The sequence below is a fragment of the Haemorhous mexicanus genome, chromosome 3 (assembly GCF_027477595.1).
Source record: "Haemorhous mexicanus isolate bHaeMex1 chromosome 3, bHaeMex1.pri, whole genome shotgun sequence".
NCBI classification, from domain to species: domain Eukaryota; kingdom Metazoa; phylum Chordata; class Aves; order Passeriformes; family Fringillidae; genus Haemorhous; species Haemorhous mexicanus.
Window position 1 is genome coordinate 41,590,658 of NC_082343.1, and position 53,053 is coordinate 41,643,710.

Here is a 53,053-nt window from a genome sequence, read left to right on the forward strand (position 1 = left end):
GGTAGACTAATAAGTAAATTAATAACATATTTACCTCCAGCTTGAATTTTTTCAGCACAGCAACATTTTCCTTTACAAAAAAACCAGGTTATTGCTGTTGCTTGTGAGGAGGAAGTGGTGGTTATTTCAATTTATCTCTGTACCTTTAACTAATGCTGTTATTTCTTGTTTTCTAAATTAGAGTGTGCTCTCGTTAAGGCTGATGGTAAACGTGTTTGAGGCAGTCAAAAGAATCACACATCCTCTTTCACCTGGCCTTCAGACGATTCTCAAATTGGGTAAGTACTAAAATAAAACAGGTAATCTGTAATCTGTGTATAAATCTGGCAAAAGTATTAAACTGAAGATGTAGGTGGGATTCTACTTACAAGGATGGAATACTGTTAAAAGTACTTAATGACTGAATTTTCTTCTTCGTAGAATTCTGTCTTTTTCCCCAGGTCTGTCTTTATTCATTGTGTTTTGTTTGTATAATTTAAATAGTATATTTGCTCTTAAGGTTGCCATTTAGTCTTATGTTTGAATACTTGCCTACAGCTTTCATAGTGAAAAGAAATGTGATTATGTGGATAAAGTGGAAAAATACTAAGCTCAAAAATTCAAGACTTACATATTTAATATTGAGAATGTAGGTGTTTTTGAGTGCACGTGCACAGGCATGTACTACCCATATGTAGTACTTAACCAATGGTAGGACACACCATCTTACATATATATATATATATATATATATATATATATGAAAATTTATTTCTGTACTTACCTAATACATTAATGCTAAATAAAGATGTAAATATGCAGATTATAAATTATAAAGTTGCCTACTGAAACACTGTTAGAAAGATTTAAATTGAAAAGGATATTGTGTTTATAAGAGCTATGATTCAACTTCCTCAGCAGCCATCGCAGCTTTTTAACAACTTCTGCGAATGCTATTTCAAATTCATAAAAGGAAGTCAGCTCAAGAGATTTAAATCGGATCTAAATCTGATCTCTGCAATTCTGATTTCAGTTTGAGTCCTTTGCTACAACTCTAATACTAAACATCCTCAGGAAGCTTCTGCTGGACAGTAGAAGTAATTTTGTGAATAAATGTGTGGCTGGTAGTGCCTTTTTGAATTCCTGTAGGATCAGGTAGAGTATGCATCTCTCCTGTGATGAGTAGTGGTTGCTCCCCATACCATCTCTGCTGAATTCTTCTGCGAACTAAAGAGCCTTTTCTTAGTAATCATCTGAAGAGAGCTCCCTTCTTGGCCCTCATTGCAGGCTGTGGGAAATACCCATGGCTCCCTTTCTTCTAAATGCCCTCACCCAATCACCTTTCTTCTGTATGTTATGCTCATGTTTCAGAGTAGCTTTGTCTAATTGGAATGCAGAGTGACTTTTAGATAGAAGATATGCTGTCAGACACTCTTTGTATATTTTAACCATGTAGGTCTTAAAAAGACATGAATGGCAGACACCTAGAATGGTATTTTTCTTGCAATGATAAAATAACAGTTTCTAAAATAATAACCTACACACGTACCCCTTTAATTCTGTCCATCTGAAGAATTACTGTAGCTGCCAAGGACAAAGGGTAACAGAAATTCCAAGCAAGGTCATGTGTATGTCTCTGGATGAGATCAGAAAGTGTAAAGCAGAGGACAGTGACTAAAATTGTGCAAAGATGGGCTAGGGGACCACAGCCCTTTGTTAATTGCATAACTTGCCTGCTTCCCCTACACATCTCTGCGCTTCTGAGAGACACCTTTAACTTGTTTGAGATTTGCTTCAGAAGGTGTTCAAGGACTTTCAGGCTGTCATATTCCTGCAGCTTCTAAAAATCAGTTTTGAAAAGCCAGCAGACAAAGTTAAAGAGATAGTTAAATATTTGTTTAAAGGCAGGAAATTCAGATAAGCTGTGATGCCTTGGCTACGCCATATAGTTTAGGTCTTTACCCAGCTGCAGCCCTCTGTCATAAGCCAGCATCCCACATGAGTCATCCTCATCATGCTTTTGGAAAGTGTTCTGTCCTTTCCCTCCCGCAATTTCCCCATTGTATCTGGACTTCATCTGCCCCACTTTTACAAATCCTCTTTTTCTCGTTTTCAACATTAGGTAATTCCCAAACAAGAAGGTTTTGGTTTTGTAGACTTAAAGCTGACCCATGTGCTCTTCCCAACTGGCAACACAACTAGCAAAAAGCACAAAAACTCTAGATAAAGCTGCCCTTCACAACCTTGACAAATGGGACCTCATGTCATCCTGTCCCTGAAATTACTGCTTAAACACTACTTTGCTGATAGGTGCAGTTCTCAGAGAGCAGCTAATGGAAAGAAGGGAAGGGCTGAACTCATGCAAAGGGAGTCTGAGGAATGAAATCTCCTACCCATGAGCTCCCGTGTGTGGTGGAGCAAGTTATTTAAACCCAGCTTCCTGCATGTGGTCGCCAATGGCATGTTCCCCATTTTATTTTTCTGTGACTTTAGACTCTGTGATCTGATTTGCAGAAGTCTGATTCTGGGTGCAAACAGTCAATGGATTTAATCCTTTACCTAGCTGAAATCCTTCATAATTTTAAGTACTCTAAGAAGTGATGTTGAGGGGGATCCATGTCTCAAACTGAACATCTTAAGTGATACTTAATTCTGATGACTCAGATTCTCCCTTTTAAATAAAGGTGGTAATACTTCTTTACCGCAGGGTGTTGTGCAAATTAAGTAAGCCCCATCTGTAAAACAGTTAGGTATCACAGTGATAAAGAAAACAAATTTTTTTTCATAGAGTGCTGTCTGAACTGCACACTGAGCACTGCATGGTAAATCTGTGCACTGAGCAAAGACAAAACACCAGCGCTCAGTCTGTTCATACATTGTGTACTATCCTTTGCACTATAAGAAGATATTATTCTTTTGCTCTTCTATTTCTTCACTAGTGTAATAAAAAAGGACAAATAATGTTATCTTGAAAGTGCTGAGACACTGATAAAGGGTCAGAGTGGGGAAAAAGGGTAAGTTGTTTCATTATTGTTATGAAGTATACTAAGGGAGTCCTGTTTATATTTTCCATATTTCTCTCAATACATGGATTCCCATTGTCATACAGAAGTTCTCAAAGTAAATTTTAATTTATTCTAATTTCTTGTGTGCAAATTCTATGTGAAGTAATGTTCACATATTCTCATATTCCATTTATTAGCCTATGAATAAACATTCAATATATAAGTCTATGCTCTTAATAATACTGATAAAAACCATTAACTTTCTACAACTGCACATTTTGTAGAGATGTGTGATTTGTTAACATGCTCCAGTGATGAGATTCTGTTTTGAGTAGGTTTTATTTCCAATTTTGTTTTTCTACTTGTTCACACTTCTTGTGCTGGTTTTCTGATCCAATCTACTATATTTTCTTTTCAGAAATACTTAGGAAAATATTTTGAGGTTCTTCTGAACATATTTTTCTGAGAAGTGTACTGCCAAAATGACTTTTGTAAGTACCTAATTGATAAACTATGTTAGTATATCAATAAAGCAATGACTTTGTAAGACTCAGTTCCTTGAAGCTGCAGATCCAAACACTAATTTCAGGAGTGAAAATCTGAAGAGATGTTTCTGTCAGCAGAGTTCACTGTCAAAGCACATTGTTTATTGGATTTTCACTACAGGTGTGGTGTTTGTGGTGCAGGTGAATGTAAGGCTAGCTATCATAGATTGCCTCTCTAGCTGAGTAGAGAGAAGTAATCATTTTTGGGCTTGACTTAGTCAAGCTACATTGATATGAAATGCATATCATGCTAGAAAGGCCTGTTTGCTTTTTGTGATGGTAAAGGAAGACTAGACCCCTAATTCAAATTCAGACTTTTACACTTTGAGTTTTACACTTACACAGACTTTTACTTTTAGAGTCTTCTGTGACAGCAGATTTGTCCTTTCTGCACAATGTATTTAAATATGAAGACCTTTGGGATATCCAAAAGGATTATTTCCACATTTGTATTTTAAGTATGATTTTATGAAATTTCCTAGATACTGCTTACAAGCCTTGTCTGTAGTGTTAAATGCATTTGTAATTGGAATGTGTGGTCATTTATTTATCATGTTTCTACCATACAGGGATTAAAGATTAACATCTGTGTGTTAACTGGTGTTCTCCTTTTCTACAGACAGATCCTAATTCCACAGATTACCCCTATTATTCAGACTATGCTTCTCTGATCACGCCACCTTGTTCTAAGCTGGAAGTCAGGAACTTCACAAAAGCATTTCTGCCAGTTGCATACTCATTGATTTGTATCATCGGCCTCTTTGGTAACATCTTTGTGGTGATGACCTTCGCTTTATATGAAAGAGCCAAGTCCATGACGGACGTGTACCTCCTCAACATGGCCATAGCAGACATCCTGTTTGTTCTTACTCTTCCACTGTGGGCAGTGAATTACGCTGCTGATGAATGGCTTTTTGGTGATCTCATTTGCAAAATGTCTAGAGGTATCTATGCAATCAACTTCAGCTGTGGCATGCTGCTTTTGGCCTTTATCAGCGTGGACAGGTACATTGCTATCGTACAGGCAACAAAGTCCTTTAAACTCAGGGCAAGGACTCTCGCACATAGCAAACTCATTTGTTTGGCTGTGTGGATATCATCGATTTTAATTTCTAGTCCCTCTTTTCTGTACAATGAAAGTTACAGCTTCTCCATGAATGAAACCAAAGAGATTTGTGATCACAGATCTGCCAGAATGTCTGAAAGCACAATGCTGAAATCGCTGCTGCTATGGCTACAAGTTGCATTTGGATTTTTTATACCTTTCATATTCATGGTTTTTTGCTACACCTTCATTGTCAAATCCTTACAGCAAGCTCAGAATTCCAAAAGAAACAAAGCAATTCGTGTGATTGTATTAATTGTAGCTGTTTTCCTAGTTTGCCAGGTACCTTATAACATTGTTCTTCTCGTAACTGCTGTCAACATGGGCAAGATTGACAAATCTTGTGACAATGACAAGATAATGGCTTATGCAAAATACACCACTGAAGCCATAGCATTTTTACACTGTTGTGTGAACCCTGTGCTCTATGCTTTTATTGGAGTGAAGTTCAGAAGTTATTTTGTGAAGCTAATGAAGGACCTGTGGTGCAAGAGACACAAGAAAGATTATAAACGTAGTTCAAGGACAAACTCTGATACTTATCATTCAAGACAGACCAGCGAAATTCTGTCTGACAATGGATCATCTTTTACTATATAATACAATTTGAACATTAGGACTGAAGGACTCTTCTCACCAAGAAACCCAAACTAATGTCACTGTGCATGTGACAGCAAGTCGTCTGAGCTTCTCTGTGCCTCTAAATGAGATCCAATGATCTACACCTCCTTTCAGGAAATTAATTTAGATAAAGGAATAATACTGTGCTGTGTAAAACTAAAGTCTTATTCGCTTCTCTTAATGCTCTTCTAAACTACATCCTCTTGAAATTGTAAAGAAAGTGAAGTTTAAAGAGGAACCCTCATCATTGTATAAGGAAAAATTGCATCTCATCTGTCCCACAACATTGAAATATCCCCAAAATAATAAGTAAATGAATAAGGTTATGTCTAGGCTCTTTCTTACATGTATGTTGTTTCTGTTAATTACTTCTACCTGGAAATCCTAGTTAAGTGTAGTTCTCCACTGTGTTTATATTGCAGACAGGTCACATTGCGACAATACTAAGCCAAAGAGATGGCATTTGAGCAAAGCACGACAAGGAATGCACACTGTAAAATGAAAAAACAGGCTCAGGACTGCTGACATAGCTGGGTGCTTGGTCTTGTAAGTCTTTGCCCAATGCTATTCTGAACAGAGAGAGAAGCTTTGCTAGAGTTTCCTCTCATTGTTTGGCACAGGATTCAGATGCTGAAATCCAGCAAAGCTGATAACCTGATGAATATCTCTTTGTGAAAAGTTGCCTCTTTCTAGCTGAAATTCACACTCTACTTTTTAAAGGGCAAATAACTGGATAAAACTGCAATTACTCAAACACAATTTGTTGGGATGTGATTGGTGACAAAATATGAAGCATTTCTTTGTATTTAGTTATTGCCAGCAAAGATTCCTTAGGAATGCATTTACCAGCTCAAATATGCATATATATAGTTTCAGAAATTAGTTAGAAGTTATCTAAAAAAAGAGCAGAATCTGACTTAATTCAGCCAAAATTTTTACTGAGTCAGTCTTTGACTCACTGTGAAAATAGGAATATTTATAATAAATGCAATTTGTTTTACCCAACCTTGACTTTTCAGCAAATCCTCAGTGGATCTTCTGCTTATTCAGTGAGCTTTACCACTGTTGCAGTCACTCTAGGACAGTGAGGTAGACAGAAGCAGGAGCTGAAGATCCCTTGAGGAAATCATTAATAGGGTACTACATGAAACTAGTACTGTACTTGGCTAGTACAATCCATCCCTGTTTCCACTGCAGTGTCAGGTTTTTAAATATCAGTACCAGATATGATAAAGATTGCATATATTCATCATAACTGAATAGCAATTTTGCAAGAATGTGATAGAAAATTATGTAAATACAGATGCATGCATTTGCTGTATGTAGCAATGATGATTTTCTGGAAGAGAATAAAAGTTGTAACTGAAAAGGAAAAAATCCCCTCATATCTAAGAGTTCTGTGCTACATGTGTTGCCATGAAACATTCTTTTACCCCATGCAAAATCTGTCACATCTGAACAGTCTGTTCCTCATGGGCTTCCTGAGGGAGTGTGCCCCAGGGTGGGAAGTTCAGAGCTGAAGCAGCTGCAGCGGCTCTTGGGCAGAACCTCCCAAGGCTCCAGAGTGTATCCCCCCGCTCCTGCCACCCCACTGCCATGCCTGCATTGGCCTGCAGCCACTGAACTGCCCAAACACTGCCCCAGTGGGGTTCAGGGAGCAGACAGCAGCCAAGGGACAGTCCCTGACTGGGCACTGTCACTGTCCCACCAGCGGTGACTTGCTGATGGACCCTGGGAGAGGGCAGGGACAGTGTGCCATAACCTTCCTGAAGTGGTTAGTGGAAAGAGCATCCTCTCTCGGGGGGGAGGGCAGAGAAAGAGAACAAAGCAGGCTCTTGCTTTGAAGAAGCAGGAAGACCTGGGCCTTCCCCAGGGAGAGGGGTCAGCCTGGGGGCTCACAGGTGGCCAGCCCCTCGAAATTGTGAGGGACCCAGGCAAGCTGGAGATGGTGGTGTGGGACAGCTGCCTCAGGCAGGAGCAGCACAGCTTTTGGATTGTGAGGGTAAAATGCTCATTGGAAATGACATTGAAGAGTAGAAAATGTACCCAGCTACTCCCCAGTGCATATGGGAGAGAAGACCTGCTGAGTGAAGAGGAGCATGGTACACGTGTGGGACTAAAACAGCACTTGGAACATGAATTGTCCTGGTGCTAAGTCCTTGCCAAAAGTGCTGTGTGAGGTGCAGCCAAAATCTTGATTGCCATGGATGAGTGCTCTGTCCCTAGGAAAGATGGGGGTAGAGGACAGGATGGATTCCTGTGATGGTTTTACATGTCTGGCTGCCAAGTATCCACCAAAGCCTCCCTCTCACTCCCCTCCTCAACTGGACAGGGGAGACAAAATGTAAAGAAATGCTCATGAGTTCATATAAGAGCAGGGAGAGATCACTCACTGATTGCTATCATGGTACTGGGAGAAGCTAATTGGACTTATTACCAGTCAAAATCAGAGTAAGATAATGAAAAATACAACAGATCTTAAAAATACCTTCCCCCCACCCATCTTCCTCTTGAGATGCAACTTTTTACCTGATTCTTTATCTCTCTCTCCACAGCTAGCAGGGAGATGGGAATGGGGGTTACAGGCAGCTCACTACATGTTTCTGCCCCTGCTTCCCCTCCTCAGGTAGAGGAGTCCTTCCCCTGCCCTAGCCTGGAGTCCCTCACACAGAAGACAGTCTTCCATGAATTCCTTCAGAATGAGTTCTTTCCATGGGCTGCAGTTCTTCACAAACTGCTTCTGTGTGGGTCCTTTTCTATGGCTAGCAGTTCTTCAAGAAAAGGCTGCTCCAGCATGGGTTCCCTGTGAGGTCACAAGTCCTGCCAAGAAACCAGGTCTCCATGACTCCTCTCTCCAGAGCCCCTGCCAGGAGCCTGTTTCAGCGTGGGCTTCCCACAGAGTCACAGAGTCACAATTTTTTTCAAGCGTCCACCTGCTCTCATGTGGGGCTCCCCCAGGGTCTGCAGGTGAATCTCTGAGCCTCTGGGGAACTCTGAAGGCTTTAGGGAGACAGCCTGCCTGACCACGGTCTTCATCAGGAGCTGTAAATGTGTCTCTTCTCTGGTGCCTGGAGCACCTTCTTCCCCTCCTTTGCTGGCCTTGCTGTCTGCAGTGCTGATTCTCTCACCTGTTCTCACTCCTGTCTTCTCCGCCTGCCATTACTTCTGTACCAATAACCTTTCTTTTCCTGGTTAGCATTACTATCACGGCTGATGGGCTCAGCCTTGGCTGGAAGTGGGTCCATCTTGGAGGAGCTGGCTGACATTGGCTCTGTTGGATGTGGGAGAAGCTTCTAGCAGTTTCTCAGAGTAGCCACCCTTAAAGCTCCCCCACTACCAAAACCTGACCACACAAACTCAATACATCTCCCAAGGGGCTGCTGTGCAGGGAGAACCACAACTCCAGCCAGTGGGATGCTGGCCTTTTTACATACACTTTGGGGGTAACTACAGAATGGAAGGGTGGGTAGATAAAAGTTTAATTTAGATTGAATACCTTCGTGACATGATTTGTGAAATCTACCATAAGGTAAAAGAGAAAAAGCAGTGGAAGAGAAGGCTTGGTCTGCTCAATGTCCAGAAGGAGATGGCCCTAGTGGCAGGCCTGCCAGATGATGTGGCTGGTGGGCTCTCAGATATTCCATCATGCCTTTGGTGGCCATGTCAGCAGAACCACCTCATGAGTTGAGGCTGATTTTGGAGTTCAGGACATGAAAAGACCACAGATTTAGAGGAGCCTGGGAACTTGATGTTCCTTTTAATGCTTATAGAGCAACATTTCAAGGCTTACTATGCATACAGCATTTTATTACGATTTTCTCCGTGCTGTTTTAGCTATGTATGACAAACATATGGTAAGTTTTCTTTTTCATTGCAGGTACTCCATCTGGGATTTTTGGAAAGATAAGACTTGGTTTTGCACAGGTTTTTGTTTCCCATCACATCTAAAGAGAGAAGGACATATGCAATGTTGCATCATGTCTTGCACAGAGAAGATGTGGCTGATAAGCTTTGAGAAGCCGATTCATATCTTCCTCCAGCTGGGGACTGAGGCTCAGTTGTGGTATTGGCTGGACCTACAAGGTCTCTCTTGTTGGCAGGTTCCATTCTGCTTTTGGTGGCCCTGCTTGATGCTTCCTGTTCTGGCAGTTCAGAAGGACGTAGGTCGTCAGTGCACACTGCTAAATAAACTCAGTGCAGACAGTCTAAAGCTAAATCTGTTTTCTGATATCTGTGATCATGAAAATGGACCTGATTTATTATTCTTTTCCCCACAATAAATGACAACTTTCTTCACAGGGTGAAATTTAAATTTCATGTGGTGTCTCTTCTATTTATATATTACATTTCTTAGAAGAGTGATTACAATGAATTGGTGAGCCTGCAAGAGAGTCAAAGTGGACAGATAAGTTCAGAGCCATCTGTGCCTCGCTTCTAGTAAGGAAAGGCAAAGGAAAGAAAATTAAAATTATACACCAAGGTAGACAGCGTTTGGTGATAATTAGTGGAAACTGAAGGGAAACTTGAAAGAACAGTCTAGAACAGTCTAGAGAAGAACATCTTGCTATGGAAGGTTATTAATGATGCTTAAGTGCATAACAGATATAACTCTGCTTTGGATCTTTGTAGGGCAACCTTGTTATTTATAATTGTGGAAATTCTGGGGAAATTTTCTTGCTACAGAGTAGCAAGAGGTGATATTTGAAGCTTTAAAAATTTGGGCAAAATATAAAAAAGTTTCAGATTAAGTGAAAATGATAACAGTTTCAAATAGTCAAAACAGTTTGTCTCATGAAGCATCTAAAATATTTTGACGTTTCTGGTTGGTTTTCAGATACTATAACAAAAGCCAAGGAAATGATTTCACAAAACCACTGAAAGTGGTTCCTAACCTACATTTTATGCTGCTGTCAAGTTATCAGGGTAATTCCCTCCAACTGCCTCCTCTGGCAGGGGGTACCAATCCTTTGTTACCCCTTGCGAGTTAAGGGCTCATAGCCTCCTTGAAAAATCTGTGCAAAGTACAGCTAAAAAAAAAGGTGAAAATTTCACCATCAGATCCTCCTACAGCAGTAGATCTTATTTCTCTTCTGCATGTCCTTCAGGCTGAAGAGGAAATTAAATTACATCTCCTCTAGTGTGGATGAAGGACACTAGACCTCGTCGTAATGATGTGACCACTGAGCAGTGTTGTTCTATTCACCACTTGGAGCACAGCTCAGTTCCTTTTATGATGAGTTCCTTAAAACAATTTCTTCATTTTTGGTTGAATGAACTCCATTGTCTAAGCTAAGTCAAAAAGCATCTAAGTTTTACTTACTCCAGAAAACAAAATCTAGTAATTAAAAAGCTACTTTGAAGGTAAAAATTCTTATCCACCAAGTCACGGCCACTTTCCCTACAAACTGAAAAACCCATTGCCTGTGCAAATTTCTAGCTGATATTCATAGTCAGTTTTCTTTGAATTGATGATATTATGTAACCCAACTGTAAATACTGATGCATCTTTCATATTTCTAGTGAAATCTTCATATTTCATTTACATTTACTCCCTTTTTGTTAGAAATATATATTGAATTATTATAAATTATACTATCAATTTGGCTTATATATATTAGGCTCAGCTAAACAAGTCAAATCAATATTCTTCTACCAAAGTCTTTGAAGCTCTTATTTCATTTTACTGTAGCTTTATCATTCTCAAATATTTATTAAAATCAATACAAATTGATGTAATAATATATGGGATATATATTTAATGTATTTAGTTAGTAACAACTGGAATTAATTTATGAATTCATGATTCACTGAGGATTAGGGGAAGTAGAGAACAACAGCTTCTTCCACAAGAAGCAGTGGCTGAACACTGAAATGAAAGATTTTTCAAAATAGAAAATATGTGATCTGGATTTATGGCAACCACATACAGCTGTGATGCTTCAGGACAAAACATGGTAGTATTATTTCTGAAGTATTTGAGCTTAGTTCTGTCTAGTGGTTAGGAATGATAAAGTAAAAAGCTATCTAATTACCAGAAAATTGGTCATTTTTAAATTTGTTTATTTCTTATCCTGGATTAGATCATCCAGATACTGTTTTTATTGTGATTTGTAGTCCCACTTCTGAAAAGATTTTACAAAAATATGGAGCTGTTAAAGTAGTTACTACTGGAACTCTAATTGCTGTTCTTGATTTTCTTTGCTCATCTTTTTTGCTATTCAGATTTAAATATATGAATTTCTTGTAGATATCAGACCAAGTTTTGCTTCTAGTCCATGTAATTTTTTTTTTTTGCTAGATCAAAAATGTTTTTCTAAAAACAATTTCTAGGTACTGTATTCAGTTACAGAAAGACAGAATGGAAAAAATAATACTAAGATACAGAAAATGTACTGTTGTGAAGAATGCATAAATTGTGAGTATTTATGGTTGATAGTTTAATTTCTAAGAGAAACTTATTTATGAAAGGTAAAATCATCTTATTAATATATTTTAGGTGAATTATAATGTGTTTTAACAATCTTTCTCATAAGATTATAACAGAAAATTGTAATAACTTTGTATATTTTTTTCTGATTCAGATTCAAACAGCATTCAGCTCATAACAACAGTGGTAAAAATAGTACTGTGTTCAGAAGCTTTTTGCAATCTATGGTATTTTCAGGCCTGTGGATATATATGTTGGGTTTGCATTTCAAAAACAGTTTCTTATATGAAAGAACAATATCAGCAGACATACTAATAGTGAAAGCAGAGATCTAAGAACCCGATGTACTTTTTACATTGGAGTTAATTTGGCATGAGCACAGTGTTTGTTATTGAAAGTATTGTGTGCTCTGGGATTTTCATAAAACCAGGGGGTTTTTAACAGACTTGTCAATGCAGGAAACACTTTCAACTTTTCTTTCATTAGCCTCTTGTTCTTGTCTTAGGCTGTATGAGGCAGCATTCAGTAAAAATAATTTCTAATTGCTGTTGTTCTCTCTAAACAGCTTTCATTTATCTCAAGTTTTCTTTAAATACCTGTTGATTTGTAATTTGGCTTTAAAACACGTTACTGAAGAAAGACATGGAAATCATGGTTTTAAGATGGGTTTATTGCTTGAGCTAGAGGGTTTAATTCCTGTTCACTTTTTCTGTTCTTTCTTGTTATTTTCAAAAAGTCACACATTATTCTTTTGTAGTAATGATACAACTCTGCAAAAACTCATTAAGCTTATGCAGATAAACATAAGCATTTTGTGAAAAGTATGCTAGGGTGAGGTTCTAAAATATCTTTACCTAATTAAGAACCAAGGATCCAGCTGTCAAAGTAGTACTGCTCATGGAAATATCTTGCAAAGGAAGTAGGGGTTAGTGTTAAGTGGCAGAAAGTCAGTTTTGTTGCTGTGAGCTGTACCCACATTGTTACTGTTGTTGTCTGCTACGGACAGTGTAGGTGCACAGGCAAAGCATTTACCTTGGGGACTTCACTCAAGGTGAGCTTCACTCAGGATGGGAAAGTGGAGGCCATGGTATGAAACAACTAAGTCAATTGTGTGGTGTCACCTAGTTCAGAAACAGAAAAGTGCTCCAATTTAAAAACTGTGTGCAAATCTTTGTTGCTGTCTTTTTGAAACAAGTGTGGATGCTTGGATTGGAATGTATTTAGAAACCATTTGGGCTTTTTAGCCCCAAACTCATTCTAGACTCAGGATTCATTTTGAGTTTAGTAGGCAGTAGGATACACAGAAGTAACAATATTCCTTGAGTACAAACTTTTGAACTTTCACATCTAATATCATAACTTGTTGTGAGACACTGCTACTTTCTTAAGCATCCCTTAAGATTTGTTCAGAGAGCACACGTTTCTTTTAGGCCTAAAATTATTTTCATTGCTTCATTTTTAAAAATCATCTCTGTGCTTCGATTTATTTGTGCACTCGGTCTGGTGTAAGGCTTCCCTCTGGTGGTTACAACATGCACAAAGTGTCTGAAAGTGTAATGTTGTATCTGTACTATCTTAGAGTTTTGTCATTTTACACCAAAAGGATGCGCACATACGTCAGACCTTAAATAGATGTTATTACTCTGTAGATGTAATCAAAGTTTCTTTACTGCTTGAATGAAGAGAATCATATCACAGAGCACAATGTAGTCACATGTTTTACTTTTTCCCCAAGTCAGATCTTTTTTCATTGTGAGCTGGAATTGTCTTTGTGTAACAGAGGATCTGAACCCAGTTATAACAGCACACGTTACCAGTTAGTTCAGCTTTCTCCATCAGATGTGAGAGTATTGTCCAGCAAGCAGAAATCATTTTTTTTCCTCATAGCAGATAGTAGTGTCTCTGGAGAATTAAATCTCTGCCCCTTTTTCATTTTAACTATAAATTTCTTTTCTTCTAAGACACAGCAACATATAGTAAAAGGGACAAAACATTGCAGGTCCATTTCAGGCTCGTTTGCTGGCAGATCTTTGGTGAATTCCTCTTCTGATTAGGATCAATCTATAGAAATTAACAATAGGGGAGGGAGTTTGAAATCCATTCTCAAGCTGCTTTTAATTACTATTCTCTTTTGGGGTTAAATTATTACAGAGTCACAGAATGGGTAAGGATGGAAGGGACCACAGTGGGTCAGCTGGTCCAGCCTCCCTGCTCATACTCACTTAACAGTGCCTACCTGTTTTGTCTTAGGAAGTTACTGGCTTTGCTCCACTGACCAATAGGTAAATTGATCCTCGTTCAACCCAGAAAATTCCACATAAACTTTATTGCCATGAATTAAGCAGAGCCATTGGACAGAATTGCACTCACCTTGTCGCAGCCCACTGCAGTGGCAAGTGTCTCTATACATAGAGCTTTCTCTCCAGATTTATTTGTATGTGGTACTGATGGCTTCTTCATAAACTCTGTGTAACCAAGCAGTATATTTATGTATATATTTATATATGTATTTATATATTATGTATATATTTGTAGACTTGTGTAGTGCTTCCTAATTTGTGAACTTCCAGGTCTCATTTTCATCCAGCTTTTATCTTCCTTAATTTCTTTGTCAGAAGTCCTAAGCATCCTGCTGTTTCATATTTATTGGCTTTGCAGGTTGTAGTGTTGTGAGGTCCCCAGAATGAGGTGAGAGATGAGAATTTGACTACAAGTTCTCAGAAGGCTGATTTATTTGATATTATATGATATGATATATGATATGATATTATATTATATTCTAAAACTATACTAAAGAAAGAGAAAGGATACATCAGAAGGTTAAACAAGAGTGATAATGAAAGCTTGTGACTGACTCCTCAGAGTCCAACACAGCTGATGGTGATTGGTCATTAATTAAAAACAATTCACATGTTTGGATAAACACTCTCCAGACCACATTCCAGAGCAGCAAAACATAGAGAAGCTGAGGCTTCTCATCTTCCCAGGAGAAGAAATCCTGGTGAAGTGATTTTTCAGAAAATATCACGGAGACAGCAGGTCATTTCAGGATCACTTCCTCTGCTAGACAGCCCCTGACTAACTGTACAGCAGGGTAGACTTCATGTGGTTCGTGACTGAGTTTTACTCCCATTATATTAGCACTCATTATATTTTCTTCTTGAATATGAATGTATTTGAATACCAGAGGATTGCTAACATCTCACCATGTTAGTCTCATGGATACTAGGGATGTGGCAGCCCAGCCTCTGCTCCTCTGGGACAAAATGTTGGCATCAGAAGCTTGGATAAGAAATGGGCAGTGAGAGAAATGAAGTGCATATATCTAGCAGGAGACCATAGGAAGAATGTAGGGTACATTTCATTTCCAGAGAAACCTTTACTAGGACACGCTGACTGATCTCCTTTAGCTTCATGTAATTTGAGACATTTTCAGAATGTTGATCATATTTAACTTTAACAGGTTAAACCAGACTACAATTAATGGAAGCATGGTGTAGAAATGAAGAAAAAAGATGTTCCAAACCCAACGGATTTGGAAGTTTGCCACTGTCACAATAACTTTGCTGCGGTGAAACTTCAATGGGCAACATGCAAGGCAACAGAAATCTCTCCATGGGAGCTTTTACAGAGGCCAAGGTAAATTAAATGTAATTCAAGCACCCTGAAGTATTCTAAATGGTAGACAGTAAATGAGCCGTGCTTACATGAGAGAGGCTCATGTCAACTGAATTATTAGACTGCATTGTGGATACTGTTACTGAGTTGATAGCAGTGTGCATTCAAAACTAGTAAACAAATCGCAGTAACAAGTACTAATTCAGGAAGAGCAAGGCCTCAAGCTGTGTTTATGCAGATAGGGGAAGTTGTGAGCTCAGCCTGAAACTGCTTATCCAAAAAGCCAGAAGGAAGTATTGGATAAAGTACTATTTTACTCAGGATAAAGCTGAGTTTGGAGGTCACACTACTGTTACATGCTTGAGCAGGCTGTTTGGGGCAGACAGCTGTCCATGCTGCTAGCAGCTGGGGGAAAAGGAGGGATTAAAAAAAATAAAGAGAAAAATGAATCTGTGGTCTATTTTGTTGCTGCTTCTAAAGACTCCTTGCTGGTTAAGCAGTTGGCAGCATCCTGCCAGGAGGGGACCTGTCACCCACTTGGAGAAAGAATAAAAAATGTTAGGAATGCCAATGTTAAGGTGCTCACACTTTGCAGAAAAATGTTGCAGCAGGCCAAGTTTGGCCAAGTTCAGCTAAGCTGTTCTCAGCTGGGAGTGAGCAACAGTGTCACTCCACAACACAGGAAGGGCTCCAGTGCTGCTCCTCTTCACTTCAGTGGAGTGATGGATATTCTAGTTGCAAATATTGAGACAAATAACACATGCAGAACTGGCCATAGATTAGAAATAATTTCCCACTCTTCGATGTCAGTGGTCACAGTACCACAGTAATGAATTTTATCAGTTATATAATAGCAGCTTTCAAATGCACCAGCCACTGTGGTTGCATGGAGCAAATAACAACTTTATAGAAATAAATATCTGTGTTCCTCACCTTAAATAAATTGGTGATTTCCTATTATGTAATAAAAAAATGCATAATATATAAGAAGACTGAATCTCAAACTGTAATGAAAACCAGGCAAATATAAACATATCACAAACCCATTAATAACTTTAAAAAGCATGATCAATCTATGCACTTTCTAAATGCATTTGTCAGTCCATCTCTTATGACCAAAGACTTGAAGATTATAATTAAATCCTAAATTTAATTAATTCTAGGAGCCATCTGAAACTCCCTTTTATTTAGTTGATACCAGTCTTGCTTTTCACTAAAATCACTATGAGGTGTGAAGTACTAGATATTGCTCTGATATTACTGATAGCTCTGTTTTCTCTATAAAAGCAGTTGGCTAGCTAAGTAGTCTTGGAAATTATTCAGTACTATTAAAAGAAAATATTTAATGGGATTTTTGTGTTTATGCATGGTATTTTTCATTGTGTCAGTTTAGACATGTCCCACAGCAGACATAAGTTAATGCATATTAATGCCAGACTTCATCATTTTTATGTTATTGTTGGATTTTATATTGTATGGAATTATAGAATGGGTTGGGCTGGAAGGAACCTTAAAGTTCTAAACCTCCTGCCATGGGCTGGGATGCTACCCACCAGACCAGGTTTCTCAAATTTGCATCCAACTTGGCCCTAAACACTTCCAGGGATAGGGCATCTACAGTTTTTCTGGGCAATCTGTCCCACTGCTTCACCAAACTTAAAAGTAAATTATTTCTTCCTAATATCTAATCTAAACCTTTTAAACCCTTTTACCTTAAAGCAAATTCCCCTTGTCCATCACTATGTGCCCTTGTCCCCCTCCAGCTCTCATGCAAGCTCCTTTAAGGTACTGGAAGGCTGCTGCAAGGTCTCCCCTGGGAGCCTTCTCCAGGCTGAACAGCCCCATCCCTGTCAGTCTGCCTTCACAGCAGAGGTGCTCCAGCCCTGTCATCATCTTTGTAGTCCTTCTCTGGACTTGCTCCAACAGTCCATGTATGTCCATGTTTACAGAAGGGCAATATAACACATGAAGCTGTTGCATACTTATTTGCATAAGTAGATAAAATAAAGTGTAATTTTGTTTTGGGGTTCTATGATTTTCAACACAGAAGGATGTTGTCAAGATCTCTGCCTGAATTGTTAGGTATTAGAGCAGTGAAGATGAAGGATGATAAATCATTCATCAGATTTTGGAGAATGCAGTGAGTGTAGGATAAGTCCAGCACTTCAATGCTTGTTGGATATTTCATATTCTGTACCACTTACAAGAAAATTGACACCACTGGTTTATGTCTCTTTTTTCTGTTTATCTATATGCATTAAGTTTATGGCTGCTACTTCACTGTGAATAACATGGTTTTAAAAAGCAAAAGAGCAATTTACAAATCATAACTTCTCATTGCTGTCTCCAGCAGGGAGAAACCTGTGCAACTGCTTCAGGGTTTAGGAAAATTCTTCTCCCCAAAGTCCTTCCGAGAGTGGAATGGGAAGGGGATTCCCCTGGGTGCCCATGCCACTGGCAGTTCTTTTGCAGGGCTACAAGTTTGGCTGTGAGTCTTCTGCTGAGGTCTTCAGGCCTTGGTACATGGGGTTAACTTCCTGATGCTGTTTTGGGGACCTGATTAAAACTGTTAGAGCTTTCAATTAGATTTATACTTTTTTTTTTTTTCAGGGGAATTTGTGGGGTTTTAGCAGTATTAAAATATCAGGCTTACATAGACCTACTGACTTGGTTAACACCTACAGTTAACACATCAAATGTTTTAAAATCACTATGGTGGAAGGCCTGTGAAAGTATAAATATTTTTCTCACTTACTTTGTCTAATATTTATAAGGCAACTGCCCGAAATAAACATGTTGCTCTTTGTGATAGTTTTTAAATGAAAAAAAGTTTGTTAAGCAGAGATTCCCCACAAATACTTCACAAGGCAATAATCAGCTTGTTGCCCTGTTCCTTGCTTGCTCCTGCTGGCTGCCAAGGTAGTGGTGCCAAGTACTACTTCAGTACCGTGCAGAAGTGGTACTTCTGCCTCACAGGGAGCAGTCTGACTCGTTTGGCCATATTTGCTGAGGAACTGCCGTGTTGCCAGGAGCAGGAGTGGCTTCATGTGGCTTAGACTGAGAGGTGCAGACCAGGAAGAACTGCAGGGATCAGGGCTTTAGAGAACTTCTGTTTATTCAATAATTCCCTGACAACCAGCAACAATGAGAAAGCAAACAGTGAGGCAGTTCTCATGCTCATTTTCTTGTACAAATTAAAGTCAGCTACCAGCCTAGGCAGTTACCAGCCTAAATAATTTCTTATGTATGAAACTTCACGTGTTAAGAGTACATCCCCTGCTTTCCTGAACTTAAAATACATTAAATGGATGAAGAAGGTAAATTATGATAGACAGTTACTGGGATTTCTTTTTTGTTTTTCAGGAATAAAAGCTGACAGTGTCACATTTGCCACTCAGACACCTCCCTATCAATGTCAAGGTTGGAGTATCTTTTCCTTGATGATGATGTCAAGAAAGCTGCCTCACAAAATCCTGATTTTCATAATGCCTTACTTGAGGTGCCTAAAGAGAAGTATTTGTTGAGAGAGACTCTTGACAAATGTTCCCTCTTTCCGGATCCCACCATTCCCAGGCTTAAGATTGCATTTCCTTCACTCTTTGGAGAAAGGATGACCAGGACATGGAGTCTCCATGCACCTGGTACAAAATGTGATGTCAGTGTGACAAGCCATGAACAGGCTTTTTATTTACTCCTTATTACAGACCATAACCTTTATGCTGGCAGCTGACAACTGCTCACCATTTGAACTTGGAGCCTATGAACAGTTTAGTGTTTTTTTTTTTGTGGGGCATGTGTCGTTTTCTATACTTAAAAAAGTAAAAATACCCAAAACAAAAAAACCACCAGAATTCCCCCCAAAATCACAACCAATTTGCACACAGTTTCTGGACTCTGAAGATACTCTGCATTTAGCCTGGGCTAAAACAAAACCTCTCTTGGATAAAGAAAGAAAATAAACCACAGGATTTGCGTATAACACATTTGTTCATTGTGACTTTTGTCACTCTTCCCTAGGCTGGATTTTGGAAATGAGGGAATGGAAGTAGTCACTTTTAAGGAGGAAGACCATCCATCACAGCAGACTGCCAGTGATCTGACTGAGAAGATTTTATCTTCTTTATACCCAGGTTGGGTTGACAGTATGAGTGAATCCTCCAGCAATAACTTTTTAGAATTGAAAATCTACATTTTCTTCAAAGTTTTTTTCCCATGTCCTAGTCATAAAGGGTGTGAATAAGTCATCTTGGACAGCCATGTCTTTTGTTGTTCCCCCATGCACATATGAAAATACTTCATAGCACATCTAGTTTGACCAGTTTGGATGGAATAATTTATGATCAAAATTGTATTTATTTCTGTTGGCATACGAGGAACATCTTCTTGCAAAAATTCAAGAAAATAGGCATAACTTGTTATTGTTAAACATAACAATAAAAACTAAGCGTTTATGGTCATCCCCTTGTCCCTTATCCTGGAAACTCTTGGAGCTGGCACTGTTTTAGGGAAATATGACCTTACATTATTGCTTTCATAAAAGAAAATGAAATTTTAGCAAGTTTCATCTACCTCACTAATGAGTGTAATACCTATTGTTAGCTAAGAAAATAAAAGGGGCTTTGCTTTATTCCCTCTCAGCCTCATGGGTTCAGAGAACCTTCTGTAGGAATGACAAAATGTTGGGATGGATAAACAATGGACAGGCAGATCATTCCACCGTTGGGGTGCAGCAGGTGCTGTCACTGAACATGTTCCCAGTAGCTGGAGAAGCTGTGTGTCTGTCAGAGCTCTGGAGCACGTGTGCAGGCAGGAGGCATATGCTGGGGTAGGAGCACCACGTGGGAAGCAAGAGCCAACCACCACCCCAACAGAGACCACCAAAAACCAGGCTTTCTGCAGCTTGGGTTGTCTGCTTGCATTGTGGGGCCCTTTCTGAGCTTTCTGATGATGCCAGCAGTGCAGAGAACTATGAGACTGAAGGGAATGAGAAACCTGAGGAAGAACGCAGCATCAGATCTGTTTGAAGGTCTTGTTTTCAATCTTGATGGTGTGTGACAATCAGGGTTGTGGGGGCAGGATAAGCAGGATTTCAGCTGTTGACCCTGCAGCCAGAAGCTAAGCCACAGCTGCAGTGGCACAAGCAGGCCTGGCTGTCATTGTCCCAGATGTCCTGGTGGAGCTTTGCCACTGTGAATTAGCTATTGAGGGCCACTGCTCTACACTAGGGAGACAGCCTGAGAAAGAGAGAGGATGGAGACTATGGCTGAGTAAATGAAACCTTGGTGATCCCATTTTTTTTGTCTCAGAGAAAAGGCTGCTTGAAATGGCAGGCAAAAGCCATCAAGCTGTCTGGGGTGACAGGTGGAACAAGTACACAGTCTGTGGCTTCCAAGTTTTCTAATCAAAGCAGAAGCTGCACAGAGTAATTATGTTGCTCATTAATCTCTGCCCAAATGCCACAATTAGCAAGGTGTTTGTTGTTACTGCCAGCAGTTCACTGGGAGCAGAACTGTTCTGTGGCTGTGCCACTCTTTTTGGGTTCTTAGGAAAGGCTGAAAGTGGAAAGTGCAGGAAAGTGTCTTAAGTCTGCTATGCCTCATCACACAAATTTCTCTTCCCCTTCCCCAGTGCTGTGAATCCTTTAATGCATTTCTGAAGAAAGCAAGTACAGTTAGTATTATGAAGTCAGGACCAAGCTGATACAGTAAGAAATATATTTATAGTAATCTCTTTGGGTGCATTTAGATATCCAGCTACATTCAGCTAACACACAAGGCTACGGACAAAATGCTGACTTGAAATAAAAGAAAGAAAAACCTCAAAGTCCTCTTTTGTTACTGGAGGCAGTGTAGGTTTAGGATAGCAAAGGGCACTGCATTAGTTTGGTCCCATTAAGCTTTAAAGACATAAAATATGAAGAGCTAGTAGGGCTATGATGTATCTTATTATGGTAAAGGTAGCTGCTTTAATATTGCCATACATATAAAGAAGCAAGACAGCATTCAAGAGCAGTGAATTGGGATCTTCCTGAGTCTGTGCCAGACAGGTTTCAAATCCACAGGTCAGCCTTCTTCCAAAAACTGCCTTAACTGAGGGCTGAGGCACTTCAGTCTTAGCCATTCTCTTTCTACTTGTTGAAGTCAGGTCATAGGACAGAGAGGATTCGTGGTATCAAGAAAGAAAATAAAAAGCAAACCTAATTTATAAAGGTGGTTTGTTTTTTTTCCTGGAAGTAGTGAATGTGGACTTTGGTCCCTATGCAGAACTGCTTATGTTTTTTCCACTGGTAAGTCTTCTAACAGAATGTGTAACCAGCCATCCAGAGCTAAAAGGAAAACCTTCCCCATTTTTCCATTAATGTATGCTTTAGAAATATTTTGAGATACATGACTTTTATCTGCTAGTGAACTTGAGAAGTCTCAGGGTGAATGGGGGGGTTTTTGCATGCTCAGGAGTATTTTGTAAGTTCTCTTTAATTCAACATTCCTGTATCATATAATAACTTTTGTTACAAGATATGATTGCAGCAAGCAGATTTTACAATTTAAATAAATTTTAAAAAGCAGATTTTGGTTATTTCATTCTGAACATGCAAACCACCACGAAACATGAAAGCAACATTGTTTTCATGTCTTAACAGTTTAGCAAGAGATTTCTAGTCCAATGCAAAAATACTTTTCTTAAGCTTTTCTAATTTTTCTTTTCTGGTGATTATTTTTAGGCTTTTCTGTTTTTCCTGGGATTCCTTCTCACCTAGCAGCCACGATGCCACCCCTTCCATGCTTTCTAGCTACTTTCATTCCTGTCCAATTCCCATCACAAAATTGCTCCCAAGCTGGGAGCCTGGAATTCTCACAGAGGTCTCCCTTGGCAAGGTGCTCTGCTTGGCAAAGCAGATCCCTGGAGTCCATGCCAAACGAGAGCAGTTCAGAAATCTCAGGACAACACGTGCAGCTTCCAGATTCAGGTGGACAAAAAGAGCTGGAAAGGAAATCTGAACCTAAGTCGATTGTGCCACTCCTGTGAATCTTTTCCTTTGATAGTGTTTCTAACTGATTTTATTGCAAGTCAGGGGAAGGTGCTTGGGTTTTATGGTGGCTTGTAATAAAAGCTTTTAAAGTATTGTAAACCTGATTTTTTTTTTCTTTCTACTTCTCAAATCACAGTCATCCTGCGTCTCATACTGAGAAAAGTTGCACCTTGTAGATCAAAATGGAGAAGTCATTAAGCTGGGGAAGTTATATGAAGCAGGGAATATGTTATATTTAGGGGGAAAAGCATAAGTAGGATGTGGCTATAGCTTCCAAAGGTGTGAGAACATGTTTCTGTAGCTAAGAAGGCCTGCTCTCTGTCAGCAATCTTGGTTTTTCTCACACTGATATATAGTTGCATCACTGAGAGGTAAAACAATGTAAGCTGCTACTTGGCATCTTCTCTTGGCAACATTTTGCCAGCCTTTTCTTCTGTGGGAAAATACCGAAGGGTAGGAAAGAATAAAAGAGCAATTTGCAAGAAATCAAAAGTTGATTTCAAAATGGGGGGGAAGAGGAGCATAAAGAAGTTGGAATACACAGCTTAAAAGAAAAGAGATTATAAATGTAATCCAGACATGCATCCTGGATTCCTTTGAAGTTCTACAGTGAGACCTGACTGTGATACTGCGAGCCACTCCCATAGTAAAATTGAAATTTTAATCTCATATTCTTCAAGCTAGCTCAGGACAGGCACTCTCACTGAAAGAGTCTGGTCTCCTTGTCCTTGGAACTATAATTTTCTTGCTGGTTTACACTGAACTTGGATCCATTGACCAGTGAAGAGTACAGTAGAGCTTCAGAAATACTTTTGACAGTACAAGTAAGTGGGATTGGGAGGTAGCCCGTGGGTGGATGAATCACTAAATCACAGAATGACAGATCCACAGAACAGTTAGGGTTGAACACCCTGTCAAGGCAGGGTCACTTTAAGCAGGTGACACAGAAGCTCATCCAGGTGGCTTTTGAACATCTCTAGAGAGGGAAGCCCCACGACCTCCCCAGGCAGCCTGTTCCAGTGTTCTGCCAGGCTTAGTCTAAAGAAGTGTTAAGGTGGAACTTCTTGTGTTTATGTCCATTACTCCCTGTCCTGACTCTGGGCAGCATGAAAAAGAGTCTGGCACCATCTTCTCGGGACCTGCCTTTGAGATATTTGTATGTATTGGTGAGGCCCCCTCTCAGTCTTCTCCAGACTAAACAGGCCCAGCTCCTTCAGTCTCTCCTCATAAGGGAGATGCTCCAGACCCCTCATCACCTCCCTGCTGCACCTACACCAGTTAATCCTTGTTTTTCTTAAACTGTGGAGACCAGAACTGAACACAACACCCCAGATGTGGCCTCACTAGAGCTGGACCTGCTGGCACTGTTCCTGGTGCACCCCAGGATCTCCTTGGCTCTCCTGGCTGAAGGAGCACTGGTGGCTCATGGTCAGCTTGCCATTCACCAATACCCCCAGGTCCTCCTCAGCAGAGCTGCTCCCCAGGAGCTCAGTCCCCAACCTGTGCTGGTACTTGGTGCTGTTCCTCCCCAGGTGCAGGACCCTGCCCTTGTCCTTGTTGAACCTCATTAGGTTTTTCTCTGTCCAACTCCAGCCTATCAAGGTCCCACTGAATGGCAGCACAGCCTTCAGGTGGATCAGCCATTCCCCCCAGTTTTGTGCCAGCAGCAAACTTGCTTAGGGTGATCCCTACCCCTTCATCCAGGTTGTTGACAAACAGGTGGAATAAGACTGGACAGCAGGAAGCTGACAGCAAGAGCACACTAGGACAGGGGGAGGTATGACTGGTTTTTATTAACAGCAGTGCTGACTTCAACCTTTCTCCTGTGTAAAACTAAGGCTTGAAAGTGCAGAGGCCTTATTATATCAGGGTAATTTCCAGCTGGATCTGGTCAGTGCACTGTCTTTGAAATATGCTTCAGTTTAATTTGCACTTGAGGACAAGGCTAGCTGACACTTCTCTGACTGTTGTGGTGAGTCTGGGTTTTTATTGCTGGAAACACAAACATGAGCATATCAACAGTTTGCTTAACATTTCACAATCTTATTTAAAGGGATAAGCACTGAACCATTGCTTCAGTCTACAGAGACCCCCACATAAAACCTTTCCAGACAAGATGCTCAGGAAGAGAAGAGAAGAGAAGAGAAGAGAAGAGAAGAGAAGAGAAGAGAAGAGAAGAGAAGAGAAGAGAAGAGAAGAGAAGAGAAGAGAAGAGAAGAGAAGAGAAGAGAAGAGAAGAGAAGAGAAGAGAAAAGAAAAGAAAAGAAAAGAAAAGAAAAGAAAAGAAAAGAAAAGAAAAGAAAAGAAAAGAAAAGAAAAGAAAAGAAAAGAAAAGAAAAGAAAAGAAAAGAAAAGAAAAGAGAATTACACAGCTACTTTGACACATTGCTCTTGCCTTGCACTGGGAAGCACTAGTTGAAAATTAAAGAGCTTGGGCACCTCTCCAATTAAAGCATTCTGGAGGTGGCATAGCCCCACATGTGAGATCTGTGAGAAAGGACACGTGGGTTCTGCATCTCTTGCTGCTGTCAGCCTACTGTGTCACCTCTGCCTCCTCAGCCATTTTCTGGTGCAAGGCAGGTGGGAAGGTTGCAGAAACAGCAGTGCTTGTCTGCTGTGGGACTGGAGATGTTCGGGGATATTTGGTGTGTAGCTGGGAAAGACTGAGAGATGAACACAAACTTTTGTATTCCTGTTGTTGGACCAGAAAGTTCTTCCAGTGTGTTGTAAAGGACTTCAATAGCACTGGCTGTATTCACATGATAAAGTGAGTTATATAGTTCCTGCTACAGCAACAGTGTGCAGTATGAATGAGAAAGTGAAGGCTTTTTGCTCAAGTTGTCAGCCCTAACTTGACCTAAAAGAGCAACTTACCACTAGCTGATACTCAGAAGAAAAATTAATTGAAGTAGAAGCTGCCATCTTGTGCTGAACATAGCCAGTAAACTTCATTAGGAAGATGCATATATTTCCAATTTTGTGAAATAGAATAGAAAATGCCTGGTTAGAAATTCTCATGTGCACAAATACTGCTTATTAAACTGTTTAATGAACTGGCTCACATAATTACAGACACACAAGTTGTTCAGTACTGTCAAGCAGTGCCTTCACTGCTGTGTTCTATAGTGAGCATGTTAAGCAAGCACTGCAAATCTCTATGGGCAGGGAACACGCATCTTACCATTTATCCTTTCCATGATTCCAGCACTAGATTTGGAGATCAAACCCCTATTTTTTCCCACAGATTGCATCCTTCCACCTACTTAATTCAATTGTATTCTGTAAAATGTTTTCAAAAATCAAAACCTTGTGTATTCTGTTGAAACCACAAACATTTCTAATTATTTTAGGATGTTTATTTTTAATTTATTCATTCTGTAAAGACTTTGTTTACATTGCCATTTTTCCTGCTGCTTAGGGAGCAATCAATTAAAAGAAAGGGGTTTCTCTGAAACTTTTTCTGCTGCTAAAGAAGAACAAGGAGAACAACTAAAGGAGGAGATTTCTTCATCTCACTTTGGCATAGAGGGTAAGATAAAGACTGGAAATATAGAAGCCAGGTGAGAAATTACGAGTCAGTCAAACTGCAAACACACATTTTCCCTTGATGCTATACACACTCTTTGCATTATAAATGCAACATAACTGCTCTTTCTTTTGCTTGAGAGTGGCAGGTGTGCATGGGCAAAAATTGGGCAGGTCGATGGCCTGGCAGCTACTTCTGTATTATGGAATGCTGATCTAGCCCATGTAAATGAACTGATTTTGTAACTGTGGTCTTCAAAACATAGAAATTAGGCAAAAGTTGGCAGGGAGAGATAAAATCTACTGATATGCCATCACTTCTGCAGTGGCCATCAGTTTATGATGGCAGCTCATTCATCCCTGTCCTTCTTCTGCCTCTTCATCTGTGCCAAGGCCAATTTTTATATGCCTATATATTGAACAGGGCAGTGAAGTAGCCCTCATTAAAATTATCTGCAGAGAAATGTAACATTTAACTTGGATCACTTTTCTGATCTTGTTCATCACTACACTGCAAAAGGGCGCTGTGGGGCTGCTCACAATGGGCAAGAATGGCTGGGCTGGCACTGGTGATGGAAAAAATGCTCAGAGTTCTTATCTTTCCTTAACTGATGCAGATAGAAGCAGCAGGTGTTTGGCATGCTGAGCCTTTCATCAAGTATAAAAAAGAAGCAGCAAACTTATAGGAAAGCACAGGCTGAGAGCAAATGTCATGAGAATTTTCATATGTTAACCATATGGGAGTTGGACAGAGAAGGAAGTCAGAGACTTCCAGAGCAGAAGGTTGGGAAGATGTGGCAGGGCCATATGCATGTCTGGGCAAGTGGCCCTGTCCATGTATGCAATTTTTGGATCAGCAGTGAGCTTCTGAAGTCTGTCTCCCAGTCACCCCTACTTGTTGTGCTTTGGTTCACATTGTGATGTTACCATGAGCTGGATGAAACTAAAGCACAGAATGTTCTCCAGCTCTTCATGGCATTTTCACTATGGCACCCAGCTATACTTGGTTTGAAGCAATCTTCACTGAAATGAGTATTGCCTAATGTTGAGTCCTCTTTAGCAAGAGTTTCCCCTACAAATCTAATACTATTAGCTCATGGTGTGGTAGCAGGGACAGACTGACAAATCAAAAGGCTGCCCATGGTACAGTGGTGCTGGGTAAAGATGGAGTTTAGGGAGGACAATGATGTGCTGTGCAACCAGCACTTCTATTAACCCAAGAATATTTTAATATTTAGTAGATATTGTTAATAAGTGACTAAATTAAGGGTCAGGTACATTTCCTTTGAAATATGTTCATGTATGCTGTACTATGCTTCATTTTGAGCCAGTTTTCTTTCTGGCCCTCTACAACATTATAGACATTATTTTTTCCTACTCTATCACTCTTCACCATCCAATTCAAGCCACTGTATCAGAAATATAGTGAGGTCTTTGTGATTGTCAACAACTTTAGTCTGAAGAAAATGACTGAAATATTCTTCCTTTTGACTATTTTTTACCTATTTCTAATGACCGACTGATACCAGCTAAAAAATGTTGCTTGCTGGAAGTACAATTAATGCTTGGTCAAGAGAGGATGTTTTAAAGTGCAAGCTGGATTCACACAATAGGGAGATTTTACTAACAAGCTTCCCATATTAAAATAATTGAAGAGACCATTTACAGTTCTAAACTCCATATCACCTCCACACAAATTATCAAAAGAAAACTAACTAAAGAATGTCACAAATAAGTACCTTCTTTTTCCTTGCCTAGGCAGATGGCACCAGCAACTGGTATTTAGACAGAAGACTTCTGAAAAATTTGTTGAAAATCAACTTAAAACTTTCCTCATATAAAAACAGCAAAAGGAGCAACAGGTACTGTTGCCACAGGTGTATTCACTTTGGTTTTTAACAAATTCTCATGGACAGAGATATTGTGTGGGGTCTGCTTTGCTTCATTATATGGTAGCACATTTTTCCACTGCTTTTTCATGTGATATTGGAAGATTTTTCCCCAAAGTGAAAAAGGGCTGTATCACAATCCATTCCTCGATGATTTCCCACTGAATTCATCTGTTTCCACCTATTTTCTAGGTCGTGCTTTGTGCCCAGGTCTCAAGACACTTAGCTAAATTAGACGTCAAGGTTGACTCCGTTTGCTCCATAATAACTGGTCTCTCATGTGCCACTGCTGTGAGAATGGGGGCATTTCCAAATACAGGCCTTGTGCAAAGGTCAAGTGCAGTGAGAGTGTTCTGCTTTTTGTCGTGGGTACTGTTTCAGATGAACTTATGCCTGATACCTCTAGGTGTCAGACTCAGCATTTGGTTCAGCTTGGTTGAAAGTTTCATCACCTGCATGTTTCATCACTCAGAAATTTTCTCTATGTCTCACTGGCAAAATAACATCTCAAAATGATGTATTCTGTAAAAATTATTGTAAAAACTACCGGGAAAACTACTGTAAAAACTATTGCAAAAACTACTGAAACTTCCCCTGAAAACAAGTAAGGACAGAACTTTTCTTATCTTCTATCATATAGACATTTAGCACCACCTTAACCCTTTGACTCTACTAATAAATAAGTGAAAGAAGGCACCACATAGCGACTGCTTCTAAAAAGGTGCTTCTTCCACCTTCCCTGGAATGTCAGGGCTGTTTCTCATGTACTCAGTTATGCATACCCAGAGTCTTTCAGACTTCTGGTGTCTCAGGTTTTTTTCAGTTATTGTAAATATCTTCCTTTCTGGAGAATGATTCTGTATGTGATTGTCAGGATTTAATTTTTATTTTCTTCCAGAGCAAGCCAAATATAACACCTCCAAAGGTTTTTCTGAAATGAAGAGAGGGCATGGCAAGGCTCAGAAAAATTAAATGGGAGCCTTTAAAAGAAGACAGCAAGCATTCCAAACCAGAAGAGCTGGTTTGAATTATTGGGGTTGTTTCTCCTAGTCTGTCCAAGTGAACAGAGGCATACTGCAGCCCGGGCAATGCTCTCAGTGAAATCTGCAGGTCAGTAGCTCCATGCAGATGGATACACATGAAAAAAAAAGCAGACTGTGCTTTGGCTGGCGGGGAGAGAAAGGTTAAGACTGACTGTGAAACAAAAGAAGTTGAGCAAAGTACAGAAGAAAAATAAGTGATTGGGGGAGATGAAGACTCAAAGGAAAATCTTGGTGACTCACCACAGAGAGGATGGCCTGAAATCCTGCAGCCATGTCCCAAAACATGTGAGAGACACAAACCTACAAGTAGGTGAGGGAATGGAGATTCATCACATGAATCCTATAGGAAGAGAAGGCAAAACTGCTGGAAGATCTGTGGAGGGTACTCTGCAAAAGGACCTAGGTAGGGTGGATCAGCCTCTGGAAGGTCATCTCATAGAGGGAGCATAAACAACCTAGGAAGTCCTCCAGAGGCATTATGCACTCCAGGATGAAGATACAGATCACATCCAGGAGGCAGAGTGGAGCGCAGGTCCTGCATTCGCACAGGGTCAGAAGTGGGTTCAGGTCTGCCCACAGGAAGTTGTTGTGGGGAGCCAGAACTTGGAAAGCCAAAGGCAAATTCGTACTGGGTTTCAGATGGTCATTGACAAGACAAAAGCAATTACTTGTAGCTCACCCAAGGCTGTGGAGAAGGGAATCTCACCCTCAGCCTTGCAGTAAGAATGGCAAAGAAAGGGAACAGTTGACTCGACATGGCAAGTTACATCATGTCCCGTGAGTCAAGCTGCTTACTCCCAAAAAGGGATGATGACCCCAAATCTCACCATGCTCAATATCCCTCCCAGCATGTGCCTCAGGGAGCAGATCACACTGACAGACATTTGGATCTTTCCGATGGTCATTATGCTAGTGATAAACCCAGTGGAACAGAAAAAAATCTCTGTTAGGAAATACAGCAGATCATCACTAAGAAAACAATATATATACAAGCAATTTCAGGTCAACAAGATATCTCCAGCAGAAGCAGCAGTGATTCTAGTGCTGGAGCTGTCGGTCTGAAGGGGAGCAAGGCTTGCTCTTCTTTTCAGCAGTCCCTGTTTCATCTCACAGGATTGAAAAGGAGAGAGCATGAGCTTGAGTCAAAGAATGGGAATAGGGCCAGCTATGTTAAAAGATTACATCAGCCATCTTCAAAAGTGGAGATTCCTACTTTCAAAATTAAAGAAACCCCTGAAGTGGAGGCACTACAGAAAAAAACCTGTTTGCAGACACATTAGGTAAGAACTACCCAAGTGTTGGTTTGTGTTTATTTTTTATTGGGGAAAAACTTTTGTCTTGGATTTATGACTCATTCTGCCTGTGCTTCCTAGCTGTATGCCCACCGCTGTCATTATTTCTCAGACCTAAACTGGAAAAAAACAGAGAAGAGGGAAGAATACATTTGCAAACTCCTTGTTGTTTTTACTTCTCCATCATCACTAGTCGTTCTTCCTAAGTCTGTTGTTGGAGGTGCACTTTCAGGTGCAAACTTTTGATCCCATGAAATAGGTGCAGTGTTGAATAAATCCTTGAAGTCAGGGCTAGACTTCCCTGTAGCTTAGGTATGACTCACCCCTTGACAGTGAAATGTTCACATTTTTCTATTTAAGTTCCTCAGAGATACCATATGTGACTTTTTAAAAAATGGGTAAATTACCTCCCAAATTTACATGTTTTTTCTCCTAAGACACAGAGAGCCTCAGATCAGTGACAATGTTACAATTTCCTAAGAACATCTTCACTCAGTTTTTCCTTAATGTGGTCCCAGCTTTTTGGTCAATCAGTGTTTCTCAGCTTTGGGTCCAGTGATCTTACTTCTGGTATGGTATCCTGCTTCAGCAGGCTTTAGTCCTTTTTATTAAACAGGTTCTTGACTTTCCACTGAAGGACTTCCCACATATTGACCCCTCATCCTAAATCCATAGGCTTTCTCTTTATGTAAGATCAGTCAGAATAAGTTTTCCTACCTGCAATAATCACCAGAGCAGAAATATTCACTTCTGACGGCTCTCAATTGCTCTGTCACAATCCACTAAGCACACTACACTCTGTGTCAGACTGCTGCTAAAAAAGGGTTCCTGAGGCCTCTTTGGAAGTTATATTCGTATTAAAGTTGAACCACCACGTGGCATTCACATTCCTAAAAAGGAGTTCAGCTACTGACACTAATATGCACCAAAATCTCTTTCACTTGCTGAATTTGTAGGGTTTGGATTGCACTGCTAAGACCTATGGGAAGGGAATACTTGCCTAATTAGGCAAAACACATAAATTGTTTTTGATAGATTAAGCAATAATGCTTACTGCACTTACGAAGAAGGGGTTTTCAAAACATAGTGAAGGTTCATAAATATTCACAAGGTGCTGTGTATTATCATAGATACCTGTCCAGAAGAAACCTGGAACATCCTTAGCAGAGGATCAGAGACTGATGTACACCACAGAAGAATCCCTTCACTGACTGTGATGAGAAAAGAACATGAGGAAGCAACACATTTTTGCAGGTAAATGTGTATACACAAGAAACTGATCTGTGTGTGCAGTGAATAAAATATTTCTTTTAGAACCCTTAAAAATAGGCTGCTAAATTCTTACTTACAAGCTAGCTTCTTTCCAGGGGCTTCTGTGTTGTTTTTGAACTGAGACACTTATTTAGCCATCTAAATTAAAAGTAAAGCACCACACCAAAGGAGGTCAGCTCTCAAAACACTTCAGCAGTTAGGGTCTAAAGCTGAGTAATGCCAAATGCTTCCCATAATTTGCTGAATATCTTTGGATTACAGTGAGAGCAGAAAGAACTCACGCTAGTTATTTTTTTTAATAAGATCAGGCTGCTGATGGAGTAAAGGATAAATTTCTCACATTCACATCAGGGTAGCACATATTTCTGAGGTTAACAAAAAGTGTAGAACACACATCAATGCCAACAGCATTCTTATTTCAGGAACACCAATCTTTTGATCAGAATGAGGATGTGTTTGATACTATATAAATTTAAGTTGAAAATTCAAGAGAGTTGCTTTTGTAATTTGTAATTAGTAAATACTGTAAAGTTTTTTGTTTGATTTGGTTTTGTTTACATCTTCATGGAAGAAAAATAATTTCTTAACACAAAATTCCTGCAATTAAAAATTTTGGAACTATGGGGTTTGTAATGGAAGTGTCTTGAGGGCACTAACTAATTGTAGGCTATACAAATACCTCTAATAAAAATTGAGCTTGCTTACAATCAAATCAAATATGAATTTTTAATGTGATGAAATCTGTTAGAAATTGGTAGGTGCCATCTACTATAAACACAGGGGAGATGCTTTTCCTCTTTGCATTTCAAAACTAGCTCCTAACTGGTGCAAAATTAACATAATTTATTGATTTTGATTTTTTTGGTATATTATGCAAAGTAAAAAATAATTTTTCAGATTTTCTTGTCCATTCTTCTTCTTTTCAAAATGATGGGAATAGTGCAAAAGGGTATTTTGCATTTATTGGTTTGTGTCATTTTCTCCTCTAGCTGCCTTTCAACAAATTGCTTTCACTGCATTAAAAATTAATGATTTCATTAAAGATCCTTCCTGTATGTCTTGTTGACCATGAGAGGTGTTCCAGATGTATTTGTGGGTTCTGGCAATTCATGAAACTTCTAATGAAATTAAGTGCTGTTTTTACTTTTACTGCTGTAAATTTTGACTGTGGAGTGATGTACTGGTGCAGAATTACTGCTGTGCCAAAATCTGCCAGCACTGTATTCTCTTCCTGCTGACCGTGCTGCCTTACCAATGCAATTACTTTGACTTTTTCATAATAACACATATTTTTAAAAGAGCTTGCATGGATTTATTCTTGTCATTAGCCACAGTAGCCCCTAGCATTTCCACATAGTAGCATTAGCCACAGTAGCCCCTAGCATTTCTTAGTATCTGTTGATCCAAAAATGCCTGCCCAGTATAATGTGTACATCTTTTCACTCGTTTTTCTAATTTATGAGCTAAAAGTAATTGCAAAAGGCAGCTTGTCATCCTTGGCTGTGTTGGCCCTGTGCTGACTTATGCAATCCAAGAATCTGCTTCACGTTTTTAAATCAGTAACCCTGTTAGGAGCACAAGATGACTGCCCATTGATAACAGTTTACTTGTGCTGCATGACAACTTGTGATGGCTGGAAGCAATGAAAATCCTTTTCAGAGCAGCACAACATGCCCAAACCTATCCATTCCTTTGTTTCCAGACTTTTCCAGGCACAAATAATATAAGCAAGAGGGTAAAACCAGTTGGGATGTAGTGTCTTGTGTATGTGTCTGGTGCCTGAGAGAGCCTGGACAGTGCTCAAGGCATCAACCTGTGGCTCCACCCCTGCAGCACTGAGGTTGCTCTGCTGGCACTTGGTGTCAGCCAAGAGGATTCTGTGATGGTTATTTTCTTGTTCCTCCAACAAGTGCATCTTGTTGCATCTTGTTTGCCATTTTTAAAACACAATTTCTTTATGGAATCTGTGCACTTTCTGGACCAATGGCAGCAGCCAATGTGTTGGTGGCTGGTTTATTTTTCCCTACTTGCATCTTGCTGAAAAACCTTGTCTCAGAAAAAAGACTTTTGCTTCATATATGTTCTTGCTTCACAGGCAGCCCTGTCTCAATTTTCCTCATGCAGAGGTGTGCCTGGCATGCAAGCAAGAATTTCAGTTTGTGCAGAGTGCTTAGCCATTTCTAATGTATTTTCTGTGTTCTGCACCTAGCTCCTGTTTGTAATTTACAGCTGGGTTATGAACTGTTCGTCAGCAGCTCCAAAGAAGTTTCACAAGTGCTCCTGGTATCCTTGGTTATTGTATTTCCTCAGGTCAGGGCCTGTTTTCTAGCTTGACTTATCACAGTACTGTTCATTCTGCAGTGGAAAATGGTATACATAGATCTTGCATCTTACTTTTTTTGTAGTACATTGTGTTTCAGAGTAATGGTCTGGATATGGAGGAAGGGTAGGCTGGACATAATCCCACGTGGGCTCTGTTTGCTCATTCACTTTGATTATTTTGAGGAGAATTAATACTTATATTGACTGTTGCTGAGACTTTCTCCTTCCTGCTTTTAACCAGAATATTAGTCAACTTATTTAGAATAGAAATCAGCAGCAGCAACGACATTAGGTAATTAATTACAAAGAGCAGCAGGATATAGGGAGTTTGTTTTTCTCTTAGTATCTGTGAGAACTTTCACATTTTACTCCTGGGGTGCTAAACTCTGTTACTGAGAGGAAACATGAGGCCATGGCTGCCTCAGGGCTGAGGTTATATGCCTGTAGTTCGTGTTTCTTTTCGATTAATGGTGAAGGACAGATGGTGGCTGTACGTCATGAAGGGAGCTGGAAGCTCACTTTTTATTTGTTAGCAGGAAGCCCACAAATAATTTCATGTCAGATTAAAAATTAACTAAGAAGTTAGATCACAGTCAAATAAATAAGCTCTGCTTGAGGATATGCAAAGACTTGTATTCTTCTTTGTATTTGACTCATGTTTCTGAGTGTTAAGTGCATTTCCAGATCAGTCATGTCTTGAGCCATTGAGTTCAAAGGCAAATCTCTTCTGAGCACTCACATTTAACTCTTGGAGCCTATTTTCCTGCAGAAAGTAAATGCTTTATCCCATTTCATTCAGGTCCATGGCTAATCTGACTTGTAACAATGACTGGGCAGATGAAACTACAGCCCAGTCCCCAGCTTTGGATGATTCCAAGGCTTCACAGATACGCTGGCAGGTAACAAGCTGTGCCTTCTACAGGTCTGCCCTAATTTAGCTATCTGAATACAAAACATGTTTAAAAGCCTCTAAGTTCATGGTCATCACATTGTCAAAAATTTCAATTAGAATTCTTGCCAGCTGTTAAATAGAACAAATTTTGCCAGTGAACACATGCATGAGTGTTCCCATGGAGGAAGTACCTTAATTTTGACAAGTGCTGATAACTGCTTGCTACTCCCAGCAGTATCAGCATATGAGGGACATGCCCAAGCCCTCCAAAGGTCATGCCCAAAGAAGGTACATTGAAGACAGCCCTTCATTACAGTCTCATATGCCAGTTTCATACTCTTTGTTTATTTTGTGAACAGAACATGAATAGACCAGCTCGAGACTGTCAGGAGCCAGGAGTTGACTCACCCTTTGGAACACAATAGAGATCAAGCTCACTGCAGAAAGAAAAAATTGCCCAGAGCAAGTTCAAAGGAACAGCTAGAGTCACTGGAGAAGATTGAAATCAGAAGAAATGCAAGTAAGCTGTCTTCTGTAGAATAAATACGCAGTTCTTATCAATTAATATCCTTCTATACAAACATCCTGTGTTTTTGCCTCTATCTTTCCATTTTCTACACATGGCAAATTATTGATGGCACTTATTTAGGATGGTTAGATAAACAGAGAAGATTTTATTTTAATAATATATTGGTTTGGCTTGTGCTTTAAATGTACATCCCTTTCTTTCGTATAAGAAAAAAAAAATTAGGTTTGCCTACCATTTTTTAAGGATGTTAAAACATTCCCATGTTCCTCATACTTCCTTGTACTGATTTGCTCAGCTGATCTGACCCTTGAAAAATTTCCAACTCCTGCATAGTGAGCTTTCCTACTTGCAAATATTAGGACTTATTGTGCCACATGCAGCACAGTTAATGGCCATCATTCTCATTCCTGTGCTGAGGATTCATTATTATTTTTTTCTTTAGACTATCCTGATCTTTGCTTTGAGGTACTTTTATGATACCTAGCCCTGTGTCTAACAATCTAACCTGCCTAATAACATCCCCAAGTCATTCATTATGGTTTTTTTCTAAATTCCTATAGGGGATTCTATCTTTTTAAAGACTTTATTTCAGATTCTTTAGTGATAAAATCATCTCAGATTATCTGTGGCCATTATCCCTATTAAAAACAAGTAGACATAATATGACTTGAGGGGCAATTTTCTACAAGAATCACTGATAAACAGAGAAAAAAAATGGTAAGCCATGTGAAACCAATAACAGAGATGGGGCAGCTGAACGACATATTTTTACAAAATAAAAGAATGAGCAATAGTAAAGCTCAGAAATGTCTGGAACAATGTTCTGCTGCAAAAGGATGTCTAAACCAAACTGATATATTTGACAGCAAACTGACAATTTAAATTACTTTCATGATCAAAAAAGTTTCAGAACAATTAAAACTGGCAACACAGTACTTTGTTCAAAATTTCTATACTTTATTTTTCATTTGTACATTTTTGAGATACATATTTTTGGACCATACATACAGTGAATGTTTTTTCTCCTTTTCTTGCATATTTGTCTACAATTTGCATTTTCAACAGTAAATGTTTCAGTGAGGCCATTTTAGTATTTTGATTTTAAATGTTTTGAATGTACTCTCTGCATAATATTTTAAAATATCAGTTTTCTTTTCACCTAGGTTTAGGAAAAAAATTAGAATTTTTGCCAGGGAATAGTTGTGTTTCTTGACTATCCCTAGCTCTAGAGATGGAATTTCATAGAATTGTTTTAATTTTTTGTTCCCACCTGAAATACATAATGAGTGCAGGTTCAAAAATTTAATTTTCCACAAAACAAAACCAAAATATTTTTGAGTTATTTATCTCTGGAATTCCCAACTTCAGATGTCTGCTGCTTCTAGAACATTTCTGGATGTGCCAAATACAGAAGTGGCAGCTCACAGCTAAGAAAGGAATGTGATCAGGAGCAAATGGGCAGACACAGAAGTGAAGGCAAAGTGAGAGAGGGTTGCATTTGACAATTGGTTGACTGCAGAGCAAACTGCACATTTCTAGCTCTACTCCACCAGTATTCTCTTTGCACTATTCAGCTTTAGTGCCCTGAAGGAAAAGGACTAAGTGTTTGCATCAGCATGGGTGAAGGAAGAAGGGAGGAGGCAAAAATAATGGAGATGGATGCATATGGAAATGTCATCTCCAAATTTCATTACTTTCATTTTCAATTCAGTTGAAAATTATGTCTTTGCAATCCCCTGCTGTTTGTGAGAAGGATCTAAGTATTCCAGCCCCCTTTTAACCACATGAAGATCTGATTACCTGCCATTCTTGTCATTAAACTCTACCTTGCATTCTAGCCTTTTCCTAAAGACATTGACATTTAATGCTGATTATTTGCATGATTAGTTTGAATTTCATTATCTTCTTCATCACAGACTTGGGTCTGCTCATTTTGTAACAATTGGTTTGTTTTAAGTGTGGGAGTTTGCAAAGTTTTTTGGTTTTGTTGGTTTTTTATTTTCAGGGGGGAGTTTCTTTGTTGAAATAATTTCAAATGTGATTGGTTTTTTATTGCACACCTTAATACTGTAGACCTTTAAGCAGAACAAAAGTCTCCATGCTTGCTTCTAGATATGTAAGGTGGGCATGCTTAACTCAGAGTAGGCAATGACGTGGCACACTTCTATTTTTTCACTGACAGATATTAAAACTGCAGATTGCTGGACTGCAGGAGGAGTTCAAGAGAACTGAGTCCTACTGGCGTGCTGCCTGCAGCAAACTGAGAGACCAGGCTGAGCTGCTGACCAGGCAGAATTTGGAGCTTTGAGATGAGCTCAGAGCTTCAGAACATCAGAGATGGAAAGCAGAAAAAACCCCCAAAGCTAAAACTTTCATGGACAGAAAATCAGAGACCCTGGTACTGTAAGATACTCTCTGCTTAATACTGTTTGAAAAATTCAGTAGTTTTTCTTTGGGGCTGTCATGTGTGAATACTGTCCCTGCACTCTTGCTTAGCCTGAAGGGGGGAAAGTCAGCTCTACAGTGAGCCATGTTAAAGTACACTCTTTGTGTGGCCCTCTTCCACCTAGCCTTTTTATCCAGGAGGTGTGCAGCTTTGCCAGGTGATGCAGCCAGCCTATCATAGACACTTAGGTCAGACGTCTCCCTCCACTAACCAGGAAAAAAGTCTAGATAACTAATTTACTTTCAGTGACTAAATTAAAGCTTCCTAAAAAGCCTCCTGAAAATAATTCTACTCTTTATATATACAGTGCCATTGACCTGTCCAATAAAACATCTCTTTAGCCTGGAAAAAATACAGCTGGACCTTCTATTAAATCTTAGTTCTTATTTTAAACTATGAATTTTAAACTGCTGTGAACTTTCTGGAAGGAAACAGCATCAGTGGCCTGCCTTACAGAGGTGCAAGTTGAATTCTTAAAAAGAAGTTACACTGAAATGAAGCAGGAGGGATAATCAGGGTGGAAAATACAGCTGGCTAATGTAAATGTCTTTGCTAACCTCTGGAAATCAAAATTATTTAATCATAGGTTTACAGAGTGTCTTGTAAATTTTTTATTCAATATTTTACTTGCTTGAATGTATTTGTAGAGATTTACTAGTTCCAACAGTATATAACTGAGTAACTTCTTGTAAAAGAGTTAAAGGAAATTAAAGTCACTCACTTTTTACACAGGAGAGAGCAAGTCTTGGTGAAATTAAATGGTTCAGTCTAGAATTCAAAAAAATCCCTTAAATTTGGGTTGAGTGGGTCATTTCTTTTCCATGTGTGTCCTCAAGGGAGAAAAATACATGCTTTGAGGGATCAGTTTTATCCGATGTGTGAAAAAATAATTATCTCCTGCGTGGTATAGTCTGATGAGATGAACCCTACACTTCTGCAGAATGTCCGAACCTAGAAGGAAATGAAATTGAGCCACTTTCTCTTAGGTATTTCTCTAATTTTCAAATCTAATTTCTAGTAAGGTATCTTTAAAAAATGTTAGAACAACCAACAAACCTGTCCTTTGCTTTATTGGAGTGAAGAAGTGTTGTGTCTCTTTTTTTATTTGATTGTAATGTACTCATTACTGAAATTTTTCACCTAACACTTAAATTTCATTGAAAATGTAATTTGTAGTTAAATTTCACTCTAGTTTTACTTTTCCAAACCTACCTGCTCTTATGACTTGTCATTTTATAGATTGTGAAGGTCAGGAAAAAAAAAAAAAAGATTAGTAGCAACTACAAAATAAAAACCATAAAAATTCCAATTAAAGCAAGGATAAGAAAAAGCTAAGTAACTTCTGCTGTTGGATTTCTGTTTTATTTCTACCACTTTGCTGATGTAAAACTACAACTCAAGATACTGAATATTTTTGTTGTGTGAAAGTAATACTAGCACGCTCTATATGAAGATGCTAGGATGGTACCTACAAACTTTTTGTCTGATACGAGGAGCTTTCAGAGCCTAGCAGAACAGCATGTGGAATTTCATTTATTGTGTTTAAATATCATAATTTTTATGAAAAGAAAATGGCTTTAAATTTGAGTCAGATATCTTTGAAGGCTGTCTGATTCTACTAGGTGGGACTTGAACTTAAAATTACATATTTATAACAAATTCTCCACTATGTTTCAGAAGCCATTCTGCAAGGGACAGCATCTTCATCCACACCAGAAGAAAGTTCATGGAGAGATAATCCAAGAGACACATCATCTTTCACATGGGGCTGAAGACATCTTTGCAAAAACATTTCCTTAAAGATGTGAATAATAAAGTGTGCATCCCTGTTACCAGTAGTCACTTTTCCAGAGTTTACCAAATGCATATTTAAGAGAACATTCTTTGGAATCAAAATTTCCACAAATGAAAGTATGTATAAACATGATCATATTTTCTTGCTTGTGCATAAATATGAATTTATGAATTGTAGATTTTCTTCTGGTTTTGCAGTAGCAGGAAAAAAAAGAAAACAATTTCCCTCTCTCTTTTCTAGACCTATCTGAATTTGTGTGTTGTTTTCAAAGAGTTTTCCAAACTTGTTGCACCTGCTACTCCACAGGCTGATTTTACAGGGAATCCCCTTGCCTTGGCAAACCATAAATCTAGTATGTTGCCATTCAAGGCTTTACTTGCCAATATGTAACAGTGTCCTTCTCCCAGGTCAACTCAGTGGAAAAACCACTCTGATTTTTACAAGTTGTGACAAGTTAGCTCAGTATGTCAAGTGAGATGCTTATTTCTGGCTGGTGTGCTCATGACTGCTCCTCCACAGCCAGCTTACCACATTTCTAGCACATCTCAATGGTTAGAATTGAGATATCTAAATATCTCTTTATGCTTTTCTTTCTTTTGACTTTGTATTTCTTGATTCATATTATGGGCACCTTGGATATTGCAAGTCCCTTTTCTCACTTTTGGTCAGATTTGGTTGAAATCTATGCTTTGTTCAAGTGTACAATCTCTGAAATTCATCTTCTCTACTGGAAACTATTCCCTTGGCTAAAAGAAAACTTAGATTAGCCAACACACTCTGCTCTCTGCCTGTACAGAGACTGAAATAAAATGTAGAAGATATCAGATGAGAAGGGAGGCAACTGTTCCACTATAGTGAGCATGACAGCGTGTCTGTGTTTGAAAGTCGCTAGACAGTAAATTCAATAAATTTTATACGGTTCCAGATATGAAAAGAGATATTGATCATTTCCTCCTATGGCACACAGCCACAGGCAATAAAAATTGTGACTTCAGCAACAGTTTTGAGAAGGAGGAAGTTGAGGACAGCAGACTTTTGGGCTCACTGCTATCTGAGCTTTCACCATCTAGCCAGGACTGGATCCAGTCCAATTGGAATCCAGCACAAGCATGAGCTAGACTGGTGGGCATAGTGCCCAGATGTCCTGAGTGAACTCTAAAATGTTTGACAGAGACATATGCTCTTTATCTGATCTGATGGCACAGAAAGACTTTACAGTGAACAGAGTGGCTGCCAATTGCTTGACTCTAGAATTGCAGTCGCAGGTAAATTGAATATGGAACAGAAGCCCCAAATCCATGTCATAGTAATAGATCTCCACATGATTACGCTCTTGCATTTTCTTTGCATTTGAGCTCTTTTTCTAGCAGGTGGATGCTTTCCCTCACAGATCCTGTGAATCTGGACAATTCTGAATTTTGGAGGTAGATAAAAAAAACCTTTCATCCTACTTCTATCCAAAATTGAGAAACTGAGCATTGGAATGCATCTAAGCGAATGGAATAACCTGGAGCACCAGAAGGGTTGTCAGGCATTGAATGGGCTGAACAGAGAAGTGGTGGAATCCTTGGCACTGTTCCACAAAAGTGTGGATATGGCACTTTGGGACATGGTTTAGTGGTGAATTTGACAGTTCTGTGTCAATGGCTGGAACTGATGATCTGAGAGTCTTTTGCAACCTAAAATATTTTATGGTTCTAGGGTTGGAAGAAGACATGCATGTCTTCTATAACATATGTAAGTTAAAACTAGCTTGGACTGGTGAGTTTAATCAGCAGTAACCAAGAACAAATTGCCATCTGACTTTTTTGTCAAATCTAATAGAATTTGAGGATATGCACAAAAAGAGTTGGCAAGCACTCTGAATAATGATCAATTTGTATCTTTGTTAAGGATACAAATTTTCTGTAGACATGATTTTATGAAGTAAAAGAAAAAGACATAACCAAGTAATTGTTCACATCTCTGAAAAATACGTATTCTGGTAACCTATAATACTTTTAAGGATGACCTTTATTTGTGCTGTAACATGACCTAGCTGGTGAGGAACTGTGCAATTCAAATTGTGCTTTAGTGAGGCAAGAGAAATGTCCATTTTAACTGCACATCATTAGTGATTCTTTCAGATTATGAAAGAATGAACAGATGGGCCAAAATAGTTATTATTTATTAATTATTAATGCTTGCGAACATGAACACTCTGAAAACAACTTGACTTCGGAATGCAGTGCATTAGCTAGAACAAGTTGCCAGTTTCCTACCCAACATGCATCTCTAGATAGATTTTCATTATTTCTGTGAAAAAAAGATGAATTTATTTGCCTGGCAGGGTTGGAAGTGGGAGGAGGGATGAGGAATTCCACTGAAAGATATACTGATAGCATTTCTTAATGTTTCAGCCAAGGTCAAATATACTTACTTCCAATCTTAGATGGATTTTGCTGTCTAATCTTGCAAGGATTTTGATGACCTCCGAGGATGTTATTTCCTTGCCTATGAACATTCTTCTGACAAATTATCAACCCTCAAGTAGGGAAAGTCTGTGAATATGTGAAAAGACTTTCACAGCATTTGAACTTCACTGCTTTATCCATGAGTACTTGTTGCTTTTTCTCAAATTTTTGATTTGTTAGAGGGAATGTGAACCCTACATGACAAAAACTGTGATATTTGAAGGTAACAAGAGATCCTTATTTATGGGAATTGACAAGTGAGAGATTTCTGGGACAAATTGATGAAGAACTGTAGGTATTAACAGCTGGGAGGCAAGAGCTTATTAGAAAATGTAACTGGCTGTTGTTGAGCATGAAGATCCAGGAGAACAGATTTTTAGAATTCCTGCAGTCCAGCTGGACACTCAGTAACAATTCCTCCTCCTGTTCTCCACTGCCTTCCTGATAGCATAGATCTGTAGGACTAGAAGAATTTCAAGAGGTCCCTGCTTTTGCCAAGAGGAGGATCAGTGTCACTGATGGCAATTCAAACTGTGTTTGAACTGTGTTTGTTTCACTAGCTCCCATGATGAAGATACAGAATGAACAGCATGAACAGCCTATATATTCTTTTATGAAGTTGAGTTTCATAACTAAACTACACCTCTTTTGTTGTCACCAGCTGATCAGGTGATTAATTTTTTTTTTTTTTTTTTTTTTTTCTGTGAGGATTGGGGAAAAAACCTATCTACCTTGTGCATGTTGGGACACTGCTTCTTTCTCTAACCCTGTAGCCCCTTTGCATCAAGGGTCTGCATTTACTGGTCATCCACATATTTCCAATTTTAAAAAAACTGAGCTAATTTGGTGGCTTTGTTTATGAAAGTGATGGAATTGAAAGAATTTTTATCAAGAACCCAGTCATGTGGGATTAGACCAAATGCTTGAGTTTCTTAAAAAGTGCAGAGCAAAGTTGTAGTGGTTGCCTGGGATACAGTGATGGCTCTGAATTTTCAAATGATCTCTTAGACTGACATTCCTCTGAATGAAAACAGAAACTGCATCTGATTCATGTAAGCCTGTTTGGATTCCTTTGACATTATTGCTTTAAAAATAGGTATGCTAGTGTATGTAATGCATAAAAAATGAAATCTGGCTTTTACAATTGCATGTGTTACAAGCTGGAGTACTAGCACTGTTCTGCATGGATGCTCCTTTAGCTGAATTGGCTGATACATCTCATCATCTTCACAGAAACAGGACTACTTTCTCTGACTACATCTAGCCATAAAGTATATTCTATTTACTAGTTTTATCTAAGGTTTATCTAAGGCTTTTAAAAGCTTGAATTGCAACATTCTTTCTATAATAAATCACAAGAAAAACAAATGCTGCCAGGTATTTGTGTCTCACTGAAGCTGATGAATATTTGAGCTGCTGTGGCCCTGTTGGCACTTTCTGAAAATGGTGAGCCAGCTGGCTCAAAACTAACCAAGTAGCAAGAAAAGAGTTCATCTCTGCCTGATTCTACTCAATGAACCAGGTTAATTCCTCTCTGTAGCTGTTGATGCCTCACAAAGGAGGGACTGGAAACACGTGGCTGGGGACAGAAGAAGAGGAGTGACACTCCAGCAGTCTGGGCTGAAATTGGTTTGAGCTGCTGTGAAACTGCTGCAATGGCTTTTCAAGTTCTTTTAAATGATTTGGCAGTTTCAGTCTTGAGATACTTAGCAAAGAATGAGGGATTGTGTGTTCTTTCTTTCTTTCTTTCTCTCTCTTTCTTTTTCTTTCTTTCTTTCTTTCTTTCTTTCTTTCTTTCTTTCTTTCTTTCTTTCTTTCTTTCTTTCTTTCTTTCTTTCTTTCTTTCTTTCTTTCTTTCTTTCTTTCTTTCTTTCTTTCTTTCCTCTCTGCAATTTCTGAGCTAATATCTCTTCATCAGAAATAGTCTTAAATGTTCTCAGTTCTATACCTTTTGTCTCAAGCTGAAGTCCCAGGCATATTTTGACAGTTTGCCCATCCACTTTTATTTGAAAACCTGATTATGTTTGAAGAACTCAGGCATATCCACAAAATCTGCCTGCAGAAAATATCTCCAAATGTAAAATATAAATTATATTCTTTTAGACAATAAATTCTATTAATTTATGTACTTTCTAGCAACCTTGTCTGAAAGAGGTAATCAGTTGCCTTTCTCTTGTTGGAACCTGTTTTATGCTTGGAGGAAAAATTTAGCCTTTTAAAATCCTTCAGTTTTCTTCGTTTGCAATAGGATTGCTTTCTTGGCTTCTTCCCTGTAAGCATACATTAAATTGTAATGTCATTTATTAATATAAATAAGGCATCACCAACCACAGCAGGAGTAGATACCCTAAATTTCACCGATCACATGGAGAAACTTTTACAGCTATCAAACACTGACCATTTGTTATCAGAGAAGGAGCAATGCAGTCTTCCTGTCTCTGCTTTTCTAGTCCCATGTCCCTTGAGCAATAGTTCATGGACTTGAGTAAAGGAAGCTGATGGCAAATATATTTTTTCCATTAATAGCTTACACGCATCTTCTCAAGCAGCCCCTCTTCAATGTGTGAGACATTTCAAAATCAGAGTTATTGGTGCCATTTCCAACTCTTTTTGGATTGTTTCTTTGTTTCTTACCATCATGTACGTGGGAGCTTGTCTTGGTTTGGATAAGACAGGTGCCTGCTAAAGAAGGCAGGAGCTTCCCCTGAAATGGAGAATGCAAACCCTCCCCACCCCTCCAAATTGCTATGAATTTTAAATTAAGGGGCTCTCAGGCAAAAAAATATGGGAGCAGGAAATAACAGTTCTTTAATAGGGAAGGGGGGAAAAACATAAAATGATAAAATAAAAACAATGCAGTACACTAAAATGACAGAGTCAGAACTCAACCTGACATCCTGTTGGTCAGGGTGCTGGCAGCAGTCCAATTGGAAAAGTGGCTGCAGTCCTCCTGAGGTGTCAGGTGTGGTTCTGTTGGAGCAGGGGGTCCTGTAGAAAAAGGGTGATTCTTCCTCCGCAGATCCGTGGAAGTAGAAGCAGCTGCTGTTCCTCTGGTGAATCCAGTGGAGAAGCTGTGCTGGTGTGTCAGAATCTCCTGATTATATCTGGATAGCAATGCTCGGCTCCTCCCTCTGGGCGGAGCATCTCACAATGGGATGTTACAGTTCTTATCAGCTACGCAGTGACATTCAATAGCCTCTTATCACGGGATGCCCCCTGCTGAGGGAGGAGTGATTGTGATCTCTCAGGGAGAGAGATAAGGGGAAATTGCCCACTTAACACCTAGACAACTGCCATACAGATGGTAATAGAATACATCCTGCCTTGCAATCCAGAACAGAGCTGCAAACACTTGAGAGTCACTGTGTAAATCATGTAAATCCCAAGTATCTCACAGTGGTCATGCAGGAATATTTTATGTTTTCTCTGTTCTCTGCTCTAAGGTCTGCATGAAAAATTGAGGAAGTTCTTTTGAGTCTCCTTGATCTTTCCAGTCTAAATTACTGCTATAATTTGCTTGAAAATTTTTGCATCTCATTTCCCTTCTGTGGCTCACACATCCCTTAGGGTCCTACAAATCTTGTCAGCCTTGATTGATGGACATGTATGAGATCAGAACATAGAAAGTTTGGACATGCAGCAAGTAAAAATGAACTGTCGTGCATTGTATTTTACTGACCTCAGCTCAGTTGTGATAACCTAGAGAGAGCTGGCAGGTGGTGTGACTGAGGGATGAGAACCTTTCAGCAGCTGCTGGGCTCATGCTCTGTCCCTTGGATTAGACTTGACTTGCACTGTTGCCCAAGCACAGAGAAACATGGGAAGCAAAACAAGAGCCCAAATGCAGAGTTATGCACAAAATGTGTTTGTGTGCTTGAGTGTGTCTTTGTGGATGTGCCCACACACACAATTGAACATTTTCCTAAAGTTTTAAGCACTTAGTGCTGCACCTGTTGTAGGAGGATTTTTTAATGCTATTTGAAAATGTTTATATTAATTTAATACAAATGTATTTACACATTTTAGGACATAAATAGCTCTGTGCAAAAAGCTGATCCTTTGAGATCAATGACAAAGAAACATCAAGAAGAGAAAACATCTAACTGCTCCATTGGTAGAAGCACAGCGCCAGCTGGCAGGAGGACCCTTCATCAGGGAAGGCTGACACCTTTTGAACCAGACAAAGAAAGCCAGCAGCAAGGTCTATTTAAACTGCCTTTATTTTCTTTTTATGATGTCGTTCAGAATCTGTACTGGGGTCCTGATCCCCACATGGCTGCTGTTTGGCCCTCTTTCCCTGGAACTGCGGATTTTTTTGGTCAGTAATTTCTAAGAGGCTGAACATACATTGAGCTATTTAGACACCTGCAGGGAGAATGTGAGTGTATGCTTTGAAACCTGCCCCCATTGTCTCAGAAGAAGTTCATGGGTGGTCACACGCACCAAGAATTGGGGCACTGCATGGGCCAGTGGTTCCCAGCAAGGCCAGGAGTTTGGAGAACCAGGGGCAGGTCATGGAGTCCAGCAGGGCTCTGCTGACTCCACAGCCCCAGCCAGGGAGGAGAGCAGGCTGGGTGTGAAAGGAAGGGCCAGACCAAAATCCCAATTGTCAAAACCCATAGTGATGACACAGAGGTGGGGTCATGACAGCAAGTCACCCCATGTGTCAGGGATGGGATTTGGGTTAGCAAGGTGTGTGGCCAGGCACAGACAGAAGTGCAATGCAATCCACCATGGAGCAAATGAAGCGCAGTTCCCAAGGGAAGGGATGGAGGAACTGGCGGAGGCTTGGCCCTGTCTCAGGCTTCTTCCAGCTCTTCCATCCTCCCTTCTTTCTCTGCAACAGTCTGAACCAAGCTTAGACACCTGAACAATATCCACACGCAGACAGCTGAGCTCCTAGGAAGGAGAAGTGCAGGGCACACTCTTGCCATATCACTGAGAGCCCCCATACTGAAGTGAAGCATGACTGTAAGCCAGGTCCTCTCCATTTTTCTTCAGGCTGTACATCAGCCCTCTCCTACTGGAAGGAGATATTATGGTCAGAAGTCACCTGGAGCTGTCTCACATCTGAGCAGTTGTTTTCAGGAGCCCAGCTCACCTTCCGGTGCAAAAGGTAAGATCTGTGGAAACCTCCTGCCCACTTAAAGTGGTCTGCAAATGACTTGGAGAAACTGGTCCCCAACTCTTGACTCATAGAGAATGTGAGTCACTAAAAAACATCTATGATTCTTAGGAGTATTGTCCAATTCATATTTTACAAGAGAGGGAAACCAGATTGTGCTGCCACCTACTTGATGAGTTTGTTGTCCCAGAGGTTCAGGAGGTGGAAGTATGGATGTGGACTGCATTTCATTCTGATCCAGGACAAAGTACCTTTGGGAGGATAGACAAGCTGTTAGCCAACATTATCAGTGTAAGTAGCAATGTGTTGCAAGACTCTGAGAGCTAGGATCTTTAAAAAGACTGGGATAGGTATGGAAATGTTATTCAGCAATTTTCATGTGCTTTCAATGACCCCTTTTGCTTTGATTTTTCTTACAGGGACACCTTTGCCCATTTCATACAGCTCAGAAGACACCTTCCTCTCACATAACTACAGGAAAGACACTTGTAGCTTTGCACCCTGCAAGAGCAATGAAGAAACAGAGGTATTTTGCCATGTAACTCTATAAAATAGAGTTGCAGTGAGTCTGTGGTATTAGTTTTCATAAACAGCATGCTAACTCCCATTCATTTGGCAACTATACTCCCCTGGCTTTATTTTTTAGCTTTTACTCCTTATATAAGTGCAGTCTTAAAAACAATATTGCAATGGCTTCAAATAATAGGCTGGATTCCTTTGTCAATATATTTCTGCACAGCTGTTGAACATTAATAGATTTATGTTGTTAGTTAACATTTAATTTTGTCTCAGGAAGAGGCTCTTAAAAAGAGAAGAAAATTGCTAAGAACTCAGAATAAAGTTGCTTTTGTGACCACACACAAGAGAAATGGCATAACTGCTTATGACAGCAAAGTATCTACAGACAGTTCTGCTTTTCTGGATGATGAAGTAAAGGTTTGAGCTACTAAAAATTCCGGTTCTTACATGAGCAGCAACTGTGTTCTTTCCATCTATGAGGAGAAATAAAACACACTAAGAAAAAGAAAGTATTCTGTTCCCACTTCCTATGCTATGCAGTAGACACAGCTTTAGAGATGGATCTGGCGACTTTAAGCATGGTGTTTATAGTTATTTAGTGAAGCATGCCATTGCCCTGTGGGGAGCAGTTCTCCCTATCCCTTCAGATCCCATAATTCAAAATTCACCACCTCTTTAAACTGTAATTAACATCAGCTCGTAACTGCCCTGGACGCTGTGTGCCAGATGTCACTGACAGACTCCAAAGAGCATTTGTGGTAATGGCAAACTGGAATTGTAACATCCAGAACAGCCCTTAGTTACATAGGTAGCACCACCCAACAGCTAAGAGCTGTGTAATTTGTTTTGGAAGAGTACAATAGCTAATACAAATGCCTTTCTTTGTAAATCAGTAACCCACCACTCAGAGTGGGTTCTGCTCTCTGTTCCTGGATTTATTCCCTCAATTTTGTACAGAATAATTTTGCCAGAATGCACTTTTATCACCTCATTTTTTGACTTCTGTTTTGCTATCTTTTGCTTTGCAAATGGAAGAAAACTGGAATTAATGCACAACATTTCTAGTTACAAATAAAATATGAAAATTCATTGCAAATACAAGGAAATACCAGAAAGAAGGGAATCTTTCCTCTGTGTGTGAAAGTTAATAAATTTTTTGCACAGTTGTGTAAATTTAGTGAACATATTTTTAAAACATTTCTGTTCATATAAAACTGACTTTGAGGTTTTCATAATATAACCTCCAAAATCAATATTATCTAGAAGGTCAAAGTTACATCATTAAAGGAGAAAGCATGGGGAAAACATGCAGGAAAAAATAGAGTATCATGATGGAAAGGTAGGAGAAAATAGCTTTTTTTTTGGTTGGGAGATATTCCCTTTTTTTGTGAAAATTCTGATTAGATTGGAGCAGTATGACAAAGATGTAATGCATCTTCTGGTGGCCTTCTTCTTTGAATTTTACCAAAAGAATTATATCTTGGTATTTGATATATCCTGAACAGAAACAACTGCTACAGTATCACCAGGAAAAATGATGAACCAGAGGCTATGCTGGGTATGAAGTCTTCTCTGACTAGTGCCCTTTTTGTAGAAGATCATATTAATGACATTATTGCCTGCTGTTGATAAGAAGTTGATAAGAAGTCTCAAGCAAATTTTTTGGTCTGTGCATGCAGCCAAAATGAATTATGTAGTACTGAAGGTGCATACAGGGTTACTTGGAAAGAAATGGTTCTTAACCTACCATATCAGCAATCTATGTTAATCAATTAAGTTCAATCATTTTGATAACACAGTCTAGAGCCAGGCATCTCTCAAGAGACATGTGTGGAAGATGTACAAGCATATATGAAATGAGTCTGGTCAATAATTCACTAAAGTTGGTCAAGAAGAAACCTGACCGCCTTCCTTATTTCTGCAGGGCTCTGTACCTTATTTTGCTTACCATTAAAAAAAAGTAGTGGGGTGAGAACTTGGAACATGTGCTACAAGTAAGTTCATCTCGTGAAAAGAAAATTTCTTTTTCCTCTTTTACACACAAATGAGGCAAAAATAATGCCTGTTCTGAAGAGATAACCTTTGAAATACAAAGATATAACATGACTTCCTTCGAGTTCCAATTTAATTGGAAGGCAGTGCAGTGCTGCTTATTTCCTTTGACTTTATCTGCATTGGATGCTCTGTGTCTTTGAAGGTAGAAGAGGCGCTTTCTGATGGACACCAAATCCTCACTTTCTGTGATGGTACTAAAAGGAGATTGATGAAAGGATGAAAATGATCAGCTTTTCCAATGGAGATGTAAAGAAGATCACACCAGATCAGAGGGTGGTGGGTAACTCTTCATTTTCCTCAAGGAAAAAAAAATATTAACTGATTTTCCAGCAAGGTTCTATAATTTATCTATATCCATCAATTCTGAGAGTAACTGATGAGGAAGGGTGTTGGTTTAACAAGTCTGAGCATGTAACTGAAGCATGAAACTGCTTCATGTACAAAGACAGAAGTAGAAAGGCATGAAGTATCAGTCAAAAAAGGAACAAATGCGAAGCTGGCTGAGCAGGAGACTGAACAAAGGCAAGGGGCATGGGCAGCCATCTGAAGCAAGAACTGGTTTTTATTCATTTGTAGAGTAGGTAGCAGGGAGGTTTCTTCCATGTTGGCATTATGTAAATAAAAATAGCTAATAACAATGTGGGCTAAAGTGGAAATTAGTGAGGCCTTTGCAGCATTGGGATTTTTTAAAATTAATAATTCATGGATGAGAGCATAGAGGTGGGAGGATGACTCGTGCACACTGTTCTCTTGCACACTACAGAGGTGAAAGTAGCATCATCTGGACACAACCATGAGGGTGAATGAGAGGAAGGAACAGCAATGTGAACATAGCTACTTTTATGGATGAGAGATGCAGAATATGACCTTGAAATGACTTTTTAAAGATGGCTTATTTTTGAGCACATTGTTATGGTTGAATCTGCTTATGCAAATACTGTGAATATGCTGCTATCAACTCACTCTCCTTCCAGATTTATTATTATGCAGATGCACAGACAACTCACACTGCTTATCCAGATGGCCTGGAGGTGCTGCAGTTCCCTAATATTTAGATAGGTATGCAAGTGAACTGGTTTACTCATGCTGTGAACTGTATGTGCAAATTTATTCCTATTATGAAAGTGTAGTTTGAATTCTGACTCCAGCAGTTTGGATGTTTTCTTGCCATTTCACATTGTCTTTGCAGCTCACTTTTAGTATATTCCATCACTTCACTTCTCCGTTTCCTCCTACAAAGCAAATATAATAATGGAATGCAAATGTAGTTCTTCCAATTCTGATTATCTGATTATGTGATTCTTTAATTTCTTTAACCAGTATTGTAGATATAATTTACATCCTCACTACAATGTCAAAAAAAAAAAAAAAATCCTGACCTAGCTTTGTGTAAGGCAACCTGAAAGAACACTAGACAGACTTTTTACATCTTCTTTTCTACAGAAAAACATTATCCCAATTGCACACAAGAAATTGTGTTCCCAGATCACACAGTGAAATGCCTCTACAGTGATGGACTGAAGGAAACTTTTTTCCCAGATGTCACAGTAGTAAAAGTGGAAAAGTAAGTCCTGTGTAACTAACACGGACCACACTTTGGACGCAGGTACAACAACACTGACATTTAGAACTGTGGTTGGATTTTGCATAGCTGGGAAATTTCCAGATGAAAGGGAAAAGTATTTTTAAGATAACCCTTGTTATCTAACAAGGGTTTTGCAAGAATGAGGCACTGGAAATTCATTTCCACCTTGAATGATAAGTGTTGATTCACCACTGGCAAAATGACTGTGAAATATTCCTCATTTAGTTCCATGTAACTTTACACTGGCCAGAGTACCTGGGAGATCACCAGTTGTCAGTGTTAGCAATGTGGGTACTGAAGGACTCAGGATGAGGGCTCCTGAGCTCTATTCCCAGGTGTTTGGCTCTCCCTCTAATATTGGGCAAGGACTGAGATTATCTCAGTTGGTTACAGCAGAGTGCTATCAAAACCAAGGCTGTGGGTTTGATCCCTGAAAGGGATCACTTAAGGGATCACTTAAGAATTGCACTTGAGTGTCCTTGTGGGTCTCTTTCTAGTCATATTCTGTGAATCTATATTGTCTCTCTATTCCTCCATGCAAAATGAGAAAAACAGCTTTGGGACTCTTACACATCTCTTCTGAGGAAGAGGAAGGATCCTGCTGTAACATGGATTTTCTGCCTGCAAAATGCCTTGAGATCCCTGCATGAAGTCTTGTAAAATTTGCATCTCACCATCCATTAGCTGTTATATTATGTATTGGAGTCTTTTTGTGAGACCAGATTTCTAATGCCATTCCATGTAAACCCTGAGGTTTTCCACTTGACATTATTTTCTTATTTCATTGAGTTGTGTTAGACAGCTCTGTGAGACAGGTTAATAAAAGACAGTGTTTTCTCATCACTTCATTTGTTGCTACTTCTTTCAGGAACAGAGATAAACTAGTGGTATACAGTTATGGCCAAAGGGGGAGTCACACTGCCCAGTTCAGGAGGAGGGAGTGCCTGGATGGCACCATGAAAACTCTATTCTGCAATGTCAGACAGGAAACCAAATTTTCCACTGGCCGACTCCAAATCAAAGGTGAGGAGGATAATCTCATCCTAGAGAAGTGGTGATTCCTCCTTGCAGAAGGCTGCGCTGTACCTATGTAGCTCAAGGGATTTTCTTGGCAGGTCAGAACTGTTAGGAAGATCTAACTTGTGAAAGTGAGTGGATGGATCTGTAGGGCTGAAATTACTATGGCACAGCGACTGGTGCTTACATTGGAATAACATTACCTGAAGGAAATGAAGACTGAAGGAGATGCCCTTTTTGTGTATTCATAATTTAAAAAAATACCCACAGTATCTCACCAAAGTGTTGCTTTCATGGTACTGATCACACTTTCTCTAGTTTTTCTGCCATTTGTTGTGAAAGTGACTACAATTAATAACTATGTTATAAAAACCCTAAATATACAGTATTTGTATAATCCCAACTATATTCAGTGCTGTATTATGCTGACTAAAATAAATCTACATGGGGCATTTATTTCCTGAGTTAATCATCAAAAAATGTGTGGAAGTGATTAATGTTTTCTGTTTGTTTGGATTCTTTGGAGCAGAATTTCCCAGCATGTATTAAGGCTTATCATGAGCTGGACATTAGACCAAACCCTGAGCAAGAGAGAAGAAAACAGTCACAGCTCTGGATGTTCCTTCCAACCAAAGTTATTCAAAAATTATATTATCGTAATCTAAAAACTCTGCCTCACGCATTTGAAAATAAAATGTAATGTTTATTCCATCCTAGTGATTATTCTGGATCAAAGATCTGGATCTGCTGAATCATTCTTCTCCCTTCAGCAGTCTTTCCTCTGTGTTGCTTTGTCTTTGAAATAACCTTTCCCACTATTGCTTTTATTGTTCCCGTGGTGCAAAAAAATTTCTGGTCAGTGAATCTCTACATCTGCAAGGTTTTTGGATGGCACTTGATACTTAGAGGGATTAATAATTTATCAGACGCTGCTTTCAACTGCCTTCCCCATAGACTGTCTGTC

The 53,053-nt window shown here is 39.3% G+C and overlaps 1 protein-coding gene and 1 pseudogene across 1 annotated transcript in view; both read left to right on the forward strand.

Annotated features, from left to right (window-relative positions):
• CCR6 (C-C motif chemokine receptor 6) overlaps positions 1 to 6,632 on the forward strand; it is a 9,606-nt gene extending 2,974 nt beyond the window's left edge. The window contains exons 2-4 of the mRNA XM_059841496.1: positions 182 to 278; positions 3,403 to 3,475; positions 4,149 to 6,632. Of these exons, the coding sequence (XP_059697479.1) occupies positions 3,467 to 3,475; positions 4,149 to 5,234 (1,095 nt within the window). The 5' untranslated portion in view covers positions 182 to 278; positions 3,403 to 3,466 and the 3' untranslated portion in view covers positions 5,235 to 6,632. The remainder of the gene's footprint in view (positions 1 to 181; positions 279 to 3,402; positions 3,476 to 4,148) is intronic.
• Positions 6,633 to 22,065: 15,433 nt separating this feature from the next.
• Positions 22,066 to 52,130, forward strand: LOC132325700 (uncharacterized; annotated as a pseudogene).
• The last annotated feature ends 923 nt before the right edge of the window (positions 52,131 to 53,053 follow it).